Raw genomic sequence first — 72,089 nt, 5'->3', positions numbered from 1 at the left:
CAAGTATTATGTTTCCGATTAATACAATTCTAGCATGAATAATAAACATTTATCATGATATAAGGAAATAAATAATAACTTTATTATTGCCTCTAGGGCATATTTCCTTCAGTCTCCCACTTGCACTAGAGTCAATAATCTAGATTACACAGTAATGATTCTAACACCCATGGAGCTTTTGTGCTGATCATGTTTTGCTCATGGAAGAGGCTTAGTCAACGGGTCTGCTACATTCAAATCCATATGTATCTTGCAAATCTCTATGTCTCCCACCTGGACTAGATCCCGGATGGAATTGAAGCGTCTTTTGATGTGCTTGGTTCTCTTGTGAAATCTGGATTCCTTTGCCAAGGCAATTGCACCAGTATTGTCACAAAAGATTTTCATTGGACCCGATGCACTAGGTATGACACCTAGATCGGATATGAACTCCTTTATCCAGACTCCTTCGTTTGCTGCTTCTGAAGCAGCTATGTACTCCGCTTCACATGTAGATCCCGCCACAACGCTTTGTTTAGAACTGCACCAACTGATAGCTCCACCGTTCAATGTAAACACGTATCCGGTTTGCGATTTAGAATCGTCCGGATTAGTGTCAAAGCTTGCATCAACGTAACCATTTACGATGAGCTCTTTGTCACCTCCATATACGAGAAACATATCCTTAGTCCTTTTCAGGTATTTCAGGATGTTCTTGACCGCCGTCCAGTGATCCACTTCTGGATTACTTTGGCACCTCCCTGCTAGACTTATAGCAAGACACACATCAGGTCTGGTACACATCATTGCATACATGATAGAGCCTATGGCTGAAGCATAGGGAACATCTTTCATTTTCTCTCTATCTTCTGCAGTGGTCGGGCATTAAGTCTTACTCAATTTCACATCTTGTAACACAGGCAAGAATCCTTTCTTTGCTTGATCCATTTTGAATTTCTTCAAAACTTTGTCAAGGTATGTGCTTTGTGAAAGTCCAATTAAGCGTCTTGATCTATCTCTATAGATCTTAATGCCCAATATGTAAGCAGCTTAACCGAGGTCTTTCATTGAAAAACTCTTATTCAAGTATCCCTTTATGCTATCCAGAAATTCTATATCATTTCCGATTAGTAATATGTCATCCACATATAATATCAGAAATGCTACAGAGCTCCCACTCACTTTGTTGTAAATACAGGCTTCTCCAAAAGTCTGTATAAACCCAAATGCTTTGATCACACTATCAAAGCGTTTATTCCAACTCCGAGATGCTTGCACCAGTCCATAAATGGATCGCTGGAGCTTGCACACTTTGTTCGCTCCTTTTGGATCGACAAAACCTTCCGGCTGCATCATATACAACTCTTCTTCCAGAAATCCATTCAGGAATGCAGTTTTGACATCCATCTGCCAAATTTCATAATCATAAAATGCGGAAATTGCTATCATGATTCGGACAGACTTAAGCATCGCTACGGGTGAGAAGGTCTCATCGTAGTCAATCCCTTGAACTTGTCGAAAACCTTTTGCGACAAGTCGAGCTTTGTAGACAGTAACATTACCGTCAGCGTCAGTCTTCTTCTTGAAGATCCATTTATTCTCAATTGCTTGCCGATCATTGGGCAAGTCAACCAAAGTCCACACTTTGTTCTCATACATGGATCCCATCTCAGATTTCATGGCTTCAAGCCATTTTGCGGAAACTGGGCTCACCATCGCTTCTTCATAGTTCATAGGTTCACCATGATCTAGTAGAATGACTTCCAGAACAGGATTACCGTACCACTCTGGTGCGGATCTTACTCTGGCTGATCTACGAGTTTCAGTAGTAACTTGTTCTGAAGTTTCATGATCATCATCATTAGCTTTCTCACTAATTGGTGTAGGTGTCACAGAAACCGGTTTCTGTGATGTACTACTTTCCAATAAGGGAGCAGGTACAGTTACCTCATCAAGTTCTACTTTCCTCCCACTCACTTCTTTCGAGAGAAACTCCTTCTCTAGAAAATTTCCGAATTTAGCAACAAAAGTCTTGCCTTCGGATCTGTGATAGAAGGTGTATCCAATAGTTTCCTTTGGATATCCTATGAAGACACATTTCTCCGATTTGGGTTCGAGCTTACCAGGTTGAAGCTTTTTCACATAAGCATCGCAGCCCCAAACTTTAAGAAACGATAACTTTGGTTTCTTGCCAAACCATAGTTCATAAGGCGTCATCTCAACCGATTTCGATGGTGCCCTATTTAACGTGAATGTGGCCGTCTCTAAAGCATAACCCCAAAACGATAGCGGTAAATCTGTAAGAGACATCATAGATCGCACCATATCAAGTAAAGTACGATTACGACATTCGGACACACCATTACGCTGTGGTGTTCCGGGTGGCGTGAGTTGTGAAACTATTCCGCATTGTTTCAAATGTACACCAAACTCGTAACTCAAATATTCTCCTCCATGATCAGATCGTAGAAAATTTATTTTCTTGTTACGATGATTTTCAACTTCACTCTGAAATTCTTTGAACTTTTCAAATGTTCCAGACTTATGTTTCATTAAGTAGATATACCCATATATGCTTAAATCATCTGTGAAAGTGAGAAAATAACAATATCCGCCACGAGCCTCAACATTCATCGGACCACATACATCTGTATGTATGATTTCCAACAAATCCGTTGCTCTCTCCATAGTACCGGAGAACGGCGTTTCAGTCATCTTGCCCATGAGGCACGGTTCGCAAGTACCAAGTGATTCATAATCAAGTGGTTCCAAAAGCCCATCAGTATGGAGTTTCTTCATGCGCTTTACACCGATATGACCCAAACGGCAGTGCCACAAATAAGTTGCACTATCATTATCAACTCTGCATCTTTTGACTTCAACATTATGAATATGTGTGTCACTACTATCGAGATTTAATAAGAATAGACCACTCTTCAAGGGTGCATGACCATAAAAGATATTACTCATATAAATAGAACAACCATTATTCTCTGATTTAAATGAATAACCGTCTCGCATCAAACAAGATCCAGATATAATGTTCATGCTCAACGCTGGCACCAAATAACAATTATTTAGGTCTAATACTAATCCCGAAGGTAGATGTAGAGGTAGTGTGCCGACTGCGATCACATCAACTTTGGAATCATTTCCCACGCGCATCGTCACCTCGTCCTTAGCCAATCTTTTCTTAATCCGTAGTCCCTGTTTAGAGTTGCAAATATTAGCAACAGAACCAGTATCAAATGTTGGGGAACGTAGCATAAATTCAAAATTTTCCTACGTATCACCAAGATCTATCTATGGAGAAACCAGCAACGAGGGGAAGGAGAGTGCATCTACATACCCTTGTAGATCGCTAAGCGGAAGCGTTCAAGTGAACGGGGTTGATGGAGTCGTACTCGTCATGATTCAGATCACCGATGATCCTAGTGCCGAACGGACGGCACCTCCGCGTTCAACACACGTACAGCCCGATGACGTCTCCCACGCCTTGATCCAGCAAGGAGAGAGGGAGAGGTTGATGAAGATTCAGCAGCACGACGGCGTGGTGGTGGATGCAGTGCGTCACAGTAGCAGGGCTTCGCCTATACTACGAGAGAGAGACGTAACGGGGAGAGAGGGAGGGGCTGCACCAAAGGCAAAAGGTGTGTTTGAGAGGCCCTCCTACCCCACTATATATAGGAATCCCAAGGGGGGGGGTGCGCCAGCCCCTAGGAGATCCAATCTCCAGGGGGGCGGCGGCCAGGGGAGGAGTCCTCCCCCCCAAGGCACCTAGGAGGTGCCTTCCCTCCTTGGGACTCTTCCTTAGGGTTTCCCCTTTTCACCCTAGGCGCATGGGCCATAAGGGAAGTGGCGCCCCAGCCCACTTTGGGCTGGATCCCTTCCCACTTCAGCCCATGGGACCCTCCGGGATAGGTGGCCCCACCCGGTGGGCCCCCGGGACCCTTCCGGTGGTCCCGGTACAATACCGATGACCCCGAAACTTGTCCCGATGGCCGAAACAGGACTTCCTATATATAAATCTTTACCTCCGGACCATTCCGGAACTCCTCGTGACGTCCGGGATCTCATCCGGGACTCCGAACAATATTCGGGTTACTGCATACACATATCTTCATAACCCTAGCGTCACCGAACCTTAAGTGTGTAGACCCTACGGGTTCGGGAGACATGCAGACATGACCGAGACGTTCTCCTGTCAATAACCAACAGCGGGATCTGGATACCCATGATGGCTCCCACATGTTCCACGATGATCTCATCAGATGAACCACGATGTCAAGGACTTAATCAATCCCGTATACAATTCCCTTTGTCTATCGGTATGTTACTTGCCCGAGATTCGATCGTCGGTATCCAATACCTAGTTCAATCTCGTTACCGGCAAGTCTCTTTACTCGTTCCGTAACACATCATCCCGTGATCAACTCCTTGGTCACATTGCGCATATGATGATGTCCTACCGAGTGGGCCCAGAGATACCTCTCCGCTTACACGGAGTGACAAATCCCAGTCTCGATTCGTGGCAACCCAACAGACACTTTCGGAGATACCTGTAATGCACCTTTATAATCACCCAGTTACGTTGTGACGTTTGATACACCCAAAGCATTCCTACGGTATCCGGGAGTTGCACAATCTCATGGTCTAAGGAAATGATACTTGACATTAGAAAAGCTTTAGCATACGAACTACACGATCTTTGTGCTAGGCTTAGGATTGGGTCTTGTCCATCACATCATACTCCTTATGATGTGATCCCGTTATCAACGACATCCAATGTCCATGGTTAGGAAACCGTAACCATCTATTGATCAACGAGCCAGTCAACTAGAGGCTCACTAGGGACATGGTGTTGTCTATGTATCCACACATGTATCTGAGTTTCCTATCAATACAATTATAGCATGGATAATAAACGATTATCATGAACAAGGAAATATAATAATAACCAATTTATTATTGCCTCTAGGGCATATTTCCAACAGTCTCCCACTTGCACTAGAGTCAATAATCTAGTTCACATCGCCATGTGATTAACACTCACAAGTCACATCGCCATGTGACTAACACCCAAGAGTTTACTAGAGTCAGTAGTCTAGTTCACATCACTATGTGATTAACACTCAATGAGTTTTAGGTTTGATCATGTTGCTTGTGAGAGAGGTTTTAGTCAACGGGTCCGAACCTTTCAGATCCGTGTGTGCTTTACAAATCTCTATGTCCTCTCCTAGATGTAGCTACCACGCTCTATTTGGAGCTATTCCAAATAACTGTTCTACTTGGAGCTATTCTAAATTATTGCTCCATTATATGCATCCGGTATCTCTACTCAGAGCTATCCGGATAGGTGTTAAGCTTGCATCGACGTAACCCTTTACGACGAACTCTTTTTACCACCTCCATAACCGAGAAACTTCCTTAGTCCACTAGTTACTAAGGATAACTTTGACCGCTGTCCTGTGATCCATTCTTGGATCACTCTTGTACCCCTTGACTGACTCATGGCAAGGCACACTTCAGGTGCGGTACACAGCATAGCATACTGTAGAGCCTACGTCTTAAGCATAGGGGACGACTTTCGTCCTTTCTCTCTATTCTGCCATGGTCGAGCTTTAAGTCTTAACTTCATACCTTACAACTCAGGCAAGAACTCCTTCTTTGACTGATCCATCTTGAACAGCTTCAAGATCATGTCAAGGTATGTGCTCATTTGAAAGTACCATTAAGCGTTTTGATCTATCCTTATAGATCTTGATGCTCAATGTTCAAGTAGCTTAATCCAGGCTTTCCATTGAAAACACTTTCCAATAACCCTATATGCTTTCTAGAAATCCTACATCATTTCTGAGCAACAATATGTCAACATATACTTATCAGAAATTCTATAGTGCTCCCACTCACTTCTTTGGAAACACAAGTTTCTCATAAACTTTGTATAAAGCCAAAATCTTTGATCATCTCATCAAAGCATACATTCCAACTCCGAGATGCTTACTCCAGTCCTTAGAAGGAATGCTGGAGCTTTGCATACTTATTAGCATCTTTCAGGATTGACAAAACCTTTCGGTTGTATCACATACAACCTTTCCTCAAGAAAATCGTCGAGGAAACAATGTTTTGACATCCTATCTGCAAGATTTCATAAATAATGCAGTAATCGCTAATATAATTCCAACAGACTCTTAGCATCGCTACGAGTGAGAAAGTCTCATCGTAGTCAACTCTTTGAACTTGTCGGAAAACATCTTAACGACAAGTCGAGCTTTCTTAATGGTGACATTACCATCATTGTCCGTCTTCCCTTTTAAAATCCATCTGTACTCAACAGCCTTACGACCATCAAGTAGTTCTTCCAAAGTCTACACTTTGTTTTCATATATGGATCCTCTCTCGGATTATATGGCCTCGAGCCATTTATCGGAATCCAGGCCCACCATCGCTTCTCCATAGCTCGTAGGTTCATTGTTGTCTAGCAACATGACTTCCAAGACAGGGTTACGTACCACTCTGAAGTAGAACGCATCCTTGTCATGCTACGATGTTTGGTAGTGACTTGATCTGAAGTTTCATGATCACCATCATAAGCTTCCACTTCAATTGGTGTAGGTGCCACAGGAACAACTTCCTGTGCCCTGCCACACACTAGTTGAAGAGACGGTTCAATAACCTCATCAAGTCTCCACCATCCTCCCACTCAATTCTTTCGAGAGAAACTTTTCCTCGTGAAAGGATCCGATTCTAGAAACAATCCTTTATTGCTTTCGGATCTGAGACAGGAGGTATACCCAACTGTTTTTGGGTTGTCCTATGAAGATGCATTTATCCGCTTTGGGTTCGAGCTTATCGGCCTGAAACTTTTTCACATAAGCGTCGCAGCCCCAAACTTTTAAGAAATGACAACTTAGGTTTCTCTAAACCATAGTTCATACGGTGTCATCTCATCGGAATTACGTGGTACCCTATTTAAAGTGAATGTGGTTGTCTCTAATGCCTAACCCATAAACTATTGTGGTAATTCGATAAGAGACATCATGGTATGCATCATATCCAATAGGGTGCAGTTATGATGTTCGGACACACCATCACACTATGGTGTTCCAGGCTGTATCAGTTGTGAAACAATTTCCACAATGTCTTAATTCTGTGCCAAACTCGTAATTCAGATATTCGTCTCTATGATCATATCATAAATATTTTTATCCTCTTATCACAACGATCTTCCAACTTCACATTGAAATTACTTGAACCTTTCAATAATTCAGATTCGTGATTCATCAAGTAAATGTACTCAACATCTACTCAAATCATCTGTGAAGAAAGAACATAACGATATCCACTACATGCCTCAGCACTCATTGGACTGCACACATCAAAATGTATTACTTCCAACAATTTGCTTTCTAGTTCCATTTTACTGAAACCGAGGCTTTCAGTCATCTTGCCCATGTGGTATGATTTGCATGTCTCAAGTGATTCAAAATCAAGTGAGTCCAAACGGTCCATTTGCATGGAGTTTCTTCATGCATATACACCAATAGACATGGTTCGCATGTCTCAAACTTTTCAAAAATGAGTGAGCCCAAAAATCCATCAACATGGAGCTTCTTCATGCGTTTTATACCGATATGACTTACGTGGCAGTGCCACAAGTAGGTGGTACTATCATTACTATCTTTTGGCATGAACATGTGTATCACTACGATCGAGATTCAATAAACCATTCATTATAGGTGCAAGACCATTGAAGGTATTATTCAAATAAACAGAGTAACCATTATTCTCCTTAAGTGAATAACCGTATTGCGGTAGACATAATCCAATCACGTCTATGCTCAACGCAAACACCAATCTCGATGGTAGAGGGAGCGTGCGATGCTTGATCATATCAACATTGGAAACACTTCCAACACATATCGTCAGCTCACCTTTAGCTAGTCTCCATTTATTCCGTAGCTTTTATTTCGAGTTACTAACACTTAGCAACCGAACCGGTATCTAATACCCTGGTGCTACTAGGAGTACTAGTAAAGTACACATCAACACAATGTATATACTACTATCGACTTTGCCAGCCTTCTCATCTACCAAGTATCTAGGGTAATTCTGCTCCAGTGGCTGTTCCCCTTATTATAGAAGCACTCAGTCTCGGGTTTGGGTTCAACCTTGGGTTTCTTCACTAGAGCAGCAGCTGAATTGCCGTTTTATGAAGTATCCCTTCGTGCCCTTGCCCTTCTTGAAACTAGTGGTTTCACCAACCATCAACAATTGATGCTCCTTCTTGATTTCTACTTTTGTGGTGTCAAACATCATGAAAATCTCAAGGATCATCATATATGTCCCTGATATATTATAGTTCATCACGAAGCTCTAGCAGCTTGGTGGTAATGACTTCGGAGAAACATCACTATCTCATCTGGAAGATTAACTCCCACTTGATTCAAGTGATTGTTGTACTCAGACAATCTGAGCACAAGCTCAACAATTGAGCTTTTCTCCCTTAGTTCGCAGGCTAAGAAAATTGTCGGAGGTCTTATACCTCTTGACGTGGGCACGAGCCTGAAATCCCAATTTCAGCCCTCAAAACATCTCATATGTTTCGCGACGTTTCAAAACATCTTTGGTGCCTCAATTCTAAACCGTTTAACTGAACTATCACGTAGTTATCAAAATGTGTATGTCAGATGTTCGCAACATCCACAGACAACGTTCGAGGTTCAGCACACTGAGTGGTGCACTAAGGACATAAGCCTTCTATGAAGCAATGAGGACAATCCTCAGTTTAGGGACCTAGTCCGCATAATTGCTACTATCAACTTTCAACTAATTTTTCTCTAGGAACATATCTAAACAGTAGAACTATAGCGCGAGCTACGACATAAATTGCAAAGATCTTTTGACTATGTTCAGGATAATTAAGTTCATCTTATGAACTCCCACTCAGATAGACATCCCTCTAGTCATCTAAGCGATTACATGATCCGAGTCAACTAGGCCGTGTCCGATCATCACGTGACACGGACTAGTCAACGTCGGTGAACATCTTCATGTTGATCGTATCTTCTATACGACTCATGCTCGACCTTTCGGTCTTCTGTGTTCCGAGGCCATGTCTATGCACATGCTAGGCTCGTCAAGTCAACCTAAGTGTATTGCGTGTGTAAATCTGTCTTACACCCGTTGTATGTGAACGTAAGGATCTATCACACCCGATCATCACGTGGTGCTTCGAAATGACGAACTGTAGCAACGGTGCACAGTTAGGGGAAACACTTTCTTGAAATTATTATGAGGGATCATCTTATTTACTACCGTCGTTCTAAGCAAATAAGATGTATAAACATGATAAACATCACATGCAATCAAATAGTGACATGATATGGCCAATATCATGTAGCTCCTTTGATCTCCATCTTGGGGCTCCATGATCATCTATTACAAGAACATGATCAATCTATTACATATATCATTCATCACATCCTTTTGGCCATATCACATCACATAGCATACCCTGCAAAAACAAGTTAGACGTCCTCTAATTGTTGTTTGCATGTTTTACGTGGCTGCTATGGGTTTCTAGCAAGAACGTTTCTTACCTACGCAAAACCACAACGTGATATGCCAATTGCTATTTACCCTTCATAAGGACCCTTTTCATCGAATCCGATCCGACTAAAGTGGGAGAGACAGACACCCGCCAGCCACCTTATGCAACTAGTGCATGTTTGTCGGTGGAACCGGTCTCACGTAAGAGTACGTGTAAGGTTGGTCCGGGCCGCTTCATCCCACAATACCACCGAATCAAGATAAGACTAGTAACGGCAAGCATATTGAACAAAATCAACGCCCACAACTACTTTGTGTTCTACTCGTGCATAGAATCTACGCAATAGACCTAGCTCATGATGCCACTGTTGGGGAACGTAGCATAAATTCAAAATTTTCCTACGTATCACCAAGATCTATCTATGGAGAAACCAGCAACGAGGGGAAGGAGAGTGCATCTACATACCCTTGTAGATCGCTAAGCGGAAGCGTTCAAGTGAACGGGGTTGATGGAGTCGTACTCGTTGTGATTCAGATCACCGATGATCCTAGTGCCGAACGGACGGCACCTCCGCGTTCAACACACGTACAGCCCGATGACGTCTCCCACGCCTTGATCCAGCAAGGAGAGAGGGAGAGGTTGATGAAGATTCAGCAGCACGACGGCGTGGTGGTGGATGCAGTGCGTCACAGTAGCAGGGCTTCGCCTATACTACGAGAGAGAGACGTAACGGGGAGAGAGGGAGGGGCTGCACCAAAGGCAAAAGGTGTGTTTGAGAGGCCCTCCTACCCCACTATATATAGGAATCCCAAGGGGGGGGGGTGCGCCAGCCCCTAGGAGATCCAATCTCCAGGGGGGCGGCGGCCAGGGGAGGAGTCCTCCCCCCCCCCCCAAGGCACCTAGGAGGTACCTTCCCTCCTTGGGACTCTTCCTTAGGGTTTCCCCTTTTCACCCTAGGCGCATGGGCCATAAGGGAAGTGGCGCCCCAGCCCACTTTGGGCTGGATCCCTTCCCACTTCAGCCCATGGGACCCTCCGGGATAGGTGGCCCCACCCGGTGGGCCCCCGGGACCCTTCCGGTGGTCCCGGTACAATACCGATGACCCCGAAACTTGTCCCGATGGCCGAAACAGGACTTCCTATATATAAATCTTTACCTCCGGACCATTCCGGAACTCCTCGTGACGTCCGGGATCTCATCCGGGACTCCGAACAATATTCGGGTTACTGCATACACATATCTTCATAACCCTAGCGTCACCGAACCTTAAGTGTGTAGACCCTACGGGTTCGGGAGACATGCAGACATGACCGAGACGTTCTCCTGTCAATAACCAACAGCGGGATCTGGATACCCATGATGGCTCCCACATGTTCCACGATGATCTCACCGGATGAACCACGATGTCAAGGACTTAATCAATCCCGTATACAATTCCCTTTGTCTATCGGTATGTTACTTGCCCGAGATTCGATCGTCGGTATCCAATACCTAGTTCAATCTCGTTACCGGCAAGTCTCTTTACTCATTCCATAACACATCATCCCGTGATCAACTCCTTGGTCACATTGCGCATATGATGATGTCCTACCGAGTGGGCCCAGAGATACCTCTCCGCTTACACGGAGTGACAAATCCCAGTCTCGATTCGTGCCAACCCAACAGACACTTTCGGAGATACCTGTAATGCACCTTTATAATCACCCAGTTACGTTGTGACGTTTGGTACACCCAAAGCATTCCTACGGTATCCGGGAGTTGCACAATCTCATGGTCTAAGGAAATGATACTTGACATTAGAAAAGCTTTAGCATACGAACTACACGATCTTTGTGCTAGGCTTAGGATTGGGTCTTGTCCATCACATCATACTCCTTATGATGCGATCCCGTTATCAACGACATCCAATGTCCATGGTTAGGAAACTGTAACCATCTATTGATCAACGAGCCAGTCAACTAGAGGCTCACTAGGGACATGGTGTTGTCTATGTATCCACACATGTATCTGAGTTTCCTATCAATACAATTATAGCATGGATAATAAACGATTATCATGAACAAGGAAATATAATAATAACCAATTTATTATTGCCTCTAGGGCATATTTCCAACATCAAATACCCAGGTGCTACTACGAGCATTAGTAAGGTACACATCAACAACATGTATATCACATATACCTTTGTTCACCTTGCCATCCTTCTTATCCGCCAAATACTTGGGGCAGTTCCGCTTCCAATGACCAGTCTGCTTGCAGTAGAAGCACTCAGTTTCAGGCTTAGGTCCAGATTTGGGTTTCTTCTCCTGAGCAGCAACTTGCTTGTTGTTCTTCTTGAAGTTCCCCTTCTTCTTCCCTTTGCCCTTTTTCTTGAAACTGGTGGTCTTGTTGACCATCAACACTTGATGCTCCTTCTTGATTTCTACCTCCGCAGCTTTCAGCATTGCGAAGAGCTCGGGAATTGTCTTATCCATCCCTTGTATATTATAGTTCATCACGAAGCTCTTGTAGCTAGGTGGAAGTGATTGGAGAATTCTGTCAATGACGCAATCATCTGGAAGATTAACTCCCAATTGAATCAAGTGATTATTATACCCAGACATTTTGAGTATATGCTCACTGACATAACTGTTCTCCTCCATCTTGTAGCTATAGAACTTATTGGAGACTTCATATCTTTCAATCCGGGCATTTTCTTGAAATATTAACTTCAACTCCTGGAACATCTCATATGCTTCATGACGTTCAAAACGTCGTTGAAGACCCGATTCTAAGCCGTAAAGCATGGCACATTGAACTATCGAGTAGTCATCAGCTTTGCTCTGCCAGACGTTCTTAACGTCGTCAGTTGCATCAGCAGCAGGCCTGGCACCTAGCGGTGCTTCCAGGACGTAACTCTTCTGTGCAGCAATGAGGATAATCCTCAAGTTACGGACCCAGTCCATGTAATTGCTACCATCATCTTTCAACTTTGCTTTCTCAAGGAACGCATTAAAATTCAACGGAACAACAGCACGGGCCATCTATCTACAATCAAACATAAACAAGCAAGATACTGTCAGGTACTAAGTTCATGATAAATTTAAGTTTAATTAATCATATTACTAAAGAACTCCCACTTAGATAGACATCCCTCTAATCCTCTAAGTGATCACGTGATCCAAATCAACTAAACCATGTCCGATCATCACGTGAGATGGAGTAGTTTCAATGGTGAACATCACTATGTTGATCATATCTACTATATGATTCACGCTCGACCTTTCGGTCTCCGTGTTCCGAGGCCATATCTTTTATATGCTTGGCTCGTCAAGTTAAACCTGAGTATTCTGCGTGTGCAACTGTTTTGCACCCGTTGTATTTGAACGTAGAGCCTATCACACCCGATCATCACATGGTGTCTCAACACGAAAAACTTTTGCAACGGTGCATACTCAGGGAGAACACTTTTACTATGATAATTTAGTGAAGGATCATCTTATAGTGCTACCGTCAATCAAAGCAAGATAAGATGCATAAAAGATAAACATCAGATGCAATCAATATAAGTGATATGATATGGCCATCATCATCTTGTGCTTGTGATCTCCATCTCCGAAGCATCGTCATGATCACCATCGTCACCGGCGCGACACCTTGATCTCCATCATAGCATCGTTGTCGTCTCGCCAATCTTATGCTTCTACGACTATCGATACCGCTTAGTGATAAAGTAAAGCATTACAGGGCGATTGCATTGCATACAATAAAGCGACAACCATATGGCTCTTGCCAGTTGCCGATAACTCGGTTACAAAACATGATCATCTCATACAATAAAATTTAGCATCATGTCTTGACCATATCACATCACAACATGCCCTACAAAAACAAGTTAGACGTCCTCTACTTTGTTGTTGCAAGTTTTACGTGGCTGCTACGGGTTTAGCAAGAACCAATCTTACCTACGCATCAAAACCACAACGATAGTTTGTCAAGTTGGTGTTGTTTTAACCTTCGCAAGGACCGGGCGTAGCCACACTCGGTTCAACTAAAGTTGGAGAAACTGACACCCGCCAGCCACCTGTGTGCAAAGCACGTCGGTAGAACCAGTCTCGCGTAAGCGTACGCGTAATGTCGGTCCGGGCCGCTTCATCCAACAATACCGCCGAACCAAAGTATGACATGCTGGTAAGCAGTATGACTTATATCTCCCACAACTCACTTGTGTTCTACTCGTGCAAATAACATCAACACATAAAACCTGGGCTCGGATGCCACTGTTGGGGAACGTAGTAATTTCAAAAAAATTCCTACGCACACGCAAGATCATGGTGATGCATAGCAACGAGAGGGGAGAGTGTTGTCCACGTACCCTCGTAGACCGAAAGCGGAAGCGTTATGACAACGCGGTTGATGTAGTCGTACGTCTTCGCGACCCGACCGATCAAGCACCGAAACTACGACACCTCCGAGTTCTTGCACATGTTCAGCTCGATGACGATCCCCGGACTCCGATCCAGCAAAGTCTCGGGGATGAGTTCCGTCAGCACGACGGCGTGGTGACGATCTTGATGTTCTACCGTCGCAGGGCATCGCCTAAGCACCGCTACAATATTATCGAGGATTACGGTGGAGGGGGGCACCGCACACGGCTAAGAGAACGATCACGAAGATCAACTTGTGTGTCTAGAGGTGCCCCTTGCCCCCGTATATAAAGGAGCAAGGGGGGGTGCGGCCGGCCCTAGGAGGAGGCGCGCCGGAGGAGTCCTACTCCTACCGGGAGTAGGACTCCCCCCTTTCCCTAGTTGGATTAGGACTTGGGGGGAAGGAGGAGAGTGGGGAAAGGAAAGGGGGGCGCCGCCCCCCTCCTTGTCCAATTCGGACTTGGGGGGGGGGAGGGGCGTGCGGCAGCCCCTAGGCCTCCTCTCCTCTTCCTCCACTAGGCCCATTAATGCCCATTAGGTTACCGGGGGGTTCCGGTAACCTCCCGGCACTCTCGTAAAATGCCGATTTCACCCGGAACACTTCCGATGTCCAAACATATCCGTCCAATATATCAATCTTTATCTCTCGACCATTTCGAGACTCCTCGTCATGTCCGTAATCACATCCGGGACTCCGAACAAACTTCGGTACATCAAAATATATAAACTCATAATGAAACTGTCATCGTAACGTTAAGCGTGCGGACCCTACGGGTTCGAGAACAATGTAGACATGACCGAGACACGTCTCCGATCAATAACCAATAGCGGAACCTGGATGCTAATATTTGCTCCTACATATTCTACGAAGATCTTTGTCGGTCAGACCGCATAACAACATACGTTGTTCCCTTTGTCATCGGTATGTTACTTGCCCGAGATTCGATCGTCGGTATCTTAATACCTAGTTCAATCTCATTACCAGCAAGTCTCTTTACTCGTTCTGTAATACATCATCTCGCAACTAACTCATTAGTTGCAATGCTTGCAAGGCTTATGTGATGTGCATTACCGAGAGGGCCCAGAGATACCTCTCCAACAATCGGAGTGACAAATCCTAATCTCGAAATACGCCAACCCAACATGTACCTTTGGAGACACCTGTAGAGCTCCTTTATAATCACCCGGTTACGTTGTGACGTTTGGTAGCACACAAAGTGTTCCTCCGGCAAACGGGAGTTGCATAATCTCATAGTAATAGGAACATGTATAAGTCATGAAGAAAGCAATAGCAACATACTAAAAGATCGGGTGCTAAGCTAATGGAATGGGTCATGTCAATCACATCATTCTCCTAATGATGTGATCCCGTTAATCAAATGACAACATATGTCTATGGTTAGGAAACATAACCATCTTCGATTAACGAGCTAGTCAAGTAGAGGCATACTAGTGACGTTTAGTTTGTCTATGTATTCACACAAGTATTATGTTTCCGGTTAATACAACTCTAGCATGAATAATAAACATTTATCATGATATAAGGAAATAAATAATAACTTTATTATTGCCTCTAGGGCATATTTCCTTCACCATTATCATACTAATGTCAATTTTGTCATTTTTGTATCTTTGATACGAATTTTTTTATGACATACATTGATGTTGTGTCAATGTACTAGAATTTTTTCAATTTTTTTAAAATATTGTACGGCATCCGGTGCACCGGTAGCACCACAAATATGGGTGCACCGGATACGTCCCCCCACCCCCATAAGCAAATTCTGCTTTGTAGAAAAATGAAATGCCTCAATCAGAAGAAAACAAGATATAGACAGCCACAATATATTTTACAATACAATTAAGAAACAATACAACACTGATTCTGCTTCCCTTATGGAATGTCACCAGGCCTCACATGCATGCTGAAGAAATTCCAAAAGGGAGCAAATGAAAGAACACTAATGATTTACCCACACACAACAAACTGAAAAAGAGTTTTCAATTATTGCACCTTACTTAGAATAATTTGTTTTACACCACACCTGTATTACTTAACTCTTGGCCAAAAATAAATCACGGTTCATTGAAAACTTCAATCGTATGATCCATAAAACACTTCTGTTCTATAGAAAGAAATACAAAATGGATGGCACCTGGAATGTTCTTTATCGTTCTATACAAAAAAACAAGACAATCATTTCTACAGGCCACGACAAAAGTAGCAATTCCAATGGATGTAAACGTGTTATAAATAAGGACTGTGATATTTGTCAACTGTGTGGCAGATTGCAAAACTACCACACCACCCACTTCTCTCTAACGAATCGCTCCCTTCGATCCTACCTCCTCTCGCAGGCTCCTCCCAATTCTGGGCTGCCAGCCTTCGACCCCACCTGAAGGAAATATGCCCTAGAGGCAATAATAAAGTTATTATTTATTTCCTTATTTCATGATAAATGTTTATTATTCATGCTAGAATTGTATTAACCGGAAACATAATACATGTGTGAATACATAAACAAACAGAGTGTCGCTAGTATGCCTCTACTTGACTAGCTCGATAATCAAAGATGGTTATGTTTCCTAACCATAGACAAAGAGTTGTTATTTGATTAACGAGGTCACATCATTAGTTGAATGATCTGATTGACATGACCCATTCCATTAGCTTAGCACCCGATCGTTTAGTATGTTGCTATTGCTTCCTTCATGACTTATACATGTTCCTATGACTATGAGATTATGCAACTCCCTTTTGCCGGAGGAACACTTTGGGTGCTACCAAACGTCACAACGTAACTGGGTGATTATAAAGGAGCATTACAGGTGTCTCCAAAGGTAGATGTTGGGTTGGCGTATTTCGAGATTAGGATTTGTCACTCCGATTGTCGGAGAGGTATCTCTGGGCCCTCTCGGTAATGCACATCACATAAGCCTTGCAAGCATTGCAACTAATGAGTTAGTTGTGGGATGATGTATTACGGAACGAGTAAAGAGTCTTGCCGGTAACGAGATTGAACTAGGTATTGGATACCGACGATCGAGTCTCGGGCAAGTAACATACCGATGACAAAGGGAACAACGTATGTTGTTATGCGGTCTGACCGATAAAGATCTTCGTAGAATATGTAGGAGCCAATATGGGCATCCAGGTCCCGCTATTGGTTATTGACCGGAGACGTGTCTCGGTCATGTCTACATTGTTCTCGAACCGTAGGGTCCGCACGCTTAACGTTACGATGACAGTTATTATGAGTTTATGCATTTTGATGTACCGAAGATTGTTCGGAGTCCGGATGTGATCATGGACATGACGAGGAGTTTCGAAATGGTCGAGACATAAAGATTGATATATTGGAAGCCTATGTTTGGTTATCGGAAGTGTTCCGGGTGAAATCGGGATTTTACCGGAGTACCGGGAGGTTACCGGAACCTCCCGGGAGCCATATGGGCCTTAATGGGCTTTAGTGGAAAGGAGAAAGGGGCAGCCCAAGGTGGCCGCGTGCCTCCCCCCTCCCCTAGTCCTATTAGGACTAGGAGAGGTGGCCGGGCCCCCTCTCTCTCTTTCCCCCTCGGGGAATCCTAGTCCAACTAGGATTGGGGGGGAGTCCTACTCCCGGTAGGAGTAGGAGTCCTCCTGCGCCCTCCTCCTGGCCGGCGGCCCCCTCCCCCTTGGCTCCTTTATATACGGAGGCAAGGGGGCATCCTAGGACACACAAGTTGATCCTTGAGATCGTTCCTTAGCCGTGTGCGGTGCCCCCTGCCACCATATTCCACCTCGATCATATTGTAGCGGTGCTTAGGCGAAGCCCTGCGACGGTAGAACATCAAGATCGTCACCACGCCGTCGTGCTGACGGAACTCCTCCCCGACGCTTTGCTGGTTCGGAGCCCGGGGATCGTCATCAAGCTGTACGTGTGCTAAGAACTCGGAGGTGCCGGAGTAACGGTGCTTGGATCGGTCGGATCGGGAAGACGTACGACTACTTCCTCTACGTCGCGTCAACGCTTCCGCAGTCGGTCTGCGTGGGTACGTAGACAACACTCTCCCCTCTCGTTGCTATGCATAACCATGATCTTGCGTGTGCGTAGGAAATTTTTTGAAATTACTGCATTCCCCAACAGTGGCATCCGAGCCTAGGTTTTATGGTTTGATGTTATATGCACGAGTAGAACACAAGTGAGTTGTGGGCGATATAAGTCATACTGCCTACCAACATGTCATACTTTGGTTCGGTGGCATTGTTGGACGAGACGACCCGGACCAACATTACGCGTACGCTTACGCGAGACCGGTTTCCCCGACGTGCTTTGCACATAGGTGGCTTGCGGGCGACTGTCTCTCCAACTTTAGTTGAACCGAGTGTGGCTACGCCCGGTCCTTGCAAAGGTTAAAACGGAGTCTATTTGACAAACTATCGTTGTGGTTTTGATGCGTAGGTGAGATTGGTTCTTGCTTAAGCCCGTAGCAGCCACGTAAAACTTGCAACAACAAAGTAGAGGGCGTCTAACTTGTTTTTGCAGGGCATGTTGTGATGTGATATGGTCAAGGCATGATGATGAATTTTATTGTATGAGATGATCATGTTTTGTAACCGAGTTATCGGCAACTGGCAGGACCATATGGTTGTCGCTTTATTGTATGCAATGCAATCGCGATGTAATGCTTTACTTTATCACTAAGCGGTAGCGATAGTTGTGGAAGCATAAGATTGGCGAGACGACAACGATACTACGATGGAGATCAAGGTGTCACGCCGGTGACGATGGTGATCATGACGGTGCTTCGGAGATGGAGATCACAAGCACAAGATGACGATGGCCATATCATATCACTTATATTGATTGCATGTGATGTTTATCCTTTTTATGCATCTTATCTTGCTTTGATTGACGGTAGCATTATAAGATGATCTCTCACTAAATTATCAAGGAGTGTTCTCCCTGAGTATGCACCGTTGCCAAAGTTCGTCGTGCCCAGACACCACGTGATGATCGGGTGTGATAAGCTCTACATCCATCTACAACGGGTGCAAGCCAGTTTTGCACACGCAGAATATTCAGGTTAAACTTGACGAGCCTAGCATATGCAAATATGGCCTCGGAACACGGAGACCGAAAGGTCGAGCATGAATCATATAGTAGATATGATCAACATAACGATGTTCACCATTGAAAACTACTCCATCTCACGTGATGATCGGTTATGGTTTAGTTGATTTGGATCACGTGATCACTTCGAGGATTAGAGGGATGTCTATCTAAGTGGGAGTTCTTAAGTAATCTGATTAATTGAACTTAAATTTATCATGAACTTAGTCCTGGTAGTATTTTGCAAATCATGTTGTAGATCAATAGCTCGCATTGTTGCTTCCCTGTGTTTATTTTGATATGTTCCTAGAGAAAATTGTGTTGAAAGATGTTAGTAGCAAAGATGCGGATTGGATCCGTGATCTGAGGTTTATCCTCATTGCTGCACAGAAGAATTATGCTTGATGCACCGCTAGGTGATGGACCTATTGCAGGAGCAGATGCAGACGTTATGAACGTTTGGCTAGCTCAATATGATGACTACTTGATAGTTTTGTGCACCATGCTTAATGGCTTAGAATCGGGCCTTCAAAGACGTTTTGAACGTCATGGAGCATATGAGATGTTCCAGGAGTTGAAGTTAATATTTCAAGCAAATACCCGAGTTGAGAGATATGAAGTCTCCAACAAGTTCTATAGCTAAAAGATGGAGGAGAATCGCTCAACTAGTGAGCATGTGCCCAGATTGTCTGAGTACTACAATCGCTTGAATCAAGTGGGAGTTAATCTTCCAGATAAGATAGTGATTGACAGAATTCTCTAGCCACCATCGCCAAGTTAGTAGAACTTCATGATGAACTATGATATGCAAGGGATAACGGAAACGATTCCCAAGCTCTTCGTAATGCGGAAATTGACGAAGGTAGAAATCGAGAAAAACATCAAGTGTTGATGGTAGACAAGACCACTAGTTTCAAGAAAAGGGCAGAGGGAAGAAGGGGAACTTCAAGAAGAACAGCAAGCAAGTTGCTGCTCAAGTGAAGAAGCCCAAGTCTGGTCCTAAGCCTGAGACTAAGTGTTTCTACTGCAAAGGGACTGGTCACTGGAAGCGGAACTACCCTAAGTGATTGGCAGATAAGAAGGATGGCAAAGTGAACATAAGTATATTTGATAAACATGTTATTGATGTGTACTTTACCAGTGTTTATAGCAACCCCTCAGTATTTGATACTAGTTCAGTTGCTAAGATTAGTAACTCGAAACGGGAGTTGCAGAATAAACAGAGACTAGTTAAGGGTGAAGTGACGATGTGTGTTGGAAGTGGTTCCAAGATTGATATGATCATCATCGCACACTCCCTATACTTTCGGGATTAGTGTTGAACCTGAATAAGTGTTATTTGGTGTTTGCGTTAAGCATGAATATGATTTGATCATGTTTATTGTAATACGGTTATTCATTTAAGTAAGAGAATAAATTGTTGTTCTGTTTACATGAATAAAACCTTATATGGTTACACACCCAATGAAAATAGTTCGTTGGATCTCGATCGTAGTGATACACATAATCATAATATTGAAACAAAAAGATGCAAAGTTAATAATGATAAGTGCAACTTATTTGTAGCACTGCCGTTTAGGTCATATTGGTGTAAAGCGCATGAAGAAACTCCATACTGATGGGATTTTGGAATCACTTGATTATGAATCACTTGATGCTTGCGAACCATGCCTTTTGGGCAAGATGACTAAAACGCCGTTCTCCGGAACAATGAAGCAAGCAACAGATTTGTTGGAGATCATACATACTGATGTATGTGGTCCGATGAATATTAAGGCTTGCAGCAGGTATCATTATTTTCTGACCTTCACAGATGATTTGAGCAGATATGGGGATATCTACTTGATGAAACATAAGTCTGAAACATTTGAACAGTTCAAAGAATTTCAGAGTGAAGTGGAAAATCATCGTGACAAGAAAATAAAAGTTTCTACGATATGATCGCAGAGGTAAAATATTTGAGTTACGAGTTTGGTCTTCAATTAAAACAATGTGGAATAGTTTCACAAACTCATGCCACATGGAACACCACAGCATAATGGTGTGTCCGAACGTCATAACCGTACTTTATTGGATATAGTGCGATCTATGATGTCTCTTACCGATCTACCACTATCGTTTTGGAGTTATGCATTAGAGACAGCTGCATTCACGTTAAATAGGGCACCATCTAAATCCGTTGAGACGACACCATATGAACTATGGTTTGGCAAGAAACCTAAGCTGTCGTTTCTTAAAGTTTGGGACTGTGATGCTTATGTGAAAAAGTTTCAACATGATAAGCTCGAACCCAAATCGGAGAAATATGTCTTCATAGGATACCCAAAGGAGACTGTTGGGTACACCTTCTATCAGAAATCCGAAGGCAAGACTTTTGTTGCTAAATTCGGAGTTTTTCTAGAGAAGGAGTTTCTCTCGAAAGAAGTGAGTGGGAGGAAAGTAGAACTTGATAAGGTAATTGTACCTTCTCCCTTATTGGAAAGTAGTTCATCATAGAAATCTGTTCCTGTGGCTACTACACCAATTAGTGAGGAAGCTAATGATGATGATCATGTAACTTCAGATCAAGTTACTACCAAATCTCGTAGGTAAACCAGAGTGGTACGGTAATCTTGTTCTAGAAGCCATGTTACTAGACCATGACGAACTTGCGAACTATGAGAAAGCGATGATGAGCCCAGATTCCGTGAAATGGTTTGAGGCCATGAAATCTGAGATATGATCCATGTATGAGAACAAAGTATGGACTTTGATGGATTTGCCCGATGATCGGCAAGCCATAGAAAATAAATGGATCTTCAAAAGGAAGACGGACGCTGATAGTAGTGTTACTATCTACAAAGCTAGAATTGTCGCAAAAGGTTTTCGACAAGTTCAAGGTGTTGACTACGATGAGAATTTCTCACTCGTATCTATGCTTAAGTCTGTCCGAATCATGTTAGCAATTGCCGCGTTTTATGAAATCTGGCAAATGGATAAACAAAACTGCATTCCTTAATAGATTTATTAAAGAAGAGTTGTATATGATACAACCAGAAGGTTTTGTCAATCCTAAAGGTGCTAAAAAAATATGCAAGCTCCAGCGATCCATCTATGGACTGGTGCAAGCATCTCGGAGTTGGAATATACGCTTTGATAAGTTGATCAAAGCATATAGTTTTATACAGACTTGCGATGAAGCCTGTATTTACAAGAAAGTGAGTGGGAGCACTACAATATTTCTGATAAGTATATGTGAATGACATATTGTTGATCGGAAATAATGTAGAATTATTCTGCAAAGCATAAAGGAGTGCTTGAAAGAAATTTTTCAAAGAAAGACCTCGGTAAAGCTGCTTACGTATTGAGTATCAAGATCTATAGAGATAGATCAAGACGCTTGATAAGTTTTTCAATGAGTACATACCTTGACAAGATTTTGAAGTAGTTCAAAATGGAACAGTCAAAGAAAAAGTTTCTTGTCTGTGTTACAAGGTGTGAAATTGAGTAAGACTCGAAGCCCGACCACGGCAGAAGATAGAAATAGAATGAAAGTCATTCTCTATGCCTTAGCCATAGATTCTATAAAGTATGCCATGCTGTGTACCAGATCTATTGTATACCCTACACTGTGTTAAGCAAGGGAGTACAATAGTGATCTAAGAGTAGATCACTGGACAGCGGTCAAAATTATCCTTAGTGGAATAAGGAAATATTTCTCAATTATGGAGGTGACAAAAAGGTTCGTCGTAAAAAGTTACGTCGATGCAAGTTTTGACACAGATCTGGATGACTCTAAGTCTCGATCTAGATACATATTGAAAGTGGGAGCAATTAGCTAGAGTAGCTCCGTGCAGAGCATTGTAGACATAGAATTTTGCAAAATACATACGGATCTGAATTTGGCAGGCCCGTTGACTAAATTTCTCTCACAAGCAAAACATGATCACTCTTTGGGTGTTAATCACATAGCGATGTGAACTAGATTATTGAATCTAGTAAACCCTTTGGGTGTTAGTCACATGAAGATGTGAACCAATCACATAAAGATGTGAACTATTGGTGTTAATTACATAGCGATGTGAACTAGATTATTGACTCTAGTGCAAGTGGGAGACTGAAGGAAATATGCCCTAGAGGCAATAATAAAGTTATTATTTATTTCCTTATTTCATGATAAATGTTTATTATTCATGCTAGAATTGTATTAACCGGAAACATAATACATGTGTGAATACATAAAAAAACAGAGTGTCGCTAGTATGCCTCTACTTGACTAGCTCGTTAATCAAAGATGGTTATGTTTTCTAACCATAGACAAAGAGTTTTTATTTGATTAACGAGGTCACATCATTAGTTGAATGATCTGATTGACATGACCCATTCCATTAGCTTAGCACCCGATCGTTTAGTATGTTGCTATTGCTTCCTTCATGACTTATACATGTTCCTATGACTATGAGATTATGCAACTCCCGTTTGCCGGAGGAACACTTTGGGTGCTACCAAACGTCACAACGTAACTGGGTGATTATAAAGGAGCATTACAGGTGTCTCCAAAGGTAGATGTTGGGTTGGCGTATTTCGAGATTAGGATTTGTCACTCCGATTGTCGGAGAGGTATCTCTGGGCCCTCTCGGTAATGCACATCACATAAGCCTTGCAAGCATTGCAACTAATGAGTTAGTTGCGGGATGATGTATTATGGAACGAGTAAAGAGACTTGCCGGTAACGAGATTGAACTAGGTATTGGATACCGACGATCGAATCTCGGGCAAGTAACATACCGATGACAAAAGGAACAACGTATGTTGTTATGCGGTCTGACCGGTAAAGATCTTCATAGAATATGTAGGAGCCAATATGGGCATCCAGGTCCCGCTATTGGTTATTGACCGGAGACGTGTCTCGGTCATGTCTACATTGTTCTCGAACCGTAGGGTCCGCACGCTTAACGTTACGATGACAGTTATTATGAGTTTATGCATTTTGATGTACCGAAGATTGTTTGGAGTCCCGGATGTGATCATGGACATGACGAGGAGTCTCGAAATGGTCGAGACATAAAGATTGATATATTGGAAGCCTATGTTTGGTTATCGGAAGTGTTCCGGGTGAAATCGGGATTTTTACCGGAGTACCGGGAGGTTACCGGAACCCCCCGAGAGCCATATGGGCCTTAATGGGCTTTAGTGGAAAGGAGAAAGGGGCAGCCCAAGGTGGCCGCGCGCCTCCCCCCCTCCCCTAGTCCTATTAGGACTAGGAGAGGTGGCCGGCCCCCCTCTCTCTCTTTCCCCCTCGGGGAATCCTAGTCCAACTAGGATTGGGGGGGGAGTCCTACTCCCGGTAGGAGTAGAACTCCTCCTGCGCCCTCCTCCTGGCCGGCGGCCCCCTCCCCCTTGGCTCCTTTATATACGGAGGCAAGGGGGCATCCTAGGACACACAAGTTGATCCTTGAGATCGTTCCTTAGCCGTGTGCGGTGCCCCCTGCCACCATATTCCACCTTGATCATATTGTAGCGGTGCTTAGGCGAAGCCCTGCGACGGTAGAACATCAAGATCGTCACCACGCCGTCGTGCTGACGGAACTCCTCCTCGACGCTTTGCTGGTTCGGAGCCCGGGGATCGTCATCAAGCTGTACGTGTGCTAAGAACTCGGAGGTGTCGGAGTAACGGTGCTTGGATCGGTCGGATCGGGAAGACGTACGACTACTTCCTCTATGTTGCGTCAACGCTTCCGCAGTCGGTCTGCGTGGGTACATAGACAACACTCTCCCCTCTCGTTGCTATGCATCACCATGATCTTGCATGTGCGTAGGAAATTTTTTGAAATTACTGCATTCCCAACACCACCTCCCCTCGAACAAACCAACTCTAAGGTGGCGGGGTCCATCCGATTTTGGGGGATCGAACCAACTCTAAGGGCATCTCCAACAGTTGTAAGATAGGTGTTGGTAAATTTGTCACCTAGGACATAGTGGTGATGTGGCATGTAATAAATGCGGAGAGAGAGCAAAGTTGTATGTAGATTAACCAACAACCTTTGCACAAGCTCCAAGGTGAAATAGAGAGCAATCATATTTATTTTCTCACCATCTATTGAATAAGTTAGATACAACCCATTGGAGTAGTTGTATGATAGCTTGTTGGTTAATGACATGGACATTTTACCAACAAAACTAACATACAACCTGTTGGAGATGCCCTAATAGGCAAAAAAATGGAAAAATGGGGATCGAACCCACATCATCACATATATTGAATGTAATGACATCCAGCTATGCTAGCCAGCTTTATTGATTAGATTCAATCTACGTACTAGATGTATCTACTTGAGACGAGATTAAACAAAAAAAAGACAACCAACAGTAACTGAAAATCCAAAACACCAGCCTCATTTGTTTGGGTTTTAGGACTATGCATTCTAGTTCCATCTTTTTTCTGTGTGTTTCATATCGGTTCACAAACCCGGAAGTCCCCTTCCCTCCTTTTCAGATGCAAATTACCACGGTCTTTGCACTTAAGTTATCAGAAATGAGGGTCATATATTACCATACTACTCCCTCCGTTCTAAAATAGATGACTCAATTTTGTACTAACTTTAGTGCAAAGTTGGGTCATCTATTTTGGAACGGAGGGAGTATTTACAAAGAAATTACCGGGGTATGTTCGTAAACAACGTTTTCCCTTTGTCAAATGTTATCGTGGTGATTGTACTTAAGTTATCGTGTGAGCTTCGTATATTATCATACTATTTATATCGAAGTTACCCGAGGATATTTTTCAATACACCCCCTCCCCCCGTTAAAAAATGTTACCACGTTGTTTGCACTTAAATTATGAGGTATGAAGTCTATATATTATCATATTATTTACATAAAAATTATCGGGGGCTATCTTTTCAATAACTTTTTCCCTTCGTTAAGTTTACCACGGTGTTTGTACTAAATTGTCAGATATGTGGTTCGTATATTACCGTGTTATTTTCACATAAATTACCGGGGTACGGTTTTTAATAACTTTTTCCCCTTTGGACAAAGTTACCACGATGTTTGTACATAAACTATCCACTATGCGGTTCTTATATTACCGTGTCATTTTCACATAAGTAACGGGGTATGGGTTTTCAACAACGTTTTCCCTTTGGTCAAAGTTACCGCAATGTTTGTACGTAAATAATCGGGTATGTATATTACTGTGCTATTTTCACATAAACTGTGGGAATATTTTTCAACAACTTTGTTTTTCTTTGGTCAAAGTTACCATGGTGTTTGTATGTAAGTCATCGGGAATGCGGTGCTATTTATCACATAAGTTACTGGGGGTGTATATTTTTCAACAACATTTTTCCTTTGGTCAAAATTATCACGGTGTTTGTATGTATGTTAACGGATATGCAGATAATATGTTACCATGCTATTTTCACATAAGTTACCGGGGTATATTTTTAACAACTTTTTTCACGTTTGGTCAAAGTTACCGTGTTATTTGTGTCTAAATTATCACATCTGCAGTGAGTATATTATCATGCTATTTGCACAGAAGTTATCGGGGAAGGGTATGCTTTTTCAACATTTTTTACCCGAGTCAAAAGTCACCGTGTTATTTGTATATGAATTATCAGCTTTATTGTGTGTATATTACCATGTTATTTTACACATGAGTTATTGGGGTATATTTTTCAATAAAAAATTTCTTGGGTCAAATTACCGTGGTGCTTGTATGTAATTTATCAGGTTATAGTGTGTATATTATTATGCTATTTGCAAAGAAGTTACAGAGGCATGTTTTCGACAACTAATTTCCCCCGGTTCAAAGTTACCACATTGTTTGATCATGAGTGATGTACACAAAAATTACCACACTAATTTGGCTAAAAAGACCTGCTACTCTATTCTGCTCCCTCCCGATTAATTTTCATGAATTACAAGTTCCCTGTTACCCTTGATCAGATCTTTCGCTTCAAATGGGTAATTTTTTGTAATAGTTCTAAATAAATGTATTTTAGAAGAAGCTTAATCAGCATGAACATTAATTAGTGTTGCGGGACACACTCTCTATTGGAGCTCTTCCATATGAACTAAGCAAAATATACTGCTCACAGATGAGATGTAAAAGGTCAACAAAAGAGGTGCCTCATAAATCATAATTCATACTTGAAAATAGTCTCTGAAAAGAAGCCCCAAAAATACGTCCAAGGAAATTCCAAATGCTAATTACTGACACAAAAATGTGAGAATCCTCAAAACCCAGTGACCAACTCATGTGCCCAAAGATTATAAATCATGGTAATACCTGATCCTGACCCCAACAAAAGGGGAGAAAAGGAAGCCAAAAATCTGCCGATCAGTTTCTTTTGGTTATTGCTCGTCCACCTCTCTGAGTATAACTTCTTGCTCATCAGCATACTGAGCCACTTGCTTCTTCTATCCTAGGTGATGTTAACAATTAAACTGAAGCAAGGCATGGGGAATTTGTTAAAAAACATGCAAATATTTTTGCTTCGGTTTTCCAGCAAAGTTTGCCTACAATGTACTTCCTCCTTCCGGAAATACTTGTCCAAGAGATAGATGTATCTAGATGTATTTTAGTTCTAGTTACATCATTTTTATCCATTTCTAAGACAAATATTTTCGAACGGAGGTAGTAGTAAGTACTACTTGTATACTAACCATGTCTTCATCTCAATGAACCGTCTTGCAAAAAATAGAATTGTTCATTCAATCACCATCACCACCTTGAGGGATTCATCACGAGTGGTTAGTAGGCGCTGCTAGAACCAGCCACTGAACTAGTTAAGCAAGGTAAACTGAACCAAGGAGAACACACCATATTCACAGACGAATTCAGTAGCAACAGCGGAGTGACGAAGTTGTGTGCAGGACCTGGTGGCTCGGGGCGTGAGTCCGTGGAGGCCGTGGAGGCTCTCGTCGGCAGAGGTCTGCGGCTGCTTTGGGTATAGGAGCGACATGCCGCTGCCGATGCCGATGGCCAGCGAGTAGGGCTGCTTCTACGGCTCTAGCACACGCCTCGGCCCAATGCCTGTTCGCCGCTTAAGTGCTCCTATTTCAGAATTAGATCAGCATGTGCGTCCGCCGCAGAAGCGCTCATGTTCATGGTCCCCGACGCCAAGGAGGTCCAGCCATGGCCGCCGCACTTTCGACCTATGCCTATCGGCAACGATGTCGGGAGCTCGTGGCGCGTGCTCGGTCGCCGCCTCGGACGACCATGAACCCAATCGTTTCTCGTTGTCCTTGGGAACAGCCTCCCCTGCCACCCTTGGACCGCACCTCGCTCCCGCAGCTCATCTCTATTGGCGGCGCCGTTCCGACGGCTCCCCCTCCTTATCGGCGTCTCCTCCAGACAACGGCACTACTGTGATGTGGGGATGGTCAGCAACATAACATGGATTGGAGCTTCATCGATGTAGGCGCGTGAGAAACAAGGAGGGGGCAGTGGGAAGAAGGCGATTCATGGTAGAGCACTCGCCTGATTATTTATAGAAAGGAGTGGACGTGTTTTGAGGGAGATCGGGATCTGATGGCGTTGGATTGGTGTGATCGTTTTTGCAATCTGCCACACGGTTGCCATATACATATTTCGTATAAATAAATCTATTGCACCAATGAACCTTGTTGAAACAAATCTACATCTCCTTTCCTTCCTATAAAACCCAAACAAAACAAAATAACTCCAACCAACTAAAGATGAAAAAAGACTTGCATGCAATAAAAATAAAATTAAAGTATTTATCGGAAATATAAATGAGGCGTATTGACTAGTCGTAGACTAGTAAAGAAAGAGCATTAAGGTGCAGGATGGGGCGTGTGCTTGTTAAAAGCAGGACAAGTGTGGGTTCAATTCAATCAGAAGAGTGCCCGGCGTGTAGTGGAGAAAGACATGAAAAATAAGGAGGACCTCAATTAGAAGCATGACACTCAAGATCCCCACCGAAAAATCCAGCTGAACTCTGATGAATTCCAACTATACTGGTTGCAGGAATGGATGGAAAACAATTTTCAACACCAGAAGTCCCATGTGTATAGGGGGGTTGGATTGAGACACACGTCCCCCGTGCCGCTCCCGCGAGCGGCCCTGGCGGAACCCTAGATCGCCGCCGCTGCTCCCCTTTCTTGCCTTCCTTCTCCCTCGCTGTCGTCAGGGGACACCGCCGGGCAAAGCCCGCGCGTGCGTCGGCGGCGGCGGGGCTCCCTCCCTCCTCGCGAGGCTCCTGGGCGGCGCGGGACGGCCGGCCCTCGCGGCGGCACTTGGCTCGGCGGCAGGTCGGGCCACCGGCGGATCTGCGGGGCTCTCCTTTGGTGGCGCTGCGGAGATGGCGGCGGCGAGGCGCGGGCTCCTCCTCCTCCTGATCTGATGGCGCCACAGTGGTGCCGGCGCTCGGACATGCGGCGGGGTCCGCGAGGATGATCGGCCCGCGACATCTTCCTCCCCGATCTGATGGCTCCACGGTGGCGCCAGTCCTCAGGCGGCGGTTGGCTTCGGCAAGCGGTGGCGGGCGCTGGGCTCTCGGCGGCGCTCCAGTGTGTGCAGGCGGCGGCGGCGGCCCCTGTTCGCTGTCGGCGGCTCCGTCTCTGACCCGGACTGCGCGGGGGATGGCGGCGGCCCGGCGTGGCCGGCGATCTGGATGCGGTGGTGTCAGCGGCTCGCTGATCTGCCGGTACTCCAGGGTCTGTCTGGTGGTGCTGGTGGTGACGGCGGCCCGTGCACGAGAGTTGGATCCCTTGGAAACTGATCTGGGTGAAAACTTGCATTCGGCTTCTGCTAAGGCCGGCGGTGGCGGCGCTATCTGCGTCGTTCCCTTCTTGAAGGCATCGCCGCGGAGAAGTTCAAGGCCACTCTCTGCTACCTCCGGGGGAAATCCTAAATCGGATGATCGGATGACGGCGGCGCTCTGGTGTCGTTCCTCCCTTGGGGGCGTCATTCTTGGAGGTACACACGTGATCGAGGGACCAGAGGACAGATTCTGTGGTGGAGCGGTGCTTCATCCTACACACTGATGGCGACGGATCTTGACGGCGTGGCGCAGTGTAGATTCGAAGTTCGCTGTGGGAGGATGGACTCGTGCAGGAGGACGACGCTGTCGGGCGTCGTGGTGGCGTCGATGGCAGAAAGACCTGGCACGATACATGCAACAGCACAGCTCTGAAGATGGATTGGTGGCAGGTGGCTGCGGCGACCTCATACCCGGCAGGCGTCCTTATATCTAGCCATGGGCCGGGCCAGGCCGGGGCTGAAAAAGCCCACGGCAGAAAACTGAGGCCCAGGCCCTACCATCGAGCCTACTTTTCAAGCCCAAGCCCGGCCATCTGGTAAAAAGCCCTGAAAAGCCCTTAGGGCTTAGGGCCATGGGCCGGGCCTCTTTCTTAAAATGCCAATATGCCAAGCCCAAGCCCGTCCAGGGCCTGCTGATGGGCTCAAAACTCAGGCCCAAGCCCGGCCCACAGGCAAGCCCATTGGGCCTAGGCCCTTGATTTTAGGGCCGGGCCTGGGTGGGCCGATAGGGCCGGGCCTGAGATGGCCAGGACTAGGCGTCCTGGTTGAGGAGTGTGTCGGACTGATAGGTGCCCCATACCCGGCAGGCGTTCTGGTTGGGACCTCAGGTCTTAGATGTTTAGGTTTGGCTGCGATGTCTGTTTGGTATTGGCTGGATAGGTGTAGCGACAGTTGTTGCTTAGACAGTGGCTTTGGTCTTGCTGTTATATGGCTTTGTAAGATCTTATAAGAATAATTAATAAAGTGGCCGTATGCATCACCCAGATGCAGAGACCGGGGGTCATCCTCTTTTTCTATAAAAAAACAAACATCAGCTAATTGTATCAAAGGAAGCTGGATATATATAAATTAAGCATGCATACCACAGAGAAAGAGAGTACGACCACAATCCAGGCTTCAGGGTAACAACTAGCATAGTCGATCTATCGAATTAACCCTACACTAGCCACTACACTAGATTAACACACAGCATAATACATACTCTACATTAATTATTCAGTCATCCTCATGAGCAGATGCTAGCTCAACTGATTAATCGCCTACTGCTGCCCTGCTCCTCGCGCTGGTGCCACGCAGACGACGTCTCGGACCGTTGCAGAGGGCTTTGACGGCCGTTCCTGGGTTCACGATATTTCTGGCGCCATGGGTTCAAAATATAGTGTGTATAACTTTTCTGAAAAGTCAAACCTTTTAAGTTTTGTTAAATTTGTAGAGAAATATTTCAAAATCCATAATATCAAATCAGTATGATTAGATTCACCATGAAATGAATTTCATACTTTTTTGCTTAATATTGTGAAAGTCAATATTTTTTGCTCTGAACTTGGTTAAAGTAAAAGAAATTTGACTTTCCAAAAAACTAATACCCCTGATATTTTGGAATTGATGGAGTGGTCTCTGTATAATTTGGTAAACGACACATATTTATGTGGGGAAATTTCTGAGTTGGTGGCTACGTATACTATATTGGTGCTACAGTATCACATGGTGGCACTTTTTTTTCTAGACGGTGGGAGGGTGCACGGCATTGATGTGTTTTTATAGGCCGTCTGCTGCTGATTTATTTAAAAAATTGTTGGCCCAGTCAAAATCATATACCAAATCCAAAATTGAATTCCTCAATTGCATGAAAGAGTTTCAAAATTAGGGAACATAGGGAATTAAAAGAATTAAATGGGAGAGCTCCTTAATAAATTATTGACCAGGTGAAAATCGGGTGACTCAATTCTAAATTGAACGCCTCAATTAATTGCGAGGTCTTAAAATTACGAAGCATAGTGTATAGTATAAAGGAATTGAATGAGAAAGCTTTGAGAATTTTTTGACCCGGTCAAAGTTGGATAACCTAATTCTAATTGAAGACCTCAATTGAATGTGGATTTTTTAAAACTAGGGAGCATAGTTTTATAGAGGATAGATAGATATTAGGTCTCTATAAGCCTACTATTTAGCTACCACTTGCACACAATTTGAGTGAACAATTAGCACCAACATACTATATTCTTACAAGACTGCTATACATACGATACATTTTGTCCAATTATTGTATGACACCAGGAATCAAATTGACCATACTTAAAAAAGACAAAACACATCCTTGCAATTGCCACATCATACTGATTTTGGACACTTCACATTGCATATGAATTGGTTTTTCTTTAAATTGTTTGATTCTTTGTATATCTCTTTGGGAAAAGTTTACGTCCGGCAGGCCGGCCGAACACTCGGCCGGTCGAGTGCGAGTTGCACGATCCAATGGATCAAACGACGTCTGACAACCCACATGGCCAGTCGCTACTGCAGCTTCCTGGCCCACCACTGCTTCCCATCCCTCTCAATGTTCTTATTCGTCTGCTCATCCACTCATCCACTACTTTCTGACGCGTGGAGTACTCAGGGGCTGATGCAATCCGGGGAAGCTATGGTCGTCCATCTCCCCCCCCCCCCCCCCACCCCCTCTCGGTGAGGTTGGACATTTTGCAACCGGCGAGGTTGGAGGTGGTGGCCAATGGCGCCTGAATTTGCTGCAACCAGGATCCATATTTTTGAGTGATTTTTTTGCTGCAACCAGTCCAAAAATTTGCTACCATCATTTTGCTTTTTGCTACCACCATTGGCAGTCCGTCTATTGATTGTTTTTGCTTAATTAGATCCATCTTTTTTCTGGAACTACTCAAACATTTTGTTACCATGGTCTTTGATTTGTGCTACTGCCGTCTTAGTTTTTGCTCTCACCATGTTTTTGATTTTTTTTGCTGCATCCATCTTATTTTGCTGGAACCTCTCCAAGTTTTACTACAACTGTGTTTGAATTTTGCTACAGCCGTCTTCGTTTTTGCTACTCCCCCATTTGTGATATTTTTGCTGGATCAATCTTTTTTGCTAGAACCATAGAGAGAGAGAGAGAGAGAGAGAGAGAGAGAGGAGGCTGTGAATGGCGTGGAGGGAGCTGCAAACAATACAAAAAAGCTACAACCAGCATACATCCTAGGAAGTTTCAATCGAAGGCGACGGAATTGGGGACCGGCCACCACGTAACCGTGAAAGCTGGCACCGTCGACGGAAAAAGCTTCAACTGTTTTATGAAAAAGCTTCAACCATGAAAAGCATCAATGGGCGTGAAAAAAAGCTGCAATCGACGGCATGGCGGTGCGGCGAGGACGGCGACCGGCGGCGAGCTGGTGGTGATTCAAGGCAGGCCTCAAAGCCTCCATGGCGGGTGTGTAGGACGAACAGCTGGATGCGCTTATTGTTGAGAAAAAAAAAGATGAAAAGGCTAATCTGACGATTGACAAAAAGACAAATAGACGCACCAGATGCAATCGACCGAACCGTTGCGCCCGCGCCTATCAGTCGCCTATCTCTTTTGCACTTGGATGTCATTAATTAGCAGGTACAACCTCCACAAGACAGTAACACAAGTACATTGTGCATTTTTCCTACCGTTGCGCCCGCGCCTATCAGTCGCCTATCTCTTTTGCACTTGGATGTCATTAATTAGCAGGTACAACCTCCACAAGACAGTAACACAAGTACATTGTGCATTTTTCCTACGTGATGGATCAGCCATTATGTTTGTTACAATCTCATTCATCACCTTCTTTATCTTTGTTGTGGATCAGATGTGGGCTCCAGAGGTCTACAAGGTTTAGCTTGACCCTTATTACGTGAAAAAAAGGTTTAGCTTGACCCTTATAATCTACTTGAAAATCATTTTAAAGAAAAAGAAAAACACTTTTGCTTCGGTAGACCCCCTAAACACGTTTAGGTCTAAGATCTTTCTATACCCCTTCATAATAAAGGGTGTGATGGTCATTTCACCCGCGCCCATACGCGACCTGCGTACATATACACGCCCCTTTTTTCCTCGCGGCGCCTTTTTTTTTCTCGCGTTGCTGTTTTTTCACTTTCTTTTTAAAAGCAGAAAAGGTGCAGGTAATATGACTTGAACTCAAGACATCTTGGTTTGAAGATAACCGCACTAACCAACTAGGACATCCTAATGCTTGTTAATTAACTTCTTTTTCTGTTTTCTTCTACTTCAGTTCGTGACTGGGCCGGCCCATTCTTGAATCTATCATTTCATCATTATTTCTTTTATTGTATTTTTTTCTACTTTTTGTTTTCTTTTTCAGAAAAGGTTCACACTTATAAAATTTAGTTCAAAATTTACAAATGTCAGCGTTTTAAATTTTTGTTCATAAAGTGCAAATATTTGCATTTTAAAAATAATGTACAGATATGTCAAAAAATTCTTCATTTAAATAGAAAAATGCTTACATAAATATAACTAAATTTTTGAACATCTATTAAATACAAAAGTTGTTCGTTTGTTGTTTGATTAAACAAACGATTTCATATATTACTCATTTTAAAATCTGTTTTAAAATTTGAAGTATTTTTGGAAAACGAAAAATGTTATTTTTTAAAATATTTTTATAAATTATAAAAAATATGGATTTTTAAAAAAATGTTTCCATTTTACAATTTTTCTTAATAAATTTTTGTGTTTACATATTTTTGGTATATTTTTAAAAAAGTATGTGGTTTGCAATTTGTGTACAACATCAATATTTTGGAATTTATTAACAATTTTGAAAAAAATAATCACGTTTATAAAAATTTCATACACAATTTAAAATTACAAAATTGTTGACATATTTCAAGAAATAATTTGGATATAAAAAGATGTTCATGTTGATTGATATTGACAAAAATTACAAATAAGAAAAGTCTTGCCCCACGGGCACACCTGAACCCCCACCTTTGAACATGATGTGCTTCTTGACATGCATGAAATGACATCAAGTTTTACCAACATGTGGGCATGCTCATGGCAGGTCTTCATGAAAAATCTGAAGGAACTCGGACACCGAACACACGTTGCGTCACGTTCGGCTAGTGTTTTTGGATTTTCTCACCGGAAAAATTCTAGGAAATGCATAAAATGCCATAACTCAATGAAATTTATCATGGATGCTTCGCATGGCGAGGCTAGTGTGTGAGAAAATTTGGGTCCTTTTTATTGATGTGAAAGAAAATGCATCTAGAATTGCCCTACCAGATTACCTGAACCACCACCTTTGAACATGGTGTGCTACTTGCCATGCATGAAATGACACCAAATTTGCCAGCATGTGGGCATGCTCACGGAAGGACTCCATGCAATATTTAAAGGAATTCGGACACCCAATGCATATTGCGTCACGTTCGGCTTTTGTTTTTAGGCTTTTTCACCGGGAAAAGACTAGAAAATTCAAAAAATGTTAGAACTCAATGAAACTTATCATGTATGCTAGGAATGGTGATGCTAGCGCAAGGAAAAAAATTGGATCTATTTTATTGTTGTGGAAAAAAAGCGCATCTAGATTTACCCTACCAGCCTACCCGAACCACCACCTCTGATCAGGTGTGCTTCTTGCCATGCATGAAATGGCACCAAATTTTTTCAGCATGTGGGCATGCTCATGGCAGACCTCTGTGAAAATTTTGAAGGAATTCGGACACCAAACGCACGTTGCGTCATGTTCGGCTAGTGTTTTAGGGTATTTTCACGGGGAAAACCCTAGGAAATGCATACAATGTCAGAACTCAATGGAACTTATCATGTATGCTAGGCATGGTGATGTTAGTGCGAAGAAAAAAATTGGGTCTATTTTATTGTTATGAAAAAAATGTGCATCTAGACTTGTCCTACCGGCCTACCCGAACCACCACCTCTGAACATGGTGTGCTTCTTGCCATGCATGAAATGACACCGAAATTTGCCAGCACGTGGTCATTCTCATGGCAGACCTCCATAGAAAATTTTAAGCAATTCGGACACCTATCCCAAGTTGCGTCACATTCGGCTAGTGTTTTAGAGGTTTTTCAGCTGGAAAACTATAGAAAATGCATTAAATGTTAGAGCTCAATGAAATTTATCATGGATGCTTTTAATGGTCATGCTAGTGCGTGGAAAAAAAACTGGGTCCATTTTATTCATGTGAAAAAGTGCATCCAGATTTGCCATACCGGTCAACTCGAACCACCACCTTTGAACATGGTGTGCTTAGTGGCATGCATGAAATGGTACCAAATTTTGCCAGCATGTGGCCATAATTATGGCAGGCCTCCATGCAAAATTTGGAATAATTCGGACACTGAACGCACGTTGCGTGATGTTCGGCTAGTGTTTTTTGGTTTTTTCACCGAAAAACCCTAGAAAATGTATAAAATGTCAGGAATCAATGAAATTGTTGTCATGGATGCTTGTCATAATGATGCTAGTGTGCGGAAAATTTTGGGTGAATTATATTGATGTGAGCATTTTTTGAAAAAGAACAAAATATGAAAAAGAAAAAGAAAAAAAATGAAAAAAGAATGAAAAATTGAACAATAAACCGGTCGCTGATTGATATATTTTAATTATTATTTTTCTATTTAATAGCTGTTCAAAACTTTTAGAAGTGTTCGATTTTTTAACTGAGCATGTTTCTATTTAAAAGAACAATAAACGAAGATTTTTGTTTAATCAAACAATGAACAAACAATTTTTCTATTTAATAGATGTTTGGAAATTTAATTATATTGACGTCAGATTTTTTCTATTTAAATGAATAATTTTTTAACATATATGTACATTTTCTTAAATGCAAATATTTGTACTTTATGAACAGAATTTTAAAAATCGAACATTTTTGGAATTTTTGAGATTTTTTATATGTGTGAGCATTTCTTGAAAAAGGAAAAAATGAAAATGAAAAAGAAAAAGAAGCGTAAAAGAAATAGTGATAAACGGGCTGGTTCAACACAATGGGCCAGCCCAGCCGCAAACCTTAGTAGAGTAAAATAGGAAAAAGAAGTAAATAGGCACAAGCCTTAGGGTGTCCTAGAAGTCTTGAGTTCGATTCACGTTGCTTGCGTTATTTTTTCAAGTTTAATAAAAAGTAGATACAATGCCTCATACGTGTGACATATGCGTATGAGTATACGGTTTGATGAAATGACCGTCCTTATACGGTTTGTGGAGGGGGCCCTCAAAGAAAAAAGTGATGATGATTAATGGCATGCCTCCATCAAACATATTGGCATCTAATTCTTGCCACCTGATAAGAAAACATCCGGTAAGCTGGGCCAGACGAGCTAGTAAAGGCATGCAATTAGAATGTTTACATATTTCCTCTCAAACAGCGAGCATACACATGTAATCTAACATGCGTGCTTTGTGTACTAGTAGTTAACACCCATACCACTCTAATGATCGATGGCTCATCCAACATTTTGATCAGCTAACTAGTGTGGCACAACACTGTGACTGGATAGTTTATTTTTTATTTATTTATTTTACCCTCAGATGTCGTTAGCAGATACAACCTTAACTTTGAATTACATTTCCTATTTTTACTATGTAAAAGATCATCAATTATGTTTTTATAATCCATTCATGAGCTTATATATCTTTGTCGAAAATGGGAAGTGTTCCTGCAAAAAAAGAGAAGTGGGGCTCTAAAGATCTATGCGGTTTAGCTCGACTCTTTTCATCTACTCAAAAAGCGTGTCAAAAAAGGAAAGAAGATAATGACGATTGAGGACATGCATGACTCCACCGATACAAAGTGATAAGACATCACATGCTACCCAACAACTCAAGTTTTCAAGGTATTGTCTTAAGTGTGCTAAATTTCCCCCCTCTTCACAACTTTGCCTAATTTCTATACAAGGACAACAAACTTTATCCATTCTCTATTGCTTTTCTTCTTTCACTTTAACAATTTGCCAGAGAAGAGATCAGCTCCTCTGCATGAATACGCTTTGTCTAATGGAACAATATTCAGATGCTTTCACGCGATCCGAGTCTACATGGATATCTAGTTGCTTTAACAAAGTGAGATGGGCATCGTTTTTGACTATTATGAACACATGGAAAATCAATCTTGAACATGTTAAAATCCAACACAACGAACAAAGATCCTACTGAACTAACCCCTCACACGCTCACGTATCAAAAGTTCGTACCTCTAAACGGTTGTTGCTATGACCGATAAAATATATATGTTTAGCACAAAGGTTGAGGGTATGTACGGCATAACGAGATGGATTGCATTATTACGACTGAACTAACTCCTCATTTCATTAAGATGGAGCTCAATCGCAAGCATGACACTCCCAAGTCATAGATCAACTCCTCACCAAAAATCCAGCTGAACCTGATGGATTACATTGTTATACCCGACTGTTGCAGGAATGAATGGAAACCAATTTTCAACACAAACAACATGATTAAGTCATAATCCATATAAACTACAGTACCAAATTCACCAACATCAATTAATTGTAGCCAAGGAAGCTGGATATATATAAGCATGCATATATATAACTCATGTCTGATCATACCACAGAGAAAGACGACCACAATTGATCCATGCTCCAGGGTACAGAAATGTAGTACGTACCAACGAGCATAATATGCATACTCTACATTAATTATTCATTAGAACTACCTACTCATCACTTCATCAGTCAGTCATCAGTTCATCACAGCACCTACTAGTAGCAGATGCTCTCCATCTAGCTGAACTATCGGCAAGTGCTTGCCCTGTTTCTCAGTTCTACTCCTCACCTCCCAGGAGGAGGGCCAGGAAGCTGATGGGGATGAAGAAGATGCCCAGAATACAGCACATCCCGATGTAGAGGTCTCCTGGGCGGGCGACGAGGAAGAGCCAGCCTGCGGTGGCGTACAAGCAGTGGCCGATGACGGCTACCGCAAGCGCGAGGCAGGTGAGGACGCGGCGGACCCAGCGACGGCGGCACCGGAAACGCAGCGCCAGCACCGCCCCGGGCGCGAGGCAGGTGAGGACGCAGGACAGCACCCCGAACCAGAGGGCGTTCACCGCGGCCTCCTCCGCGTCCGTCTCACAAGGCAGAAAGGAAAACAGTGGCAGGGGAGGGGAAATTCTCTCAATTCAGAACGCAAGGCAGAAAGGAGAAGGGTAGTGGAACACAGGGGAATCACTACTGGTCGTTACCTGCCAACAGGGGACGTGGAAGTGGTCCAGTGCGTGCGCGTGGGCGATTGAGTAGCCCACGGCCAAGGAGAACGCGGTGAGCCCGGCGGTGAAGAGCGCCCACGCGCGGACGAGAGGCGAGATTCTGGGCCGAACCCATGGTCCACGCCGTAGGATCGCCCAGCCTTGTTGCATGTGGATGCGTGTACCATTTGAATTCAAAAAGAACCGATTAAGGCCTAATCAGCCCAAGGCCTCATTAGTCTCTCTGATTGCAACCGATTAGCCTGCACACCCCTAGGCCTCCAGAGGCTATTTTTTCTTTCCTTCGTAATGATGGATGGCACACCTATCCAAACACTTTAGCACATGGGCCAATGCCCGATGAATAAAAAAAGCAATCCTCTGCTCATTCATCTGTGATACTGTTCATCTTCCAGGCTGCTACTTATTGCGGATGAGGAGCCCATTTTGCCCCACAACCCCTTTGCTCGCAGCATGAGAGCTCCATCCATGGCCGCGAAGAAGACACCTCTGTAGACCGACAGCACATGGCCGTTGCTCTAACTCCTGCCAGCATGGATGCGCTCTCTAACAGGTATTTACCCCGTTCAGTAGCCATCATAAAGATGCCGTCTCATGTTTGATTTGCACACTTAGTTTTTTCCCCCCTGAAAAAATGATTCAAACACCTGCGACCCCCTCCTTGCAGATCAAACAAAGGCGGCACCGAGCTATCAGCTTGTTCTAATCCTGGCTGTGGTGTTGTTGACTCAATCACAACGAATCTAGAGTTTTCAGAACTGCAATCTGGAAGATCGGCACCGAAGCGGAAAAGGTAGTACATTTTGATTTATTTTTCTACTGCGATTGTTTAACTATTGTTAGAAGTTTCTTTTCTGTGCTGTACGATGGTGATAACGGCATAATATATGAACTGGCAAGTGTCGTTTTGTTGTTAAGTAGTTCATTAGTGTGAACCATCAGCAAACTCCAGGTGTTGTGTGTAGATACCAGCTAGTTCTTTTTCATGGGTACTATCTTTAGACTGTATTTTGCCGCCGTCAAACTTCATAAATTTCTTGGGTACATCAGGATGTTCTTGGCAAAAACTTATTTGTTCACTAAAAATACAGGTTTAGCAGAGTTTTTTAAGCATAATATGCCAAAAAAACATGTTAAAATAATATTTTTAGCAGAGTCTTTTTTAAGTGCACGGTGCAAGAAGGTCATGTTTTTAATACTCCAAGGTTGTTTTGTTTCTCTACATTTTTGCTGGATGAATACGTTATTGTAAACTACTCTTTAACTCTTTTGCCGCAACTTGTAGTAAGCGGGAAGCGTTTGAAGGACTGGACTACAGAATTGCCCCTTCAGTAAAAAGTCCGTTCCAAAAGTGTGTGGAACGCGCTGCTTTTAGGGGCGATGCAGATGTTTTTGTTCCAAGTGTTGGAACAATTTTTGATTCAAAGGATGAAGCTTATGATTTCTACAACATGTTCTCTTGGGAGTGTGGCTTTGGTATTCGCTATGGAAAGAGTAGCACTAATAGCAAAAAATACAGAACAATGCAGGACATCGTTTGCCAGTGCACGGTATGCATCATTTTAAACTTAATTGTTTGTATGGTCTCGGTCGGTTTAGTGGTTCATACTACTTTTTTTCTGCCTATGACTCTGTGTCGTTACCATTAACACAGGGCAAAGAAGAAAGGCCAAACACAACAACATGCCGCACTGGTTGTGAAGCTCGTATAAGACTACATCGAACTGACGACCATGGATGGTATGTGACCGTTTTCATTAACAAGCACAATCACCCACTATCTGTGAAGTGTGGTGAGAAAAAACAGTGGAAATCACATAGCGTCATAAGTCCTTTAGCAAAGGATTTTATTCGTAACCTCAGGGAGAACAACATCAGATTTGATCAGATATACAACATATTAGGGTCAGGTCTTGGATCTTCTTTAGGCGTGCCTTTTAGAAAGCAGACACTGAGAACACTGTGTGCAAGCATAGCTCATGATTCTATCGCCGATGATATGGCCAAAACCACTAGTATACTTCAGGATATGAGTGCCAAAGATCCGGACTTCAAAGTTTGCGTGCAAGTAGACGGTGAAAGCAGGGTGAAAACAGTAATATGGTGTAATGGTAAAAATCGTCTAGATTATGCACATTTTGGTGAGGTGGTTACTTTCGATACCACTTACAGGACCAACCTGTATAACATGCCATTTGGGCTTTTTGTTGGTGTCAATAACCATTTCCAGTCTATTATTTTTGGTGGCGTCCTCATGGTTGATGAAAAGACTCCTACATTTGAGTGGGCATTCAGAAATTTTATTGACTTGATGGATGGGAAACATCCTACTACTATATTGACAGGTCAGATTATAAAAGTTGTCTTCATACATTGTCGTAGGTTATCAGGTTATACATATGCTATTATATGTTCGCCTTAGTTTGATCACTTTTCTTTTGTACTCCTACAGATCAATGCAAAGCTATGCAAAATGCTTTACGAACTACAATGCCCCACACCCGTCACAGATGGTGCAGATGGCATGTGTTAAAGGTGTTGAAAGAGAAAATTGGACATGTGTACAGCAAACATTCTGTCTTCAAGAAGGAATTCCACGCGATAGTAAATGAAGAGATGGATGTAGAATCATTTGAGCGGAGGTGGCATCAATTGATTAAAAAATACAAGCTTCAAGGGAACAAGTACCTTCGCAGGATTTTCAAATGGAGGGACATGTGGGCAATGCCATACTTCATGGGCACTTTCTGTGCCGGAATGACCAGCACGCAACGGAGCGAGAGTGCGAATCATCTCTTGAAAAAGTTCATCAGCAGATCATCCCCAATGCACTTGTTTGTTAAGCAGTACAACAAATTGCTTGAATCCAGGAGCCAGGCAGAGGACGAGGCAAACTATGTCAGCAAGCAGGTATAAAAGATCATGCATGTATTTTTTTTCGTATAGCATGATTAATAATCAAGCTACTATCTGATGTCATTTTATTTTATCTCACGCATTTATATACTTATTCTACTGAATAACAGACACGCAGACGGCTTGTAATTGGCGCTACTATCGAGATAGATGCAGCGGCTGTGTACGCGAAGGCCTTGTACGAAAAATTTTCACACGAACTTTTTAGATCTGGCTCTTTTGATGCACGCCGTTCCAAGCCTGGTCATGTCTACAAGGTCAAGTTGTCGCCGCAACTAGCCTTAACTGATTATGACAAAAAAATATTCACTGTCAAAGTGGAGGACGGTTGGGATCTTGTCACATGTGATTGTGGATTTTTTGATCATGTCGGATTGCTGTGCTGCCATTCATTAAAGGTCCTATGTCATGCGTCTCAATCTCATTTATACAGCACTATAGTAATGATTGCACATCTGACTCACAAATTTATTTTTTTAGGTCTTAGTTCAGAACAATATTGGCAAGATTCCATCAAGGAATGTAGTCAAACGATGGACTTTATGGGCAAGGGAATCAAGGCCGCTGCACCTGGCAAATGAGGGTGAATTGGGGGAGCTGTCTTCTCAAATTACGTATAGAAGAAATGTTCTGTATGTGGCTGCTATGGACCTTATCAAGGAGGCAGAGTCCGGGTCTGAGTCATTCCAAACGGCGTTCGCAGCTATATGCGAGGCAAAAGAACAAATTGCAAGTAAGAAGGCTTCAGATATGCTTATTGATACTATCGCCGAACAAGCAAATCCTGTCCGGCATACCATAACTGATGTTGGGTCAGAAACCCAACTGTTTCCTCCACAACGTGTGCTGTCTAAAGGACGTAATCGTGCATGGAGATGATAAAAGCTGTCTTGAACACTTTTATTTCCTCTTGTGACATTGGGTTCCTATACTGCTTCTCTAGTATTTTTTGTGCAGCCTTGAGGCTATGACCATCCTTCTTCTCCATGCCTAAACGCTTCCTAATCAAATAAACTATGCCCTGCTTGCCATCAGAAATCTTTTCTAGGACCCTCCTTCCTGAACATGGGATGCCGAAAACGTTTTTCACATCTTTAGGACTCATTTTGTACTGCCTACTTTCATCTATAATTATCATACGTCTAATCTCAATAATTTTGCTCAGTAACCACACTGAAAACTTCAAGTTCAATTTGTTCAGCAAGGGAAATTTTAGTAAACCTTCAAACCCCATTTCGGTAACAATTTTCCTTTTGAAATCATCAAAGGAGGATATGACCTTGAATACGAGTTTGGTGGAGCACCTGGATGTCGGACAGCTGCCATCGCTGCGTTCAAACTCCTCATCTGACAATTCTGGTATATCCATGATTTGTTCAATACAAGTCCACAATCATATCAACAAAAATCAGAGATATATAAGTGTGGTTATTCATTTGTTCTCGAGTTTATTTATAGAGCAAAAACATATTATTCTGGATACACAGAGTTTATTTATAAAGCAAAAAAAGGTTTTATTCTTAGTACTTCTCGGCCCATAATGTCGGACATTTTCGGCCCATTTCTCCCATAATTTACAAGTGTATACCGTCATGTATATTTTCACTAGCCCAACTACTCGAGCCTCTTCTTCGTCGCCCAACTACACTCGTATCCATGTACACAAAATAGAATGAAGAATACTGATAGAACAGCATGAGCTACAGCTAGCTAGAACCGGCAAGAACAGAGAAAGAATAACACCCATAATTTTGGACATTTTCGGCCCATTTCTCCCATAATTTCTAAGTGGATACCGTCATGTATATTTTCACTAGCCCAACTACTCGAGCCTCTTCTTCGTCGCCCAACTAAACTCGTATCCATGTACACAAAACAGAATGAATAATACACATAGAACATCATGAGCTCCATCTAACTAGAACCGGCAAGAACAGAGAAAGAACAACACCCATAATTTCGGACATTTTTGACCCATTTCTCTCATAATTTCTAAATGGATACCCTCTTGTATATTTTCACTAGCCCAACTACTCCAGCCTCTTCTTCGTCGCCCAACTACAGTCGTATCCATGTACACGAAACAGAATGAAGAATACAGATAGAACAGCATGAGCTCGATCTAACTAGAACCGGCAAGAATAGAGAAAGAACAACATGAGCAAGTTGTTTTAGGTACATACCAAGGTCCGTCGCTGTATTAGACAAGTCCCAGCCTGGCGAGGCAGCACTGTCCCGATGGCCGCAAACACAAACACACTGTCACACTCCTTTGTTGAGAAGAACTATGTGAGAGACCTTGTGAGCCTTGGAGCATTGTTTTGGGTACCGCTCGAAATTTCGCGATCCCGAGCGGTTACCGCGTTTACCGCTACCCCACGGAAAACACTCATACCAAGCAAAAAAATTCGAGTTTTTTTGAAATTTGAATTCAAACGATCACTCTGCTGTTAAATAAGCAGCATCTCTCATGTAGCAACAGCGCTCACACTGGCATAGTGGCAAAGGCTTGCTTTGTGGAGCTGCATGTCGCGGGTTTGAGTCTTACTTTCCACACTTTTTCTTTCTTTTTTAGAATGCAAAAGTAAAAAACTAACAGAGTTGAAAAATTCTGGAGCCGCAGGAGTCGAACTCGAAATCTCTGACCAAGCGGCATCGGTGGCATAGTGGCAAAGGCTTGCTTTGTGGAGCTGCATGTTGCGGGTTCGAGTCTTACCTTCCACACTTTTTCTTTCTTTTTTAGAATGCGAAAGTAAAAAACTAACAGAGTTGAAAAATTCTGGAGCCGCAGGAGTCGAACTCGAAATCTCTGACCAAGCGGCATCGGTGGCATAGTGGCAAAGGCTTGCTTTGTGGAGCTGCATGTCGCGGGTTCGAGTCTTACCTTCCACACTTTTTCTTTCTTTTTTAGAATGCGAAAGTAAAAAACTAACAGAGTTGAAAAATTCTGGAGCCGCAGGAGTCGAACTCGAAATCTCTGACCAAGCGGCATCGGTGGCATAGTGGCAAAGGCTTGCTTTGTGGAGCTGCATGTCGCGGGTTCGAGTCTTACCTTCCACACTTTTTCTTTTTTTTTTAGAATGCGAAAGTAAAAAACTAACAGAGTTGAAAAATTCTGGAGCCGTAGGAGTCGAACTCGAAATCTCTGACCAAGCGGCATCGGTGGGTGCGTGTGTTGAGCCACTACGCTAGGAGAAAGACTGTGATATCATAGAGTTAAAAGTTTATCTATATCAACTTTGAAATATTTGAATTCAAAATTTGATTTTGAATTTCGTCCGAATTTTTTCCGGTATTTCGTGGTTACCGTGGGAACCGTGAATTTCGGTGCCCCTCGAGAAAAAAGGCTCGCTTGGGATCCAAAACCTTGCCCTGGAGTGGATAAATGGTAGGAGGAGGAGGAGGTCTGGGTGAGGAAGATCCTTGCATCGGATACCTTAGCCTACTCAATGCTTCTCTTGGGGAGAGAGTCGTCACGCATATCAAGCAAATAAACAAGTAGTGAACAGTTGCTCATGCATGAGGACGGCATTGCCATGCCCGATGCATTCTGACTATTGTATTGCCTAGTGTATAAAAAATTGAGTAGGCCTGCTTAGCAATTCATAGCTCATGACATAGACTAAACAACTCGCGCCATGCATGACCACACCCGCCAACTCCCTCCAACAGCTCTAGCCATGCATTGTTTAACATACTAACTCTTCCCGCCACGAATTGTTTACTCAACCATGCACAGATCCATAGAAACAGTGTTCAGGGATCAACGTCTCCGAGCATAGGTCCGGCTGGACCATGGTCCTGCCCAACATTTTCGTTGATTCTCTCAATACCTGCATCAGAGGGTAACAACACCGTGTCACTCACATAGTTGCAAGATTACATTATATTATTTCACCTTCAGAGACATCAGGCTGATAGCATACTATCAATAATCTACCATAATGGCTAAGAAACATTCTTGTAAAGTTACTGAAAGTCGAAAGGAGGGCAATTTGCAAAACTCTTTCTTTTACTTTTTAGAACATATAAGCATCAACGAAGACACTTCCACCGCTAATGAACAGCCAGATGTTTCAGAATTCATATAGCTGAATGCTTGGATGGCTCATGGCTCATAGACATGGGAAAGCAGAGTAGTTTTTCCCTGCTGCTCTATGAGGGAATATCAAATCAAATAGCCCAAGTAGTAAATAGAAATAATGACTGGTTTTAAGTTTTTTTGTGTGTATCTAAAGACTATGATTAGCATTAGAGGGAACATTTATTTATTCACAGACAGAAAAGGAAAATTATCACATACATGCCAATTTGGACATTCAAGTTAGAGGGAAGCACTACCTGAAAATCGTCCATCCGTTTCTTTAACTTCTTTTTCACTGCTCTGTACAGATCAATCAGTAAGCACAGTGAATAAGTAATAATTCATTTTCGCAAAAAAGGAGAAGCTAATTCATGCAGGCAAGATACTGGAAACACAAATCGACAGTAAATTTAATTTACCCAGTAGTCTGTTCCCTTAATTGATCTACCACAGAGCCCTTCCCGCATCCAGGTTTCTCCGTGTTAGATAAGTTCTGTGACATAGCATAGGGGCAAAGAGAAAACCATAAGCAGCATATCCGTCTTTTAGTTTATGCAGATGCGGATACAGCTAGGAAAGAAGAATAACATACATCTTTTTCCAGTTCATCAATTTTTGTTTTTGCCATACGAGCAATTTTCATCACTGCATCAATATCTTTCTCCATTTGCTTCTTAATTGCTACAAAAATGTATTGTTGTGCGTGACTATAAGTAAAGCAAAATTTTCAACTCATTAAGATAAGATTTGGAGCTGTAACCTTTCATGGCGCTTGCTTTTGTAACTGCTTTTGATTCCTCATTTGCAGGCTGCAAGCAAAGGCACACAGATTCCATTATTACTATGAGAATCAGTATTTGAGCACAATAACATCAGAAGAAGCAGAAGCAGAAATAAGGAAATTAGAATGGGTTGGACCTGGAGCTTAGTCAATAGACTCGTCAGCTTAGCTACTAGGCTCTCAATTCCTTCAACCTGCGTGTGTATGAAAGCAACATCACATGTCATTAATCTGAACTAGTGCAAAACTGGACAAATAACATCAGAGACTAGCAAGGTTCAAAATATCATATATTGGGTTTGTATCGGTTTGGCTTGAACATATCGGATGTCGGATATCGGGTGATATATCGGACGATATGTAGATATATAGGAGAAAATATATTTGGATTTGTTTTTCAATATTCTGGTTCAAAAATGTATTTTTAGTAAAACAAAATGTATGGCGTCAATGCTCCAGCAAATTTAAATTCCTAGTTTGTGAATTTGTTAAGTAAGAAAATATTCTAGACAGATTCTCAAAATCGTCACTCTAATATTAAAAACAATATGTTATATATATATATATATATATATATATATATATATGTTTCTACAAAACATTATGCATTTCTTTGATAATAAGATGGAGGTGTACATACTTTATCTATTTTCACTATTTTATGATAAATAGTGTTCATCGAGGTACCGGTCTATATCAGTGGTCATATCGGGTCAGATATCGGCCAAATCGATCGATATTTCGGTCAATATCGGATGATATTTGTGAAAAATGATATGTTATGTTTAATCGGTAAATCCCCAAAACTGATAATCAGCCTACATATTTGTCGTATTGGCCCAGAATTAAAAGCTTGGAGACTACTAGAGAGTTTCGCGTGCACCTTCTTGAAGAAGCCTTTTAAATTATCAGAGGCGTTGGGCTGATGCATCCCCATTTCAACATCCCCCCCATCTCTTGAGGAATCCCATCGGGGAAGCTCAAAGGAATCCTGCAAAATCGGAGTGTTTAGAGAACATGTAATGCACAGCAGCACCTGCACGAAGGCTTGCTTGATTGCTATGAATTCGATCTGACATTATTACCAATTGTGCATTTGTGCTGCTACTTTCATCATCAGCAAAAACCTACCAAACCAATAGGACAGGATCGTGCAGAAATAAAGCATTGACATTATTATAACTGGTCCCAAGAGAGTATTACTAAAGCTTATGTGGTGCTAGCAGAGGAGATAAACTGCGAAAAAAACAGTATTTGAGCTGTCACTTTGAAAACCAAAACACGACGGAGACCATGTATGTAATGCCAAAGTTTAAATGCCAAAAGAACATTCTGAAGTTAATTTGAGAGTTCAAATAAGTAATGTGACCAGCATTATGTGTTGTTTTCAACCTAACAAACAAAAAGTGAATGAAATTTTGAGACTCGAGTGCTTGCTAAACATAAAGCTGGATAAAATCAGAATAAGCGTCGGTCCTTCCATGCACAGACATCCCAAAAGGAAGGACAGATAATTCCTGCTAGTTGGAGCTAAGCAGATCTGAGCAAGTAAGCCGATTCCTGGCGAACGGTTCCTTGAGGAATTTGAAGCTCATGCGCTTGGCGTCGGCGAAGCAATTGAGCAGCGTGAAGAGATGAAAGGAGGAACATGAGGGAGGGTTCAGAGGGGATGGAGAGGGAACTTACGGTCAGCAGGTTGTTCATGGCAGCGGAGCGGGCGGGAGGAAGAGACGGACGGCGCCGCGCTCGGCGAGGGTTTAGCTTTCCTTTCCTTTCATTTACTTTTCTTTCCTTGCCGCGTGCAAAGAATAGGACACGTCCTATTCCACATCTTGAGCGTGGAATAGTTGAGGAAAGGTCTATGGCTCCCTCGCATGGGCTGGCCACGTCATGTGCTTTTTTATTCTTGAAAAATATATTTTCTTTAATGAATGTTTGACACGACAAAATAAAAACGAAATGCGGGCATGCCAATGTACCTAAGTACACAAAGAAATGATATGGAAAAAATGTATTTTATTAATGTCGTGTCAAGAAACAAAATTACAAAAAAAAACACCTGTGAAGGACGCTCTATGACCTGCTGGCGCGGCCAATGTGACTTTGGTGAATGTGAGGTTTTGGTTCATGGGACCTCGAGAAGCTCCCGACTAATTACGCCTGCGAGTCAATCTCGCAAACCACTTCCGATTAAGCTGCTGCAATGGTCGTCGTCTTCTGGTCTTGTCTTCTCCATGAGCTTGGTGTAGACGATGATGATATGGTGACGAAGTGGAAGGGGAGGCGATGCGTCCATCGCTTCGGCTATGCTTAGCCATATCCCCCCGCTGTGTCAATGTCCGTTGATGAAGATGTGGACGGCCTTTGCCTGGTCGGTGCCCGGCCTTGCGGTGTCCGCTTTGTCAGTGTCGGACTGAATGACTTGACATTGCCTCGTTAGCATATCAAGTGGTAGTTTGCTTCATCGGAGAAAGACACATCGGTGGTGTATAGCTTCGCATCGCCGGTGATCTAGAACGTGTGGACGTGTGTGTGAGGACGAGAAGGCTCCACCCCGCAACGGCCATGAGCGCTGACATACTAGCCTCGTCGTGGCCGGATAACTGGTGTCCCCTTGGTGCGGCGAGCCAACCTCGTTGTGGCCGACGATCTGCATCGTTTTCATTACTTATAGGGTAGAAACCATTAAGAAGTTATCATGGATCAAAATGCGGAACGTGAAGCATAATATGAGGATTTGACATGCACTATACCTGAAAATTATTTTGATTTGTAGCATATGGCTTCAACTTCGGTAGGACAACGAGCGGCAGATTCTAGAGCATGCACATGCGGTGTGTGTAGAGGGTCTGCTAGACCAGTTGATGCTCTTGGATGGCCCGTGGACAGCTTGGTGAGGCCACTAGATTAGATGGTGGGTCTTGATGCGAGACAGGGCGCATCATCAACCTTGTAGGTGTAGCGACAATGGTTGTTAGGTAGGTGGCTTTGGGCTGATCTGTGTATTTGTTTTGTCAGGTCCAGTTGAACAATACACTAAAATAATTGTGTGCATCGCTTGATGCAGATGTCAGGAGTAATCCTCCTTTTCGAAAAAACTTCACTACCTGCAAATTTGGATGAATATATATTTTTATGAAAGATCAATGAAAAGCGGTGCATAATGAGTAAAGAATGGCTAAGTTTGTATGAGTCTTGATGATTTTTTCACTGAATTTTTTGTTTATTCTACGGAATTATTATGATGAACATTTTTCAGTCTCGGATGTTATTGTTATCCAACAGTGCCCTCATACATTTCAAACAGGGTTTGAGCAAACCGGATGATTTCCATACAAACCGATGATTTTCATTCAAATCAGGCCCAAAATCATTAATTTTGACATATTTCAACTAAACAAAAGCGAACGAGACATTTTAACCTAGTTTAAATGACTGCTAGCGGTGGCGGTGTCCGTGTGCATTGCATCAGACTTTGTCGAAGTGGTGACAAATATCGGCTCCGAAGCACCCTCGTCTTATGTTACTATCTATCTTGCCGGAGATCGACCATCTTCAGCATTCTTTCCGGGAGATCAAGTTCATCCACAAGCAACGACAACACAATAGAGAGGGGCACTCCCTTGTTAAAGCTGCTTCCTGTCCCCCTACCGGGCGTCATGAGTGGCTTTCTGTTTTGCCCGATCTTATATGTATCCCATGAACATTAATTTTTAATAAAGGGTTTAGTTTCTCAAAAAAAGAATTCCAGCCAGTGTGGTTCATAGAGAATGAATAACAGTTCTGAACACCGAGAACAATATAAGTTCATGCATATGAATGTGGAGTATCAATTTCACAAACATCAACTATACCAAAGCTGGATATCCGTATATATAAGCATGTAAATTATGTCGAATACATCAAAGACGACTCCAATCCAAGGTGATTATAGAGCCCGCAGTACACAAATATTAACTAGTACTCCCTCCGTTCCAAATTACTCGTCGCAGAAATTGATGTATCTAGAACTAAAATACATATAGATACATCTATACCTGTGACAAGTAATTCGGAATGGAAGGAGTACTATAGTTTAGTAGTTCTATCCAACAACATTACACTAGTTGATTCACACATACGGCACTCCATCAATCTTCACAGCATATGTAATGCATCATCTGTACATTATTCCTTTGCTAGAACTACTCATCGGTACCGATCCATGGACATGGCCCCCTGCAGCTAACTGGACTAATCGGCTACGTACGGCTTGCCCTGCTTCTCAGACCTGACCTCCCCGGAGAAGACGATGGCAATGGTGCAGAAGATCCAACAGACGAGGTGTCCTGGGTCGGCAGCGTGGTTGAGGCAGACGTTGGCGAAAAACATGCAGTGGCTGACGACACAGTGAGCACGAGCGCGATGTAGGCTAAGGCATGGAGGACCCAGCGGCGGCGGCCCGGGGCCCACAGCACCAGCGCGGCCGCGGCCACCTAGAACGCAACACAGCACAGAATCACGATCCGGTGGGTGCCCTCCTCGGTGGCCTCCGTGTCCGTCAGCTGGTCGCATCGGAGAAGGAAGGAGAACTGCCCAGGACGAACACCAACTTGGCCATGATTCGATCGGAAATCCCAGTACAGAACGTCCCGGCATGCAGCCAAGTGTGACCGTGAGCGTTACCTGGCTGCAGGAGACGTGGTAATGGTGGAGTGCGTAGTCGATTGCGTAGCCCATGGCGTAGGAGACGACGAAGACGAAGGCGTTGAAGAGCGCCCAAGTCATGACCCGCCGGACAGCATCCGGGGTCCTCTTGGCCACCGTCACGCTCACGGTCACACTCACAGGCAGCAGATGAGGTGTCTTGCTGCCGTCCTTGGTGGATCCAAACTTCTTTTGCGGCGGTCCATGGATCCAACAAGAGTGGCTAGAACTAGAAGATGAGACCAGCAACAACAAGAACGCACCGTTAGTTCCGTTGATTAATTTTCTGTCGCGAAAGAAACGATCGATTAATTTTCTAGCTCCTTAATTTCAACCCGAAAGAAGAAGAAGAAGAATACATTATTTCAGCGAGAAAAGCAAACGCCAGCTAAGAAAGATGGACAGAGTTGGATGATGATCAACGGGGAGAGGGGGTCACTGGCTGGATGGGATTCTGCCAAGTTTAATCCGTGCTCGCGCGAGGGTTTCTCAAGTAGCCAAGCAACACAGTAGCGAAGCCATTTTGTGATGCAGAGACAGAGAGAGGGTCTGTGAACGAGGGCGATGGGAGAAGCTTCGTCTGGGGAGGGGAAGGGGAGCCGCGTATACCACCTTTGGCTATGCAGTGCTGGGATGCCTAATCTCTTTGCAGAGATGCATGTACAGAAATGTAAGTGAAGCTCAAGTGCTCAACACGCTAGCTCAACATGTACAGAAATGGCAGCTCGTTTCAATTAGCTGCACGGTCACTTTCAACTAGTATGATTACGGTAAGTACCATACACCAACACCCGTACACACAGTGTAACGACGCTTGGCTCATCAATCATTTTGATCAGCTCGCTTGTACGCGTTTGATTTTTATATCATTTTTTATTCTTTGATGCATATGATTAGCGCATGGATGCAATCTCAATTTTGAGTTACATTGTGTCTTACTACATGAGCCATACTTGATTAGGTTTTCATGAGATCATTTGTGAGATTTTTTTTTTTAGAATCTTGTGAGATTATTTATCTTTGTTGAGAATGAGTGTTGGGCTCAAAAGGTCAACATGGTCATCTTGACCCTTGTCATGTACTTGAAAAGCGTCTTAAAAACGAAATAAGGTGATGACCATTGATGGCATGCCTCCACCAAAGCATAAAGTGGTGAGATATCATGTGCTTCCCAACAAGACGTGCTTTCAAGACTATCGTGAGCGTAACAGAGGCAACCACGGGGAGAAAAGGCTGGAGGTCGAAGCGTTTCGCTATACGGTTCAGCACCATGTGAATGAATGGACAGAATTCCTGGTTCCTAAGCCAGCGGCCGTAATGACACAGCAACAAGTCTGGATGAAGCCCCCCCCCCCCCCCAGCATATGGTGAAGATTAACACTGATGCTGCGTTTTCGGAGCGGTCTGGTGCAGGGGGCTGGGGTCTTATTTGCAGAGACGATGCTCATGATATTCAGTTTGCAGCAGCAGGAGGTAAACATGATTTTGGTGATGCCTTGCAGGCTGAAACTTTTGCCCTATCTCAGGCTGTATCGATGGCAGATCGGCTTGGAGTGGGTCGAGCTATCTTCGAGACTGACTCCTTGGTGCTTATGCAAGCTGTTACCTCTAACGCCTATGATCTAGCGCCTTTGGGAATCATGTTCAGTGACATTAAGTTCAGGCTTCAAACTCTGTTCATAGATGCCCGCGTGGTGTATGTGACTAGATCCTGTAATAAGCCTGCGCATGTGCTGGCTATTATGGGTTCGGGCTTAGCTGATGGTGAGCGCAAAGAGTGGTTCACTAGTTACCCGACTGATGTACTCAGTGCAGTGACCGGCGATCAGGCCGTGTCTTAATGGAATACAAGTGTTCCATTTCAAAAAAAAAGACTATCGTGAGCGAGTTAAAAATTTAGTTTTGCGCCAACTGAGCTTCGGAGAATGTATGACATAACTAGATCATCAACATAATTTTGACCATTAAATTAATGTTGCTTGCTCCAGAATTCAGATGCTGCAAAATAAGTTCTATAATTGATCAAGTGGAATTCTTGATTAGAAAATCAAGTGAAGATTGACTCGTTAGATGGGATAACAACGTTTAACTGACATGATCCATCAGATGTGCATGTGTTTCCTGGACACCAGGGGCGGAGCCAGGATTTGGACATGAGGGGGGCGAAAAGTCAACTTTCACAAAAGTCATGAAACATTTTTGTTAATCAAAGGGGCCACATGGCCCCATTTTCATTATGAAAATGGAGTCAGATACATGTGTCTCCATTGTTAACTCTCACAATAATGTTGATGATCATCAAAATGTATATTTGAAGCTACAAAAAAATGTTATGTTTCTGTTAACTTAAATTGAGCCTGACAACGACCAGTGTTGAACAAGTAGATAATGTGAACTTTACAACTATTTTTCCATACCAATATAGACAATTATGTAATGTCGAAAAAATCGTCTTCATTCTGTTTTGTAAACATGCATAGCCGAAAAGGCTTGTTTGATTGGTGTTGTTCACATCGAAGGAGTTATGACCAACCGTAGTATTTTTACTTGTTTAAAATAATCCAACGATTCAATTGGCAAGTGAAGATAAGATTTTTAGGTTTAGATGATTGCAAACATCCAGCTAGAAATGGGTAAGTTTAGACTCAAATTAGGCCTGTTCCTCACTACGAAAGACTACAGGATATCAAAATTCACCACGGTGCATATATTAGACACGCAAAATAGCTCATGCCGTGGATCAGAAAATGGCACAGATTGTCAAAAGCACTATTTTGTAGGCAATGCTAATTGACCAGACTAAGATCATAATTCATGAAAAAACTACTGGTGTGTAGTGGTACCTGCTGCCAATATCTTCGATCCAGGTCACCTGGCTAGCAACCTCTAAGCCGTATTCTGAATTTCTGATCTAATCCGCCTGCGTCTAGTCGTAATCGGACAGGAGACTCTAGATCAGTGGATGGTGTCGTTGTTGTGACGAGCTGCCGCCGCGGCAATGGCAGACGCCCTAGCAGAACACGCACGATAGCGGAGGGCGCCCGCGGCGGCCGGCGGCCGCGGCAAACGCCCTAAGATCCAACAGTACACGCACATAGATCAATCAGTCAATCGGATCGATCACATTGTCAACATTATCGTTGGCCACAACTACGCCAAGATGTATGGGCTATTGGGCTTTGGTCGTTTATATTCGGTGTTTCCTGGTTCAAAGAATAATAGTACCTTATATGAGCTAATGATACCATTAGCTGCGGCCATTAGCAAAATACAATACACACAGCCCGCTCAAAAAGGTTGAGGGGGGCGAGCGATTGGCAGGGGTCTAGCCCCTGCTCGCCCCCCCTTGTCTCCGCCCCTGCTGGAGGCCCCTGCTCGCCCCCCCCCCCCCCCCCCCCCCCCCCCCTGTCTCCGCCCCTGCTGGACACATTAGTCCACCTTGCTGATGACGATTGCACCGTGCTCTGCGATTACCAGGCGACCGCTGCGTAGGCATGGGCAGCAAAGGTGAGACCTGACGTGCATGCCTTTGGCGTGCTTCTGCTAGACTTACTCACGGGGAATGTCGCGGGGATGAGCAGTGTTCCGCTGACCGTGGAACCAACTAAAGCGGCTGCTGCCCGAGTTCACACAATTCCCAGTCGCTAACGAGGGTGTCCGGAATGCGGGGGTGGAGGGGATTCCATTTTCACGGTTGCCGTGGCGGTGAATGGCTGGCTCCGCGCAGCAGTGGCCATGGAAGACGGGAGCCAAGTGTTTCCCTACTTTTACTAAGAGGAGTTGCAGCTGGACAAAATTTGAGATGATTGAAGGTAATTCGCAGAGACACACAAAAATGCCTCAACACTTGTCAATTTATTTCCTATGCCAAAATTTCCCACGATCAATTTACACAATTTATCCAGAACTTGATGTGCATATGAATTCCCATCTGAATTCTAGTGCAACTTGCATTCTTTTTTGTGAAAATGATTCTAATATATTATCAAAGTACGTTGGAAGTACAAAGCACCTCAAACATAATAAAAATTACATCGAGATTCTGAGATTATCGAATGACCACTACCGCCAACATAACGCGGGAGCCGCCAATGCGCCGCTGTCACCGCTCCCTTACTAAAGCCGGCTTGACCTTTTAGATGGCAGCCGGGAAGTCTCCGTACACTTGCCCCTAAGGACCAACGTCCTGGAGCTGTAGTCATCATCGTTGAACACTTGAATAAATCTGAAGCACCCGTCACCAAACCTCGCCACATGTCAAGAAATCCTAACCTAACGGTAGGAATCTATGCAGTAGCTCCATTGACTACGTCTAGATGAACAAACTCAAGGAGGATTGGAGCCTGGAAGACAGGCTCAAAGAAGAAGCGTCGTCACTCGCCCAAGCACCACACCAACAAGGACTAAATTGACACAAACCTAAACTACTAACTAGAGTGGAGGCACCGGGATTCCCCTCCCCGCCACCGGCCGCCGTAGCGGCAGGAAGAGGGGAAGCAAATCCACATGCTTGTCGATGATGTCTGAAGGGAAGAGTTTGCCTTAGCTGCAAAGGATAGGGGAGGGAAAGAGAAAGAGAAACCCTAGCGCCAGTTGCTTTAATGTACCTATTAAACTTATGTCGATAACCTAGTTATAGCGTACATTCTTAGAACCTAGTTATGACGATCTCACTTGAATAAAGCAAACTAGCTAGCTCGGTTGCTCGCTGCCAAGTTTCAGGGCAAAATTGACAAATTTGACCTATGGACGAAATCAAATCATAGAATGAATTGTCCGTGGAACTATTTCACGCGGCTGACCTTTTTGTGTGACGCCCGACACGAAGGCGCCACACTATACTGTGCAACGCCTCACAGATAGGCGCTACACGCCTGGCCAGCGTCGCACCCGTGTGATCCGAAAATTACTAAGTCAGTGTGCAGCGCCTAACTTCTAGGCGGTGCACTAGTGGTTGTTTCAATTTGTAGTGCAACCACTAGTGCAGCGCCTGAGAGATAGGCGCTGCACTGTATAGCTCTTAGGCTCTGCAGAATGACTTAGCAATTTTTAGGTAGTCTGGGGTGCAACGCTGGCCAGGCGTGTAGCGCCTATCCATGTGGCGTTGCACAATGTAGTATGGCGCCTTCGTGTCGGGCGTCACACAAAAAAGTCAGCCGCGTGAAATAGTTTCACGGCCAGTTCATTCTGTGATTTGATTTCGTCCACAGGTCAAATTAGTTAGATTTGTCAAGTTTTGCGATTGCTTTGCATAGGTTTGTTTTGTTGGGCGGGCAAAAAAAAAGAGATAGATGGACGATGGAGAAGCGTTGGTCATTGTCAGCAGTCATGATCACCCTTTTTCTGCTTTTGACGGGTCAAGCTTGTAGACTTTTTCCTTTTTTGAGACGGAAAAACGTGTTGAGCTTTGGAGCCCAACCTCTCGTAATAACACTAGTGACATGCATGTAGTCACTAGCATGGTGCGATGACATACCACTCTAACTATCAGGCAAGTGGTTTAACACTAGGCAATCGAGGCCAAAAATAAGTTACTGAATGGATCATCAAAACCCAATACTACTTCTCGCAATGTAACTCAAAATTAAGGTTCTGCTTAGTACGACCCGGCTAACTATATCTAACGTAAAAAAAAACACTAGTCAAAAGATGGTATGCTACTTGAGTAGTACTACGTAGTAGAAATCACACTAGTTGAAAAGTTTTTTTTTGCGGGCACTAGTTGAAAAGTTACCGTGCTCTGTGCGGCTAGAATGAGCTAGGTAGCTAGCTAGCTTTTCACTGCCATGTACTGTATTTTATGCATGTGCCTGTGTGGGCTCTGTGCTGAGCTTCACCCACATACGCGCTCTGTGCAATGCACGAAGCTTCCCGGTTGTTTCCTCTGCTCATCGATCATCACTGCCCTGCCCATGAGATGAGATGAGATGAGATCATCACACCATCACGTGCTTGCTTGTTCACAGACCGCACTGCACTAGAGATTGGAGACTGGACTCCGCTCGGATCGGATCAGAGGATAGCAGCTGCGTTGCAAGGCTACATAAACAGAGCTCCCAAGCTCCGGCACCACCAAGACGCCTTGAGAAGTAGCCATTCGAGCAGCGACGGTGAGTCCCCTCCCCCTCCATCCGTCCCATCCGAGCAGACGCCTTGAGAAATCTTTCTTCCTCTGCATCTTCTCACTGAAATATTTCTTCTTGTTTCTCTTGCAAACAGAAAACGGAACAAGGAACTAACCGTGCATTGCTAGCAGCTGGACTTGGAGTTGATCCTTCCACCATCGCCATGGACGGCAACAAGACCCGTGATCCGCTGCTTGCGACCGTGGCCACCAAGACCATCCCGGCTGCCGTCCGGCGGGCCAGCGGATGGGCGCTCTTCACCGCCTGCGGCACCCTCGCGTCCTTCGCCTTGGGCCACGCGGTCACCTACGCACTCGGCCAGTACCAGGTCTGCTGCAGCCAGGTACGCGGTCGCCTATGTAACTACGGCCGCTTTGCCGGTTTTCTGGACATTGCGAATTTCCTTCCGATCGATCCACCATGTTCATGATTGGGTCCGGTGTGGTGTTCGTCTGGGTGGGTGCAGTCCTCTTACGTCCTGCGGTGCGTCCAGTGGACAGACGCCGGGGCCGCCGAGGAGAGCGCGCTCTGGTTCAGGATGCTCTGCTGCGCCCTACTCCAGGCGGCAGCGGCGGCGCTGGCGCTGCAGCTCCCGTGCCGCCGCCGCTGGGTCCGCCGCGCCCTCGCCTACCTCGCGCTCGTGGTCACCTTCCTCGGCCACTGCATGTACGCCGTCCACGTCCGCCTCATCCTGGCCGCCGACCCAGGATACGTCTTCGCCAGGATCTTGTGCACGGCGGACCTCATCATTTTCGCGGGGGGTGACCTCCTCTGCTTCCTGGGCCTCCTCCTCGGAGGTGGCAACTGATGAGCAGGGCAAAGCAGAATCAGCCGATCGATAAGTTCAGCTAGCTGCAGCCGATCATGTCCATGGATCAGTTCGTTCATGAGGTACTGTACTGAGGAAGTGATGAGTACCTAGCTAGTTCTATGGAATACTAATAAAGTAGAGTATGCATTATATACTATAACTATTGATCGATGAAGTGCGGTATGTCTGAATATGATCGACTATACTAGTTAGCGTGGACTGTGGTCGTCTTTGATGTATTGAACGTTTCCCTGCAGTGTACTTATCAGACATGAGTTATATGATCCAGTTTCAGTATAATTGATGTTGGTGAAATTGTTACTCCTGTTTAAGTACATATGTATGCAACCGCTGGCGTATATGAATGTATTCCGCCGGGGTTCAGCAGTGAGTTTGGTCCGGCCGGATTTTTGGATGCAGAGTGACCTTACCTGACACTCTTGATCGGCTGGGCTGGGCTGGGGGTGGCTACATACAATTGAGTGTGACACGATTTGTGACATACTAAATTCAAGTGTAGTAGCTAGCTATCTTGGGTGAACTTCCGCACTTTTGCGAGGGCGCCGCCTTTATCGTTCTGGTGAAAACGTTGGACAAAAGAATAATGTTTTTGATATTCTATTCATCTATTGCCATTGCTAAATTTAATATCGTGAGAAAGCAAATTTATTAATGCCGTTTTCGGAACAAGTTCAAAATAGTGTATTGGAAAGCACAATAACGTTTTAAACTTTCTTTTGGTTCAGTATAAATGTCAAACCACAATGATAAGTACTCCATTTGTTCCAAAGTATATTGGATGCTAGATTTTTGCAAATTCATACTTTTTAAACTTTGACCAAGTTTATAGAAAATAATTTTCCACATCCACAATACCAATTCGTTACCATTGGATAGAAATGTATGTCCATATTGTATATATTCGATATAATTGCATATATTGGTCAAACTTTATGGAACTTGACTTTTGAGAAAACCAATTCACACTATATTATGGAATGGGGTACAATTTTCTTATGCCATCAAATACCTCAATATGATTTTTATTGTGCATTATATTTTTCGAATAAACATGGCAGAACTAATGGATACAGAAAGATGGATATAACATCGGTTGCTCTCACAGCATGTTGTTATGTGCACCTAGCTAGTACATCAAACCCTCTAGAAAATATTTTGAAATCCCAAGTTTTTAGAAAATAAATGGTAAAGAAAGTGATTTCTTAGAAAAAATATTTTTGGGGGGTCTCTATACTTTTTTTATTCTCGATTTGGTCTTCGAGTTATTACACTGGATAATTGTAACGATGAACTCTTAATGCTCTCTACATTTGTTCTCTCTAGTGCGTTTCACCATTTAAACATTTTGACTGATATGACACCTTTGTGTAAGACATGTCACAACTTTAAGTTTTAAAACTATTTTCCATATTAAAAAACAACCATAGGTTCTTAAAACCATCAAAGTATAAAAGACATACAATTTTAAGAAGAAACTCAAATGTTGTTTTCACTAAATCTCCAATTTTTTATTTACCTATATTTCTTATCATTATATTTACCATTTGCTAATTCAGAATTTTGGTAAATAAGATAAAAGTATCTAGTGAAATGATGTTTGAAGGTAACTTTTATCTAGGCACCACATGAGATAAAACTATCATTGTACGAGTTAAAGCCACTTTGAGGAACAATTTTTTTTCAAAATACCAGAAGTTGAGGGCTCGAATGTATCTGATTTAAGTTGCTCGTGATGGAGCCTACACTCGGTGAATAGTTGAGGTAATAAAGTTATCGGTTCTTTTAGGACAATCACCACTTACATATAGGAATATTAGGGCAATTCAAATTCTAATTTGATCCATGGTTTAATGAGAGAGATATATGTGGGTGGATAGTAGCATGTTTAATAGTGTTCTGAATATGACCATACGTCACTATAAGTATTCAATTTTTCTTATCTAATTACTGTATCAAATTTGAATTTGATATTGTGTGGTATAGTAAACATATGTTGTACCAATACGGTAATTTTATTTAAAGTATGACACATTTTTCATGGGGGTATTTCAAGGAAGTGAGTAGTGGATGCAACCCAAATCACGAGACTCCTTGATCACATATGTCTTTTTTGCGAGTTAATAGGTAAATGTGTAACATGCATTATTTTGTGAGTGGCGAATCCGAAAAATAAATACTTCACATGTTATAGATTTAAAAATCAGTCATAAAACACATATGATATTACATAGACCTACAATTTTCCATGAAATGAGCCTCCGATTCTTCTAAATACATATATACATGGCATGTTCAACTTTTTAGTATCATTCATATGGCTCCAGCTAGAGGTCTAGCCTCACGTGTTTGTACTTTGTTCTTAAACCATGTATGACTATGGTAAAAAAAACTCATGTAAAAATATCTCTGTATGCAACCAAGGAAGTCATGATCTGAATTGTAGAAAGAAGAAAATATGATTTCATTTCCATGATTCCTCGCTCTGAAGCATGCAGCAACAACCACGACCAAAAGTAGATCGGGGCATACAACTTGGCCAGTGCACATTAAACCATGGTATCCATACCTAGAAAAATGGTCATACATTGAGGAAAGGCGAATAGGCAATGGCTTATATGAGACTGCAATTCATATTCGATCGGTATGCAGAGTAATCGAATGCAAACAATAACATATTGTAACAAAATTAACCTTTTAAATAGAACAATAAAAATATTTTCTAGGTTTAGTAGATTAATTATCCGGTGTTCGTATACTAACTCTGTAATTTTTCTATAGGATAAGTTATATTAGGACCTTGAGTTAAATTTTAAATACTTTGATTTCCTTGGTCTCGTGATTAAATCTGTTGTTTGTAGATTAAGTCGCCAATTAACTTGTGTGTGATGCTATATAAGGAATGTTGAATTGACATTTTTAAATCATGGCATCTATTTTCTCTGAAATAAAACTTGCATTTAAAAACATAGGTACTTATTTTGGTGATCTGAATGATTTATGTAGTGTCTTGACCAAGTCACCATTTTTCTTGTAAGTAATGGTATATTAGGCCGTTGACTTGAAGTTATAATTCAATTGTTGCCTGATTGGTCATTTGTATAAGGGGACCATGTAAAAAGCCGCATACAATTTTCCCTTCAAAAAGGTCTAATAAATTCACATATGTAAGAATAACACCATTTTCATGTTAGCTGAACTCCATCAACGGACTTTTAAGAAGATGCGGATTGCATGCTCTGGTAAGTGCTCCCTCTTCGTCATGCTAGACCAATCAGAGTTCTTAGCCAACACAAATTGGTATTAATCTACATCAGTTGTAATATTTATTTATTTCTGAATAAGTGATATTCATTTTATTTGCAAATGAAGTAGTATTCAATTTAGACATTCATGTAGCCAAGTGTATCGCTCTTTTTTTCTATAGGGCCAAGTATGTATTTGCTAATTAATCATTATAGTTCAGACAAAATGAGATGTATACTTCTTTTTTATGTAAGATGTAGTACTTTATTTCTTTTACTCCCTCCAATCGATATTCATTGTCGTTAATTTACAAAGTTGTATTAAATTAGCGACAACTAATATGGATAGGAGGGAGTAGTTTTTTTTTTGAAGGAACATGTAGATATATGTACATTTTTTTATGGCGGATCAATAGGCTCGATCGTACTTTTTCCTTTAGTTTCTCTTACAGGGAGTTTTTTCTTTTAGTTAATTGAGTTGTGCGTGTAGGGTATTCTTTTCTAAAGAAAAATGCAGAATGGGTATTTTTTTCCTATCTAAATGTGAGTTTTGGATCCACTCGTCTTATGAAGTTACGATCGATTGAGTCATGCGTGTGGGGTGGACAATCAGCTCACATGTAGTTTTTTTTACAGGGACTTTCTCTTTTAGTTGATCGATTGAGTCATGCGTGTAGGGTATCTTTCCTAATTAATTCTGAGTTTTAGGTTCACCAGTCTTAAATGCAGTTACTTAAATCTAATGCTATATTTCATTGGTCCATTAAATTAATGGTTGAATGTTTCTAATTTTTCTGGAATTTTTTAGCCTTCTTTTGACTTCTTTCGGTTTACCCTTTTTGGGAAGCGGCCAACTCCTCTACAGAAATTAGCTTTGCTCGAAAGGTAACAATCCAGATGTTGTTGCACAACCTAAACCCTAAGCCCTTGCTTTAACAAAGTGAGATGGTCATTGCTTAATCTGAACACATGGGAAACCCAACATCTAGCAAAAAAAGAAAATCATGATCCTAGCATATTAGTCCCTAACATCTCACATATCAAATGGCCACGCCTCTAAACTATTTTTGCTAGGACCACTAAATTTTCTTTAGCGCCAACCGACGTTCGAACAGTGTATGACATAACGAGATCGTCAACATAAATTTAACCGTTAAATTAACGTAGCTCGCACCAGAATTCAGATTAGGATACATATGCCATCGAATTGTTTATAATTGATCAAGTGGAATTTTGACATAGGAAATCAAGTGAAGATTGGCCCCCAAATTGGACACCGTCTCCGTCCGCGGACCAGTGGGGACTAGTTCGCGGACAGTGATGCATGAGTTGGCCATCCAACGATGCTCGCATACATTTCAACCCGGATTTCACCAAATCGGATAAATTACATCAAAAACACGGAATTAAGTAAAGTTCAGATATAATTTAGATAAAACGGATGATACTTCATCGACTTAACTAAACCAACCCCACAACATTCAAAGCAGTTACAGAAAATAGCATAATTCATCCATCAATATGATGCAAATATCTCTGGTACAATAATAGTTCAAATTCAACAAGATAACTAGATGTCCAACAAGTTTTACGGCATCATTGATTTCAAACACAACGATACTAGAATAATCAAGGTCATCACATGTCATCCCACACAGGTTGTCTGTTGAGTTTCATCCAACAATGTATGTGTGTGAATGGTCTGGCCTCGGTCGTGTAGTACATCACGGTAGAGGGTGCAAGTTATACAACATATAGAGCATCATTGAGTGAATGAATGAATGAATTAACATGTAGAGCAACAAGAAGCAAAACTTCATGACAGAGTTTTGGATGGTGTACCATCGATGCCCTAATGACCTCACATTGCGTTCGTGGATAATGTGCATGTCATAGTACACAAAGTGCTTTCGGGCATGAAACAAAACCATTCATGCCCCGCTAAAAGACTGGGCCCCTTGAGTTCCTGCCTACAAAGTTCGTAGATATGGCTAACCACGCATCGCACAACAACTCATTCTCCTTCACCAAGTACCTTGGCATTGTGCTTACTCTAGAAAACAACATGAAGTTCGTAAATAAACTCATTGCCATTTGACCGAACATCTGCCGGCGTGGTGTCCGCCATGGATGTCGTAGACAGTGCCGGAGGGTACCTGGTTGCGGAGGGATCCTGGGTGGATAGCAGCGGTTTTGATGGGGGTTGTGACGCCTAGGATGTCTGGGCAGCGGCGGAGGGTACCTGGTTGCGGAGGGATCCTGGGTGGATAGCAGCGGTTTTGATGGGAGTTGTGACGCCTAGGATATCTAGGCAGCGGCCGGAGAGGTACACCGGCAGCGGTGGACGAGGAAAGTGCAGATGCAAAGCAAGGGGGGCAAGGACGGAGTGGATGAGAAGTCGACCGGGAGGGAGATTTGAGTGTGTCGGAGGTGTGCGAGTCCTAAGAGCAACTCCAACGGGCCGACCCAAATGGACGGCGATTTCGTCCGTTTTTTGTCCGTTTGGGTTGGCCAGACGAACACGGATGCCCGCTTCCGCATTTGGGTCGGCGCCTGCGCCCAACGCTGGCCTGAGACCCATTTTGACGGCGCCAAAAAAATGAACGCATGCATATTAAAAAAAAGAAACAGCATTAATTAAACATTAAAGCCGGCCACGAAGGCCGGCGAGAGTCCACGCGTCCACATTTGCAATTAAAAAAATAAAAATAGCCTAAACTACGAGGTGGCGCGCTGCCCTAGGCGTGGTTGTCGTCGTCCTCGGGGTCCGTGAGGTCGATGAGCGTCGGCGCCGGCCTGGCCCAGGCGAACGCCGTGTTCCAGAGCGCCGCCATGTCGGGCTGTGCCGGCGCAGGCAGTGCCGGGGCGGGGGGCTGTGCGGCCGCCTGTGCAGTCGCGGCCTGGCGCGCCTCCTCCTCGGCCTCGCGCGTCTCCTCCTCGAGGTCGCGCTCGAGCATCTCCTCGTACTCGCCTTGACGGCGCTCCTCTGCCAGCCGGCGCTGGCGCCACATCTCGAGGTAGGCCTGCTCCTGCGCCGGCGTCGCCCCTAGCCAAACCGGTGGCGCGGACACCCACTCGCGCACCACTCCATTCCAGGAGAAGCGCGCGATGGGCTCGCGCTCGGGCTCCGGCTGCGGCTCCGTCTTGATGGGGGACGGCGGGGCCACCGGCGGCACCACGTTGTCGCCCGCCGCGGAGAGAGCAAGGGCCTGCGCCATTGCCGCCTCGTAGCGGGCCTCCTCTTCCGCCTCCGCCGCCTCCGCTCTGCGCCGCTCGTCCTCCTCGCTCTCCCGGTAGACGGCCGCAAGGGCCGCCTGGTCCTCCTCGCGGACGACCAGCGGCGTTGGCCTCCGGTCGACCTCACGCACGCCCCATCGCCTCGCCTCCTCGTGCTCGAAGGCGAACCACCTCGCCCAGTTGGGCGAGTCGGTTGCGTAGGCCTTGTCGAGGCGCTGCTCCGGCGTCAGCAGCGCCCGCCGGCGCCGCACCTCCTCCGCATGAGCACGAGCCGACCGCGGCGCCGCCGGCACTAGGATCCTTTCTGGATCCAGATGTCAGTCGTGCGGCAGCGTCACGTCCGGATACAGCAGAGGCTGCCAGTTCTGCCAGTGCCACTCCGCCTGGTGCACTGGCACGTTGACGCGCTGCCTCTGCCGGCGAGGCGCCGACGGGGGTGGGAGGAACTCGGAGGGGAAGGGGGTGGCGGGGGACTTGCCCTTGGCCTTGCTGCCGCTGGCACCGGAGAAGAGGCCCATCCTCGATGTGGTTGTGGTGGCTAGGGTTTGCCGGCGACGAGGGAGCAAGGTGGGCAGATGGGGACGGCGAGTTTGGATGAGGACGGCCCCGCCGCACGGGCGCCGTCGCTGACGCGTGGGTCCGTTGTCATAAATTAAGCTGACCGCGTGGGCAGCGGGTAGTTGGACGGCTGCCATGTGGGGACGCGGCGGATAGCGAGAAGGCGCGCGAAGCGTCCGTTCGGCGTCCGCGCCGACGCATTTGAGGCGCAAATTTGGGCCACAAATGCGTCGGCGCGGACGCGAGGCGGACGTGATTTGAGTTTGGATCGGCGCGGACAAAAGTGGCGGCCACCGACCCAAACGGACGTAGACGGACGAAATGGGTCGGCCCTTTGGAGTTACTCTAAGTGATGGGTGGTACATAAATTTTTATCAGCCTTCCTCGTTTTTTGACGGGTGGTTGGAGTAGAAAACGTGTTGAGCATTGGAGCCCCACCTCTCGTACGTTCTTGGTCAAGATAGAGCAGGGCAATAAAACCGGCACGATGCAAGATGCATATGCGTATATGCTACTCGAGTACAAGGCACACTAGCTAGTTGAAAAGGATAGTGCGCGGCTAAAATGAGCTACTAGCTGCGTTTTGACTGCCATGTGTATACAATTTCAACCACGATATCGCATTTCTTTCCGTACATCCCATTGCAAAGAAATAAAGAAATTACGCGTTGCCAAAGGTGGCATACGCGCTTGGCTGGGTGCATTGCAGATACGCAGCTTCCCGCTTGTTTCCTCTGCTCATCGATCGTCACTGCCCTGTCAATGAGATGAGATCATTGTAAAATACAATGGCTGGAAGCGTTCCTACTTTCCCTTAGGAGAGCCGCGTATGTATATTTATTGAGGCAAAACCTTTGCCGTGGAGTACAAGAGATCATAGCGACCTGGTTTGTTTACAGAGAGAAATAGAGATAGAGCTGGATACGGGAGAGGAAGAGAAGAGGATAGTTGAGATTACATAGCGTGAATAACTCAAACTCTAACACCCTCCCATAAGCTAAACTATCCTATGTTGAGATTTCTCTTGAACTCTTCAAAAGGCTTAACTGGCAAGGCTTTAGTGAATCCATCTGCTACTTAATCCTTGGATGGAATAAACCTTATGTCCAACTTCTTCTCTGCCACCCTTTCTCGTCCAAAATGAAAATCAATTTCAATATGTTTAGTTCTGCCATGAAAGACTGGATTAGCAGAGAGATAGGTGGCTCTCAAATTGTCACACCACAAACATGAAATACGACGTTGCTTAATTCCCAACTCATTAAGCAATGATTCTATCCAAATGATCTCAGCAGTAGCATTTGCTAATGACTTGTATTCAGCCTCTATACTTGACCTTGACACTGTTGGTTGTTTTCTAGCACTCTAAGAAATAAGATTTGAACCAAAGAATACTGCAAATCCTCCAGTTGACTTTCTGTCATCACTACATCCTGCCCAATCAGCATCAAAGAAAGCACTAATAAGAGAAGAACTAGAACATCTGAACTGAAGTCCCAAACTCACTGTGTGCTTAATATATCGTACAATCCTCTTGACAGCTGTCCAATGAGTGGAGGTAGGAGCATGTAGATATTGACAAACCTTGTTTACAGCAAATGATATGTATGGCTGTGTCAAAGTCAAATATTGTAGAGCTCCAACAATACTTCTATATTCTGTGCTCTCCTCTTCCTTAAGTGGTTCACCTTCATGTGCTGAAAGTTGTTCCGAAGAAGACAATGGTGTGGGTGAAGGCTTGCAATCTCTCATTCCCATACGAGTTAGAAGTTCAGTGGCATATTTTTCCTGACTTAACACTATGCCATCTTGAATCTTCTTAACTTCAATACCTAGGAAGAAGTGTAAATCACCAAGATCTTTTAAAGCAAATTCTGAGCTTAAATCATGCAATAAAGCATTAGTGGCATCTTGTGAGGAGCTTGCAACTATGATGTCATCAACATAAATGAGCACAAACATGGCAACATTTGCTTTGTTATAGATGAAGAGAGACGTGTCAGCCTTGGACGCAACAAAGCCAAGATGCTTCAACTGTGAGCTCAACCTTGAGAACCATGCTCTAGGGGACTGTTTCAGACCATAAAGAGCTTTGTCAAGTTTGCAAACATAGTGAGGTGCTTGTTTGTTTTCATACCCTGGTGGTTGCCTCATATAGACCTCCTTTTTCAAAACACCATGCAAAAACACGTTCTGAACATCTAGCTGTCTAAGGCTCCATCCCTTGGAAACAGCAATGGCTAGCACAAGTCTTATGGTAGCAGCTTTCACAACAGGACTAAAAGTGTCCTCATAATCAATACCATAACGTTGCTTAAATCCTTTTGCAACTAAACGTGCCTTGTACCTATCAATGGAGCCATCTGCTTTTCTCTTGATTATATAAACCCATTTGCAATCAATGATATTTTTACCTCTTTGACTTGGCACCAAGCGCCATGTTTTATTCTTTATGAGTGCACCATATTCTTCATCCATAGCCTTTTTCCACTTAGGATCTCCAAGTGCATCACTTAATTTTGCTGGTTCACCTGAAATACACAACATGCCATATAGTATAGTGCCATCCGTTCTTATTTTTGGATTTCTAATACCTTTTTGTAGACGAGTCATAACCCTTGGAGAAGTGGCGAGTTGGCGTTGTGATTGCACAGGAGGCTGCACAATTTGACTGTTCACAGATGATCCAGAAGATCCTTCCAAGTGTGCAGACTCGGTAGACGCAGACGATCCTGTGGTCATAGGTGTGGCTGATCCAAAACTGAAATTATCCTGGGTCGCGGTATTTCTATCTGCAGAAGATCCTGCTGTTGTTGTCGGTTGCATGCGCACATGGAGCATGTCGCTGTCCTGGGCTGCACGCGCGTGGCCCGCGCACTCCCGCGTGATGATGCGGCACCCATGGACTGGCCCGCTGCTGTTGTCGGGTCGGCCTGGCCCACCTGGAAACCGCTGCTGTCGGGGGTGTGATCCAAGGAGGATCTGCGTGAGCGATCCGAGCCTGGCAGCCGCACAGGCGTGACAGGCGCCGCCAGATCTTCCTCGTGGTCTGCACCGACCCCTTCTTCTCCGTTCACATGAAATAATGGTTCATTTTGAGCCGGATTTTCATGATTTTGATCATTTTGAGCCAAATTTTCTTTAGGTACCTGCACAGGCATAACAGTAGAAGTAGAGGCAGGAATATTTTCGTCAGATTGGTCGGCGCAATTGTTATCACCCCCTTGATCAAAATCCGGAAGAAGCAATATTTCTTTTCGAAGGAGGGCTCCGGCATTTGGATGAAGAGACTCAAAAGGAAAGACTGATTCATCAAAGATGACATCTCTAGAGATGTAGACCCTACCAGTGGAGACATCAAGGCATTTAACCCCTTTGTGCATAGGACTGTATCCTAAAAAGACACATTTTTTGGAACGAAACGCAAGTTTGCGTGTATTATAGGGTCTAAGATTTGGCCAACAAGCACAACCAAAAATACGAAGAGATGTGTAATCTGGAGTAACACCAAAGAGACGTGTTATAGGCTTCTCAAATTTTATGACGTTGCTTGGACGAATATTGATGAGATATGTGGCAGTGAGAAAAGCTTCATCCCAGAATTTGAGAGGCATAGACGCATGAGCTAACAGTGCGAGTCCTACTTCAACAATATGACGATGTTTTCGTTCGGCAGAGCCATTTTGTTGGTGAGCATGTGGGCAAGAGACATGATGTGAAATTCCAATTTTTTGAAAAAAGGAATTGAGTTTCGCATACTCACCACCCCAGTCAGTTTGCATAGCAAGGATTTTGCAGTTTAGTTGGCGTTCAACAAGATTTTGAAAATTACTAAAGACTTGGAATACATCGGATCTTTTCTTTAGCAAATAAATCCAAGTAAACTTACTATAATCATCAATAAAGCTTACATAATATGAGAATCTACCAACTGATGTAGGGCTGGTCCCCACACGTCTGAAAAGATAAGTTGCAAAGGAGCAGTGGATACACTGGTAGAGGTAGGATATGGTAATTGATGACTCTTAGCTTGTTGACACGCATCACAAACTGTCTCAACACTAGACTCATAAGGAAGTTTATTTCTACTAAGAACATGTTGAACGATAGTTGAAGAAGGATGACCCAGACGACGATGCCACTTTGCCGATGATGGTTTGGTGACACTCCATGCTTGTTTATTTGATGATGAAGAAACTGATGATATGAGCGGGTAGAGACCTCCCTCGCATTTTCCTCTAAGAATTACTCTCCTCGTTGCCAAATCCTTAACCACAAAAGAATAAGGATAGAATATTATGAGAACTTTGTTGTCAAGAGTAAAACGATGAACTGAAACAAGATTCTTTGAGGCATCAGGAACATGTAAGACATTGTTTAGATGCAAATTTTTCTCAAGGGTTTTAACAATTGAGTTACCAATGTGAGTGATATCCATACCCTTTCCACTTGCCGTGTGCACTTGGTCACCTCCGTGGTATCTTTCTCGCATTGTCAACTTGTCGAGTTCGCCCGTGATGTGCTCGGTGGCGCCTGAATCTGCATACCAGTTCGTGTCAATCCCGTAGGAGTTGGTGATGAGATTTGCCGCCTTCTTTTCTTCCTGGTCCTCGTCATACCGATGCCAGCAAGCTCTTGCACCACCAGCATGGAATTTGTAGCAGATCTGACATTCGAGATAGTCCCCTTCTTGTTGCTGTTGCTGTTGTGGTTGCGGACGCGGGCGTTGTTGATAGCCACCTCTGCCACCGCCACGAGTAGGAGAGGGAGAGGCGTGATTGCCACGGCCGCGCCCCCTGTTCCCTCGCCCACGGCCGCCTCTAGGACGAGACTGACCACGCCCCCTGTAGACAGCGTTAACAGATGAGCGGAAGCCGGATGGCCCATCGCCGAGCATCTCCATCCTTTGATCAAAAGCACATATCTGCGCGAAGAGATCGTCGACGGTGATGGAGTTCTTGATGGCGCCAACTGCTGCAACGATGGGATCATAGTCTCGATCGAGCCCGGCAAGGATGTAGTCGACCATCTCTGGATCGCTCACCGGACGGCCAGCCGCAGCGAGTTCATCGCCGAGGCTCTTCATCTTGGCCATGGAGGTGTTGCTCGACATGTTTCCCTTCTTTGTGTTGGCGATGGCGATCCTCAGATTGGTTATTCGAGACTGTGACTGCGAGGCGAACAGAGTCGTAAGAGCTGTCCAAAGGTCGAAGGTGTTCTCCTTACCGATGACCTGTGCAAGAATTTCTTGCGATAGCGAGTTCCACAGGTAGCTCAGAACCTGCTGATCCTTTGCCAGCCACGGACCATACAAGGGATTGGGCCCTGTTGCCGTGGTCTTGTCCGCTTGAGCGATCTCCACCGTCTTTGGTGGTGCGGCGTCGCTGCCATCCAAGAGACCGGTCACCTGCGCACCTCGCAAGGCCGGCATTACTTGGGCCTTCCAAAGGAGGTAGTTCCCCCTTGTTAGCTTCTCGGTTGGAGGTGCGCCCAGGTTGAGGGAAGCAACGCCCGAGGTGGAGGCCATGGCGATAGATGAGTTTTTTTGTTTCGCTAGATGTTGGGGAAGAACCTTGCTCTGTATACCATGTAAAATACAATGACTGGAAGCGTTCCTACTCTCCCTTAGGAGAGCCGTGTATGTATATTTATTGAGGCAAAACCTTTGCCGTGGAGTACAAGAGATCATAGCGACCTGGTTTGTTTACAGAGAGAGAAATAGAGATAGAGCTGGATACGGGAGAGGAAGAGAAGAGGATAGTTGAGATTACATAGCGTGAATAACTCAAACTCTAACAATCATCACATCACATGCATGCTTGTGCACGGACCGCACTCCCTTTTCTCTCCCAAGTAGCTAGTGCTCCGGCGCCGCCAAAACTCCTTGGGAAAGAAGCATGCACAAAAAGGCATCCGACCAGGCACGGTGAGTCCCCTCCGCCTCCGCCATCATCTTGCAAACTCTCTATCAGTGCGTGCTTCTCTTATTTTTCTCGCCTACACTCGATCCAAATGCTGGAACTAGCGAGCTAGTCTAGTGTGTGCTCTGCTTTCTCGCTGAAATCTTTCTTCATGTTCCTTTTGCACGCAGAAAATTGAACGAGGGAACTTGCCGCTGCCGTGCGTAGCTTGCTCGGAATCCACACCATGGACGGCAAGAAGACGCCTGCTCCGCTGCCTTCGACCGTGGCCAAGAGGAAGACGGCGATCCCGGTACTGAATGGTGTATGGTACTGTATGGTGTTGGTCTCACTGGTTGCCGTCCTCGTTCGTCCTGCAGTGCGTGCCACTGACAGACGCGCAGAACGCCGAGCTGAGCGCCCTCTGGCTCGGGATGCTGTGCAGCGCCGCGATTCAGGCGGCCGCGGCGGTGCTGGCTCCGCTGCTCCCGTGCGGTCGCGGTCACCATCGTCGGCCACTACAAGTACGCCGTCGCCTTCGGCCTCCTCATCGCCGCCAACCCAGGATTATTCCTATTGGGCAGGATCGCCCGCACCGTGGCCATCGTCTACTTGGCGTGGGGGCGACCTCGTCCACTTGCTGGATTAGCCTGGATTGTGGTCGTCTTTGAT

General features: G+C 43.9%; 4 protein-coding genes across 4 annotated transcripts; 2 read left to right on the top strand and 2 right to left on the bottom strand.

Moving 5' to 3' along the window:
• Positions 1-38,349: 38,349 nt before the first annotated feature.
• On the bottom strand, positions 38,350-39,206 carry LOC147967876 (uncharacterized). Its single transcript, XM_087523294.1, has 2 exons — positions 39,033-39,206; positions 38,350-38,963 (listed from the first exon to the last, which is right to left on the bottom strand). The coding sequence occupies exons 1-2, from the start codon at positions 39,204-39,206 to the stop codon at positions 38,616-38,618; spliced, it is 522 nt and encodes a 173-aa protein (XP_087379420.1). The 3' UTR covers positions 38,350-38,615.
• A 191-nt stretch (positions 39,207-39,397) lies between these two features.
• LOC125555560 (protein FAR1-RELATED SEQUENCE 5) lies at positions 39,398-42,903 on the top strand. The gene is made up of 7 exons (XM_048718469.2): positions 39,398-39,609; positions 39,724-39,849; positions 40,342-40,606; positions 40,711-41,401; positions 41,509-41,966; positions 42,083-42,370; positions 42,453-42,903. Exons 1-7 carry the CDS (start codon positions 39,563-39,565, stop codon positions 42,849-42,851), a joined length of 2,274 nt encoding a protein of 757 aa, XP_048574426.1. The 5' UTR covers positions 39,398-39,562; the 3' UTR covers positions 42,852-42,903.
• A 14,472-nt stretch (positions 42,904-57,375) lies between these two features.
• Positions 57,376-58,765, top strand: LOC125555559 (uncharacterized). Its single transcript, XM_087522576.1, has 3 exons — positions 57,376-57,633; positions 57,743-57,991; positions 58,115-58,765. The coding sequence occupies exons 2-3, from the start codon at positions 57,812-57,814 to the stop codon at positions 58,454-58,456; spliced, it is 522 nt and encodes a 173-aa protein (XP_087378702.1). The 5' UTR covers positions 57,376-57,633; positions 57,743-57,811; the 3' UTR covers positions 58,457-58,765.
• Positions 58,766-66,882: 8,117 nt separating this feature from the next.
• Positions 66,883-71,044, bottom strand: LOC147967875 (uncharacterized). The gene is made up of 4 exons (XM_087523293.1): positions 69,767-71,044; positions 68,350-68,666; positions 68,134-68,249; positions 66,883-68,048 (listed from the first exon to the last, which is right to left on the bottom strand). The coding sequence occupies exons 1-4, from the start codon at positions 71,042-71,044 to the stop codon at positions 66,883-66,885; spliced, it is 2,877 nt and encodes a 958-aa protein (XP_087379419.1).
• Between the last annotated feature and the right edge of the window lie 1,045 nt (positions 71,045-72,089).

Source organism: Triticum urartu, chromosome 5A (assembly GCF_056163025.1).
Source record: "Triticum urartu cultivar PI428250 chromosome 5A, HENAU_Tu73, whole genome shotgun sequence".
Taxonomy (NCBI): domain Eukaryota; kingdom Viridiplantae; phylum Streptophyta; class Magnoliopsida; order Poales; family Poaceae; genus Triticum; species Triticum urartu.
This window is presented reverse-complemented; position numbering and strand designations above follow the sequence as displayed.

Coding starts and splice junctions, on each gene's coding strand:
- LOC125555560 (XM_048718469.2), top strand. CDS start 39,563: ATGGCCGTTGCTCTAACTCCTGCCAGCATGGATGCGCTCTCTAACAG. Junction 39,610..39,723: donor ATGGATGCGCTCTCTAACAG/GTATTTACCCCG, acceptor CCCTCCTTGCAG/ATCAAACAAAGGCGGCACCG. Junction 40,607..40,710: donor ACATCGTTTGCCAGTGCACG/GTATGCATCATT, acceptor CCATTAACACAG/GGCAAAGAAGAAAGGCCAAA.
- LOC147967875 (XM_087523293.1), bottom strand. CDS start 71,044: ATGGCCTCCACCTCGGGCGTTGCTTCCCTCAACCTGGGCGCACCTCCA. Junction 68,250..68,349: donor AGGACAGCGACATGCTCCAT/GTGCGCATGCAA, acceptor CTATGACCACAG/GATCGTCTGCGTCTACCGAG. Junction 68,049..68,133: donor AACTCGCCACTTCTCCAAGG/GTTATGACTCGT, acceptor TGTGTATTTCAG/GTGAACCAGCAAAATTAAGT.
- LOC125555559 (XM_087522576.1), top strand. CDS start 57,812: ATGGACGGCAACAAGACCCGTGATCCGCTGCTTGCGACCGTGGCCACC. Junction 57,992..58,114: donor ACCAGGTCTGCTGCAGCCAG/GTACGCGGTCGC, acceptor GGGTGGGTGCAG/TCCTCTTACGTCCTGCGGTG.
- LOC147967876 (XM_087523294.1), bottom strand. CDS start 39,206: ATGCAACAAGGCTGGGCGATCCTACGGCGTGGACCATGGGTTCGGCCC. Junction 38,964..39,032: donor TCCACGTCCCCTGTTGGCAG/GTAACGACCAGT, acceptor TTCTGAATTGAG/AGAATTTCCCCTCCCCTGCC.